Genomic DNA, 54121 nt, shown 5'->3' with positions numbered 1-54121 from the left:
GCCTTTTCTCCTAAGAGCTGCACAGAGTTTATGTTTTTGTAAATGCACCCGCAGGAGGATGTGGTGAGATGGTTGGGGTGCTTCCTTTTTTTCCCTTTTTTAATGTATAAGCAGGTAGTGGTTAGAGCAGCCACCCAGTAAGTGGGATGGCTGGGCATGATTTAAACCCACATTTCTCATTTCTCGCTTCTCAAGCGCACGTGTAACCACAGGGCACCAGTGCTTAGGAGGTGGTGAAAATGGAAGAAGGTTGACTTTGTGGTGTGGAGACCGTGCTCCTGCATGGCAGTGCATTACAGGGCTGCCTATGGGGCTGCTCCTGCATCCCCACCTTGGTCAGCACCAGAGGGGAGCACCCTAAACCCCTACTAACAGACATGGCCTCCTTCTTTTTTGCTTGCGCTTGGGAATATATGTTTTTAATCTGATTTGTCCCTCATGCAACTTTAGGAATAGATGTTTCTGACAGGGCTTGACACGCGGGATTTTATAGGTATTAAGGACCCCAACCTGCAAGGTGTGTGAGATGTGGGCACCCCCAGGGCCTACCAGCCCTCTGGGTATTTTGAGTTTGGGGTCCAGGTATTTGTCCTCTCAGTAATTGCATTTTTGTAAGTGGGATGTGTGTGTTGTGTGTGTCTTTTTGTGTGACTGCACCCCTCGCACCATGAATTATATTTACAGAGAGTTGCTTTTGGATTCTCATTGCCTTTTGGCTTAGGATGTGTGTGCCTTGAGCTCAGCACTGAGATCCCACAACAAGCTGGGCACGGCAGCATGGTGCGTGTGGTAAACGTGCAACACCCCGAAAGCCTGATTTTAATTTGTGTGGCAGCTTTTTGTCGGGACGTGAGTGACGGACACTATTTGGTGAGAAGGATGTGGTGTAGGTGAGGGCGTTGTGAGGCGGGAGGGCTGTGAGGCGCGGAATGGCGGCCGCACGCAGCTCCCTTCGATAGCTCAGCTGGTAGAGCGGAGGACTGTAGAGGCGCCGCCCGCGGGAATCCTTAGGTCGCTGGTTCGATTCCGGCTCGAAGGAGGCTCGGTTTTGCGCCGCGGGGCCGCCTCCTTTTTTTTTTTTTTTATTTCACTTTACGTTATTTTATTAATTTCGACGACACTTTCGGTACCGGAGGGGTGATAAAAGACACGGGGGGGGGGAGGTGAGCTCCCCCCACAGCCCCTCCTCCCGCTGCCCGCCCGCGGCTGCCGCGCGGCCCCTCCCCATTCCCCCCCTCCCCTCCCTTCCCGGGCGTCCCGTGCCGCGTGCGGCGGCGGCAGCAGCCAATGGGCGCGCAGTCCGCCTGCGCAGATTCAAACGGCGGCCCGGGAGGGAGCCTGGGCGCGAGATTCGGCGGCAGCCGCCCAGCCCCAGCCCCAGCCTCAGCCCCAGCCCCAGCCCGCCGCGAGCGCGGGGCCGCGGCCGGCGCGGCGCTGACAGGAGCGGGAGGAGGGGCCGCGGGCGGACGGGGCCCCGCGCGCTCCGTGCGGGCAGGGCCATGGCCGGGGCTGAGGCAGCCGGGCCGGGCCGGGGCTGAGGGCTGAGGGCGGCCGGCAGCTCGCCGCGGATGCCGCGGGGCTCGGCGGGGAGGAGGGGGCCGCCGCCGGAGCCCTGCCCGCCCTCCTCCTCCTCCTCCTCCTCGTCGTCTTCCTCCGCCGGCCGCCGCTGCCCGTCTCCGTCGTCCGGGAGGGCGAGCCCCAGCCCGGGCCCCTGCGGGGGCCGGGGGACGCCGCGCCGCGCCCCGCCGCCGTGGCGGCCCCCCCTATGGTGCGCGCCGAGGATGGCCAAGCGGCCGCGCAGGTGAGCGAGCTCCGGGCCCCGGCACCCCCGCCTCCTCTCCTCCTCCTCCTCCTCCTCGCGGTGAGGCCGAAGGACCGCCTCGGTTCGGACCTTCTCCTCGGGGGCGCCGGCCCCGGGTGGTCCCGCTGCGGGTTTCCTCCTGCCCGTCCCCAAAACGGGTGTCCCTGCCTTCAGGGGGGGGTCCCGGGGAGCTGCTCGTTGTGCCTGACCTAAATGGCACGGGGGAGGGACGAGGAGGGAGAAAGATGCGCTGTGCCCACTGCCAGCCCCTGAGCTGCCTCCGGCACCTGGGCTTTGCCGTGCCCTCACCGTGCCTTCACGCTCCCCGTTTGCCTGGGGGCGCTCCCAAAGTTACAGCCGCCTTCCCCGCTGCGAGATCAGCCCCTAAACTAACCCCCATTTTCGGAAAAAAACTGCCAGGGGGGGCTTTGGGGCGCTGCTGGCGTGAGGGACAAAGATGCGGCGGGAGGCGTTGCTTGCGGGAGCCAGCTCGCGGTGTGTTTGGTGCTCTGTCACCAGAGGTTTCCACCCGTGCTGCTGCTGCTGCAGGCGACGGTTTCGTCCCCACCGAGCTCGAGCTCGCCTTATCTGTCAGAACGGAAAATAAAAGCGGCCGCGGATCGCGGGGGAGCCTTGGGGTAGAGCTGGGCAGCCCCAGAGGGATGCTGTGGCGGGTGGCGAGCCCTCAGACTAAATCATCCCAGCTGCTAGTTGGTGCCTTCAAGGTCATGGGCTGAAGCGGGGAGTTAAAAGAAACAAGTTTGGTTCAGCTCCAGATGGAGTTAAGTTTAATTTTGTTCACCTGTGCTTGTTTTTTTTTTGCGTTTGGAAGTTCTTTTTTTTTTTTTTTTTTGAGGAAACTTTGTGCCTGCGTTCCCCTCACGTGGTGTCTTAGTCCAGCTCCGTAACTGCGAGCGAAAGGTCAAACGAGCAACCCAACACCCTTGAAAGCCTCTTCATAAATCGAAATCCTAAGCAGACGGCCCCAAATATTCCCGTAGGGGTGATTTATACGCCTGCTGTGCCCAGCCCCGCACTGGGCCGGCCCCGGTGCCCACGGAAGGCGCCGGTAGCGGAACCGCAGCACCGACCCCAACGGCCACCGGCCCATCCTACCGGCACCCTCGGCATCGCTGCCTTTTGTCTTCTGCTTTTCCTCTTTCACCTTTTTTTTTAAAAAAAAAAATCCCTTTTTAAAATCCCCCATCCCTTTTCACGCAACCCAGGACTGGGTTCTTGAATTAGGTGGTTGTGCGGTGGCTGGCTGAGCGGGGAGGGCACGTTGACAAAGGGCTTAACCGCCAGGCCAGACTTTTAGGTAGAAGTGGCTTGTGCGGTTTCCTTGGTATAAAATAGGATTATGATACCAAGATAGGCTCCTGAAGTTTGTTGAGAGCCTGTGAGAAAGAGACAAAAAAGAAAAAAGGGGGAGGAGGGAGAACTCTTAGTTACCTGCGAGCTTAAATCCTATTTTCTTAAGTCCTAAGCCGGTTAAGGCAAAACTCTTACAACCATTGTAATAAAATAGACTTGCAGCTCTTTTTTTTTTTTTTTTTGAGAAAAGGGAACAACAGTATTGACCTGTAGACAAACTTACTGCCTTGCATCTTGCTGGCTCCACAGAGTTTCAACGTGTGTGTGTGTGTTGATGACTATTTCTGCTGCATCATGACATTAAGCAGGGACGATCCTCATGAAAGATACGGTGTAGGATGTAGAAGCAGCATGAGATACGCTGGTTTTGTAAGAATTTGGCATGTCCTGCCTTGTAGTAAAGCTTTCAAGTAAGTAGTGCTCTCCTGAAGTGACCGTGCACTCATGTTAGCTGCGGAGCAGATACATCTTGTGAAATAACTCATACACGAGCGGCTGCTCGGCGTGCTGCAGGGGTGAGCTGCACGTCGTGGGAAGTAATTCAGAGCTCTGACACCTAATCAGTTCTCGGGAGACCAGCACAGGTTCATTTCATTACCGGGAAGGGATTTATTTACCTTTGGCTGAAAAAAGAAAGTCATTTTCGAGACTGAGAAGAATTAATAAACGCAGTTTTGAGCATGAACTCGTGAATTTCGGCTGTCTGTCGCGAAGCACTGACTTACACGTTTAAGAGATGTTTCCATGAAGCATTTCACCGTGCTTATTTGAAAGGCTTTGTTTGCCAAGGCTGTGAAGGAGGTGTTTCTCCGGTAGGTGGAGCGTGATCTACACGGAGCCACAAGGGCTACCTGGCTTCCTGCCCCTCTGACTCTTACCTTAGAGGGGCAGCCCTGATAGCACACTTACTTCTTGCTGCGGTATCCCTGTCTTCGAAGCTGGGAGTTGTCTCTAGTTCCTGTAACTCCGAGGCAATGCTTTTATTCAAGGCAGGAGACCATTTAAAATCTCAAGCTGACGCTGAATTGCTTGGCAACCTTGTTGTGTTTGTTGTATGAGTTAGGGAGACATAATACAATTGTATCTTTTCAGGCTAGCAAACCCATTCATTTTATATGCTTGCTTATTTAAAGGTTCATAAATATGTTACGGAAAGATGATTTTAATATCTTTTGCTTCAGATTTAAGTCTTGACTTGGAATGAGTTATCAGTCTGTATCCCAGTATATGGCCTAGAAACTGAAGTTCATTCTGTTCCTTTGACATAGTGAATATGTTATGTTCAAGCAAATTCTGTGTGTTATAACAATATATACTGACTGGGGGGAAGAAAGCTTGGAAAGAAAGTTTGGAAAAAATAAAAAAAAGTTATTCAGAGTTACTTTAAACTCAACTTCTAACATCTTCATTCTTCTGTTGTACTCTGCAGTGAAGAAGAAAATGACCGTCAATACGCAGATCATGACTATGAAGTCCCACAGCAAAAAGGTTTGAAGAAGATATGCAGCAGGGTGAAATGGACCCGGGATGAGGTAATGCTTTATTTTGCTTTAATTTCATTCCTATTCAATATTGCTTGCATGCTGAAATGTGTTATTCTTTAGTATTACATCAAGATAGCACATAGTATTTATTGGCTGAGCTTATGTCTTAACAGGATGAAAGGCTAAAGAAGCTGGTGGAACAAAATGGTACAGATGATTGGGCTTTCATTGCTAGTCATCTACAAGTAAGTTCAGTCTTTGCTTCAGTTAAGTTCCTCTGTAATATTTGTTTGTTTCAGTCATATGTCTAGTTTGGAATTGAGGTGAAACAAACCAGAAACACTTAGTACTTAAAAATATGTCTATATTTTAAAGGATGCTTGTAATTTGGACTTGAAATCTAGTTCAGACGTCAGAAAATCTTATTAGCTCAGACTAGGACTTGAATGATGATTTGAAATTACTTTTTTTTTTTTTTTTTTAATAAATCCTATGTCCACACTTGCTGTTTGTTTTTATTGTGGAATATATTCTGGCTTTCCAGCAGTTAGGAGAGTGGATTGCACCTGAAAGATTGCTTCAAAGGAGCAGGATCAATTTCGTGATCACCTTAGAAAAAGGTGTTTGTATGTTTCTGTTCTGTGTTGCTGTTGTTACAGCAACGTCAGCTTCCCTAACAAATACAAATCTTTCCACCTAATGATATCTTCAGTTGCTATGAAGGAGGTTGGCAGGAGTGGCACTGTGTTGTTACTGATGCTCTTCTGCTAGGAAGACCAACTGGATCTTCGGTTAACAGCAATTAAAGTATTCAGAAGCTGCTGTGGTTTTACTACTATTTGACAAATAAACCCCTCTATTCTGTACAAAAAAGTGAAGATTGCTGGAAGGTGATTCAAGGGAGGAGATGCAGCCTGTGTTCTTCAATTTGTTGCTGCTAAAGCAGAACTGAAATGACTTTATTGCTTTATCCCATCATACATCTTTGCTTCTCAAAATATGCTGTAATTTCAGAAATGGAAGGTAAAAACACTACAAGGCTACAACTTCCAAATTTTTTTTTTTTTTTTGCACTGAAAATAGAAACAGGTAGCGTCTACTGAAAGTCTTTCACAGCTTGTCTTCTCCAGGAAGTGATTTTTTTTTTTTTTTTTAAATAAACTCTAGTGTGGTTTTAAACATAGTGTCTAGTTGGGATTAACTTGAAGGTACTGTGCTCAACCTAATTTTAGATGTACCAGTGTTCTGGGTATTTTTTGAGGTTTTGCAGGCTGCTTCTCATTTAACTTTGTCTTAGCATGGTAGACAAGCCCAGTGAAATGTTGAACTCAGTACTTGCTATCCAGCAGCTTGCACTGAAGACAGCAAATTGGTGTATCCCAGTGTCGTAAGAGGTTTGCTAGTATGCTGAGTTGGGACAGGCTCTTATCTGTATTTTTAGGGATCTGACCAACTACCCTTGTAGTCCCAAACTTTCTTACAGATGCTTTTTAGGGGGTGAAGTGAAAGCTTCTCTTTCATAACTGGGAACAATATTTCAAAAGATCCTTAGTGAAGCTACAGAAAAGCACCATCTGTCCTTAGCAGAAAAAGCAGTGTTGTTTAATTAGTGTGTGTTAGCTAAACTTGATATAAATCTCTTTTCCTTAACGCTGTAGTAAAGAACTGAGAACACTTGCATTCGAGATATAAAGAACTGATACCTAGAAAAAAGGTCTGAATAAGTCTTTTAATTTGAAATCATATATTAATTTTGGCTAACTAATATTTTAATCTTATGTATTTAAAAGTTTAACCAGCTACACTGGTCTTCTGTTTCAGAATCGTTCAGATTTTCAGTGCCAGCATCGATGGCAGAAGGTACTAAACCCAGAATTGATTAAAGGTCCCTGGACTAAAGAAGAAGATCAGAGGGTAATGAGAACTAATTTATATTGTGCTCTTTTACTGTAATAAAATTGACATATGGCTGCTAAGAGTGTCTACCTTTTTCTTAGGTTTCATCCCCACATGATGTCTGATGCATCTTGTGACACAGTGAATTACATTATATTATATTTTGCTGTATGTGAAGAAAAAAATGCAGCTGCTTTTAAGCAGATGGAGTGTCTGGTCTGCTCAAGTGTTTCATTTCCCTTTGCTCAGCTTGCTAGCTGAACTCTTGTGCACTAAGTAGAGGAGTTCTCCTCACGGCACCAAAGATCAAAGGTCTTATTTACATCCTTTGTTTCTTGAACCCATCAGACTTACAGGGGTTTGGACTGAGGGAAATTACTTCATGTTCTGCTCTTAAAGAAGCTAATAATGGTGGTTTTGATTCCTTCTTCCCGCCTCTGTTGATCTGCCCTGCAAATTTCTGCCTCATAAACCTGCAACGTACCTCAGGGAGGTGTACATTGAGCTTTTGCATACAATATTTCAAATCCACTGCATTAAACCTGTAAGCTGTTTAAAACCAGTATTTATCAAATTCTGATTATGATCTGCCTAATATATCATTTGACAGTTCTTGTCAGCCTTTTTAAGGAAAGGCTTCTATTGTGTTTAAAAGAGAAAACAAACAGAAACACAAAAACCCCAACCTTGTAGAGACTGCATGGAGGTTGGAATATAGGTTCTTGTTTCGTGTTGATGCTTTTGAAAGAAGTCAAACCAGGCATCTTCACCAGCTGCTTCTTCCAACTTTCTCATGTCACTTTATGGAATGGATGACCGGAGTCCTGAAACATCCAAATATCTGTTGTCATCGGTATATACTTATTAAACCCAATTTCACTGGGTTTAGAATATAAACTTTTTTCTTTTTTTTTTTTTTTTTTAATAATTTTTAAAAAGCCAAATCACAGTATAACTCTGTAGGCCTTCTCTCTTATTAAATTGACTATTATGATCCTTTTCTAACATGGGAATTCATATGTTCTCAGGTTTTTTTAATTAGGAAAAATTAGGAATTGCGTTTATAACATGCTTTTATTTGTGTTCCAGGTTATTGAATTAGTTCAGAAGTACGGTCCAAAGCGCTGGTCTCTAATTGCAAAACATCTGAAAGGAAGAATAGGCAAGCAATGCAGAGAGAGATGGCATAACCATCTCAACCCTGAGGTAAAAAAGTCTTCATGGACAGAGGAAGAAGACAGAATAATCTACGAAGCTCACAAGCGTTTGGGAAACCGATGGGCTGAAATAGCAAAACTTCTTCCTGGAAGGTGCTTTTCAACTCTATTTGTGTTAAATATTGGAATATGGAAAGCAGTTGTTACAAAATTCTTTCCAATGTGATTTGCTAGTCAGAGATCACCTATTGAAACTTGTAACAAGTTGTCTATCTTGATAAATAATGAAACCCTTATCTTTTTAAGATTTTTGCATTTGGTTATGTACTCCTAAAAAGATAGAAAACCAGAGAAGGTTCTCTAGCATCCTGCAGGTTCCTTCAAAATCCTCCTGTTGACTTATAATACACCTAATTTAAAAGAGATGAAAAAGTTCTTGCAGAGCTGAAGAAAGTTCCTGCAAGTAATAGGGGAAGAATGCCTTAACATCCTATGACTTGATATCAAAGTGCATTCATTAACACACATTTTGGGGTGACTTCCTTTTTTTTCTAATTTTTGTGCAATGCTTCTTTTTAAACTGGGCACTCAAAAGGAGACTATAAGTAACCTTCAAAACTCCAGGCTTAGGAATTGTGTATTGCAAATCTTGTTGATTACCATGTAGACTCTAAATTAAGAATGAATTGTATGCGCTGTTCTCCTTATCTTTGTTTTAAGTATGATTGCCAACTGACGTGCTTGTAGAAAACTATTTCAGTGTATAAAAAGTTCAATGAAATAAAATTTTAGCCTTGTACTGTTAATAATTCAATGTTAAGCTGACCCTCTGAATTCAGTGTGTATATTCAGGAGGTGACTGTCTAGCATGTTCACAAGGGACTAGCTACTGCTAGTAGTAATATTGCTAGTATTTTTGGTTGTAGTGAATTCATCCTCTACTCTTGCCTAGTATTAAAAGTGATTTCATCGTGTTCGTCAAACTGCAGGCCTTTTGTTTCCAGGGGAGTGGCAATAGCTACTGGTCTTTTGCCATGCCTGCTTTCCCCAGACAAAGTCAGGGCACCAAGAGATACTGGGATGTTCTTCCACAAAGCTCACATGCACCTTTAGAGGTAACGCATACTGTCATTTTAGAAAAGATGATTTCAGATGGTAAACCCTGCCCGTTGTGCTCTTATCACACTGCAGGACAGTAGGCTGAGTGCTTTAGCTTGATGTTCTGCAAATTTGTAGTACAGGGTAAGTGATCTAGTGATACTGAACACATTGATGTTCTAAGTATCTGAGGAAAAAAAGTTCCTACCCATGATCATAGCCAAAACCAAGGCTTTCTCTTTTCTGCTCCTATCTTCAAATTCAATAGAAGGAAGTTTTGAAAAGAGCAGTTTTCCAGTAATTCTGTCAAAAAACAACAACAACAAAAAAAACATTGATAGAACTTTCAAAGCTACTGGAGCTTTCTGGATTTGTGGCTTCAGATTAACCCACTTGTAACAAACCCTGTGAACTATGCCATATGTTAAACTTTCTGAGATACGGAAACCAGTTATTGTTGTGCACTTTCATTTTAGGACTGATAATTCAATTAAAAATCACTGGAACTCAACAATGCGAAGAAAGGTGGAACAGGAAGGATATTTACAAGATGGTATAAAGTCCGAAAGAGCTAGTTCATCCAAACTTCAGCACAAACCTTGTGTGGCTATGGAACACTTGCACACTCAGAATCAATTTTACATACCTGTTCAGACACATGTAAGTTCTAAATTCACAATAATTAGTGTTTCCCAGTTTCAAATTGTGTGTTGGGTTTGGAACTAGAAACAAATCTGTAAGAATGAAGATCTGTTAAATATTTTTGTGATGATATGGTAAGTTATGGTTTCTAAACTATAATAAATATTTTATATACAATAAACTAGAGCTACTTTTATAGCCTCTTTTTTAAGGGTATGTAAAATGATTTGTGTCTTTTAGATTCCAGCATACCAGTATGCCTCACCAGAAGGCAGCTGTATAGAACATGCTTCTGCTTCTGCCAACTTAGTTCAGGTAAATTGTTGTGTGTTGGAAATGAAGAGACTGTACCATGCATTATGCTGTAAAATGAAGAGTAAACACATAACTTCAAAATGTCTCTAAGTCTTTATCATTCATCTAAATTTCTGTATGTTCCTCTGTAAGAAGATTTTCTGACTTGGTTGATAGATAGTTCTAGATAGGAAAAAAGGAGCTGTCCTCATAGATCCCAGTGCTGCAAGTGGTTTTGTTTGTTGTACTCTTTTTTCCTCCTTAGGATAGCTTTATTAGATGATAATGAAGGGCACAATACGTTATTTCTTTATGTAGTATGTGGGCACAAGAGTTGTGCTTATTTCTGATAGAAGTATGGCTTAAAACATAGTTATTAGTGAAATATTTAGATAAAAATTACAACCTGTTTGTATCACTTAACTCCTGTGAGATTTAAAGATGGGATTTTACTACTTTATGTATGTATTAAATACAGTATCTGAAAAGATTCCGTTCAAATAACTAAAAGTTATGGCTGTACTTTTTTTGTTCTCAGTATGCTTTATCTTTTGTGACTGATGAACACTTGTCAATCAGCTGAAAACGCTGTTTTGCAGCATTCTATATACTAAAGCATTGAGAAACTGTAGAGAGAAAAAGCAAACATCAAAAACATATTGGTTCCCTTTTGCTTCTTGTTGACTAAGTAATGGATTTGAAATTCCTTGTGTGGTACAGACTAAATGTATATCGTGGCTGGCAATATGACTTCCTAGAAGAATTTTTGTGAGTTTGAAATCAATAAAACAATTTGACATAGGGAAACATAGATGTTTTGTTTGCACTAGGTGTGTTATATTCATTCTGCAGAACTCTGTACCTAACTTTAAGTTTCCCTGTGCAGTTCATCTGCTTCGTAGTGAATTTTCTTCCCTAATCTCAGTATATGAATACAAATCCTAGCAAAGCCTCATGACACAAAACTTTTGACGCTCTGGATTGTACTATAATAAAGAAATGTTTAAGATACTTGCTGCTCCTTGAAATCCTCCCTAAACCAGTGTGGTGGTTTTACCGTGCTGGGCAGCTAAACCCCACAACCGCTCTCTCACTCCCCCTCCTTTAGATAAGGAGGGGGAGAAGTAAAACCCAGTACAACCAGGGAGTATAACTAGTTTTGAAGCTCCCGGTATATATTTTCACTTGCCTGTATTTATAGCAGTATTAGAAAGTTTTAGGGAGGTTTAAAAAAAAACAAAATAAAACCAGAACATGATTAACTTGTTTTCATTTCTGATAGTAGTGGTAGAATGGTTTGTCTGGACATTCGGACAAGAAACATTTTATTACTTCCTTACATGCTTAGTTGAGGGAAGAACAAATCATTCAAAATTGTAGGAAATGCACGAGAACACAACACACGCACATCTATCGAGTTGCCAGTACTGTTGCTTCTATGAAAGGTGGAACTGAGTAACTTTTATAGTTAAAAAGTGCTATAGTATACTTAGCGTTTATAGACCACATTAGAAACCATATTAGCTTGTTTACTACTTTAACACCAGATTCATCTCCTGTTAATTGCTGGAGTTGATTTACTTGCAAGTGACTACTGTGTTACAAAATATGACGCAGCTGGAATGGCTCTGTTCCAGCTATGTGCAGATGGCTGGTAAAAATGTAGCTGAAGTATGATGTAGATCCTTGCTGTGAAGAGGTGGCAGGAATGCAAAATAGTAATGGCTTCTTTCTTCAATTTTTCAGCAGTCATTTATTGATGATGATCCTGATAAAGAAAAGAAAATAAAGGAACTTGAATTGCTGCTTATGTCAGCAGAGAATGAAATCAGAAGAAAACGAGTATCATCTGTAAGGACTGTAAATTTCTGTAAATATTTTCATATGCTTTACTGAGATTAATCTTTGGGCAGGCATGCTTGGATTTGTATGGTATTTTTTCATCAGACCTCCTAAAATCAAAGCTATTGTTCAGCTATAAAACAAACACTATATGTTAAATAGAAGCAAAATATTTTCAATGCCGTTTTCTAAACTGAAAACAACAGAAATGTGACCTGCAATTTGACACTTACTCCTAACTTTAGGCCTGCAATTTAAATTCTTTCCAAAGGGCAGCAAATGCTTGTTGATACCACTGCAATTCAGTTTTATAGATCAGCAACGTCAATTAACTGTACATCAGAGAAAAGTGAAAGATGTATTGGATTTGTCCTATTTGATTTCAAAAGTTTATCTCTGGTCCTTTGTATTATTATTTGTCAAACTTCGGTGTGTGCTCTTGCAGTACATATTATCCACATTTGGACATACCAAATACTATATAAATTTGCACTGTACATAATTTTCATGTGCTTGAGTAGAATGGGAGAAGCTTGCAGATGACAGATGTTTCCTCAGAAACAGAGGGCTGTGAGCAACATCAAATATTTAACCCAACATTACTGATTGGTATTTTAGATTACAGGTCAACCTCCAGTTTTATGTGATTGAGCTTTCTCTTGAAACAGTGCCATGTTCTCCTTATACAGTAGAATCCACATTGTTTCTAGATTTTCAGTGCAAACCAGAATCTGCTTCTTGAGCACTAGGTGGTATACTAAAAGGGGATAACCACTTAGAAGTTAAGCAAGCTGTCAGGGTAGAATCTTCATTAAAAATCTGATTGTACTGGAATTATTTCACATTTTAGGAAGTTTCTAGCCTTAAAACGTACCTTGTACTTTAGTGAAGATGACTTTGTAATATGCTAATGTTCAGGAACACAGGAAATTTCATCACAGATGGCTTCCAATACAACCCATAATTATCTATGTACGAGCATGCGTAAGATATGAATGAAGATTGAGATAAAATTCTGACAGGATTTGAGAATGTTTAGTGTATTAACATAAGGAAAACACCAACTGCGTTAACGTGAACAGATAATTGGTGTTTGAAAGAGAAAAAATTAATAGTTTAGCTTAGTCTTTCCACATAATACTTATTTTCTCCTCCACTTAACAAACGACTCTGTTCAACTTCTAAGTTGAGTAAGGTTAACATATTCCTTTATACTTTTTAGCAAGCTGGAAGTTTACCTACTTGGTCTGGAAGTTTTGTCATGGAAGACTGTGTGCCTAATACACTAAATAGCCTTGGGGAACAAACAAGCGAGTTCTACAGCATGGATGAGACCCAGGGCGCATCTGTTCAGCAGAATTCACCCACGAAGTACTTGGCTGTGGAAGCAAATGCAGTGTTATCATCTCTACAAACCATTCCTGAATTTGCAGAGACACTAGAGCTTATTGAATCTGTAAGTCTGTATTCGTTCTAACAAAAAGTTTATTTAGGGACATCAAAACTTTAATGGTTAAAATGTTTCTATGAATGCCTTATTGTGCGCTTGTCTGTAGTTGCACCTGGATTGAGTGATTTGTTTTATTGCCTGCTTTAAAGCATTCAGAGTTTTAGCATCGTGTGGAAAGAGTATAATACAGTACATGGCCTCTGAAGGTAGAAAGCTGTTAGATTGGCAAGTCATGAAATAATCTCAGCTAAGCCTGCTAATATTTGACTGTTTTCTATCTTGCCTCATAGGATCCTGTAGCTTGGAGTGATGTCACCAGTTTTGACCTTTCAGAGGCTGTTGCATCTCCTGTCAAGCCAGCTCCAGTAAAACTGATGCGGATTCAACACAACGACCGGGCTGCAGAGTGCCAGTTTAATGTCGGTATTGTGCTTGATGGCAAAAAACACAATGTCAGTGGTGAGGAAGAAGGAATTTGTTCAACAACTCCGAATGTAACAAAATTCAGCACTCCACCTACTATCCTAAGAAAGAAGAAGAGATTGCGTGTTGGGCAATCACCAGTTAATGAACTGAACGATGGCTTATGTAATGATGCCATCAATGTTGCACTAAAGCATACACCAGTGAAAACACTACCATTTTCTCCATCACAGGTGAGTTTATTTTTAAATACAGCTAAGCTAGGAAGTCTGCAGGGTGTGGATTATAAATTACTTTATCTCCTCGTAATACATTGCAGCCTAAACAAATATGTCTAAAGACTTCTTAAAACATGTGTATAAGGGTAGATCTATCAAAAAAAATTTTTAAAAGAACATGTTTCCTTTGTTTTGAAAATTAACTTTTCATGCTGGGGGGAATTAATGTCTCAGTTCACTCTTTTTCATGCAAATGCTTGTAGATAGAAGCTTATTGTCTATGGCATAAACAAGCAGTAAGAATTTTTAACAAGTTTCAGTGATAAATACGGCAAATGTCTTGGAGTATAAGTCACAGCGTATTGGGGCTTATCAGTAAAAGCTCTTCTGATATATGTTTATATATTTTTAGTGCTCAATACAATGGTGAAGCTTTGTCCTTCAAGTTGACTTAGTTTTTCTCTCTTGTGCTTAGTTTTTCAACACTTGCTCTGGAAACGAACAATTTAACCTTGAAAATCCTGCATTCACATCAACACCAATCTGTGGGCAGAAAGTTCTCATTACGACTCCTCTACACAAGGAAATGACACCAAAAGATCAAAAGGAAAACGTCGGGTAGGGTTATGACATTAAGCATTTGATGCTGTTGCTCAATATACGCAAGTTTTTCTAAATGCTGAGAAATTAGTCTACCTAGTTTGCATGCTATGAATGAGTTTTAGAAACCCTCACACTTAAATATTTGTGTACTAACGTAAACTGGCTTCCTGTTTTTAATTTAACAAGTGGTTAATTTTTTTTTCTTTTTTGAAATACAGAACAAAATCCATTTAAAGTTCTTATATACCTGGGGCAATATTTTGGCGATTTTAATACTTGATTCATGGTGGTGTTATCTATTGTGTGAATTAAGGTATTTTTAAATTGTTTGTTAGATTCATTTTATCACATTGCTGTTGATAAAGTAAAATATTAAAATGCATGTGTGAACACTTCTCTATGTTTGAATAGTTTTAGAACTCCCACAATTAGAAGATCTCTGTTGGGTTCAACACCGAGGACACCAACTCCTTTTAAAAATGCTCTGGCTGCTCAGGAAAAAAAGTATGGTCCTCTTAAACTTACGGTATGTGATGACATCATTTATTTTCTTCTTTTTAAATTGTGTCCTCTTGTTTTTGAGATATTGTGAGCCTCAGCATGATCTTGAAAAGCATTTTCAAACAGCGCTAATGTCTCAGAGAATTTCAGCATTATTCAAGAGAACAGCTAGACCATAGATTAGAAAAAAAATAAAATGTTTAATGTGTTTCAGACTTTCTATGCTGAACAGACTGGTATCGCTCAGTGTAGTATGAAGGCATTGCCTTTTTGAATGGTATTCAGTACATGCAAACACTTGACCCACAGTAATCTAGGAGTAGTGATGTAGACTAAAACATTGTTTCTGCATTTGTGAGGTGTTCTAAATTTGTGCAGCTGTGCTAACATTGTACCTCCTTCTAGGTAGTAACATCATTGTCTGAGAACTAAGTTTTAATACTTTATCATTCTGGTTTTCAAAAGACAAAATTATAAGTGAGAGAGTGAAAGGGGGTGTGTTCTCCAACCAGATAACCCTGTAAGAGCAAACTGGAGAAGATGAATGACTGAATGAGTGACTAATTGCTTATTTTAACCAATGTTCACATTTAACTTGAAAAAATGCACTATCTGAATCTTCTGGGCCATGTAAGAGCTGAGTTGTTTTTTTGCTTTTGGCTCTTCTGTACTGCTAGGATTGAAACCAGATAATTATCACAGCATGCTAGTATTCTGAGCTTTTTTGGATGGGAAGATGTTTAGAAGTGTTATATCCCTCCTACGGGTTTTCTTGAGTGAACTCTAGAATTTTCTTCAACCTAAAAACAACCCCCTAATTTAGGAATTCATGTTTCTTCTGATTCTTCTGGCTGTCACAGAAGACCTTTTTTAGTTGACTATGAATAATGTTATATATTTTTCAATTAATCCAATTTTTGCTCCCTTCTTAGCCTAGCTAAGGCATGCTAATGCATAATAACTTTTGGAATTCAGTAGACATATGCTTTTAAAGTTCTGAAAAAATTCCAGCCAATGTATATTGACTACTTCTTTTTTTGCAAACACAGAAGGTAGCTCAGACTTTGCCACAGGGCTTGGCACCATCTGTGTTACCCTATAGATTCACAGTCTCTCACTATGCAAATGGAGTGGTTTGGCATTTCTGTTTCTGTCCACTGTTAACCTCCTGTTCAAAATCAAATTTTGAGGGCTTAAGGGAATTCTTCTCCTGTTGGTACACAAAGGAGCCATCTGTATGGCTTCTGTGAAATTCTGTACTGTACTTAGGACTATCAATGTCTTATTCAAAGATTTGTGTTACGATTGATATAAATTCCTTTCCCAACAAGAGTCAGACTTTGATAGTACACTTTTTAGTATGTTTGTGTGCATATATACATACATGTCTTTATATGCTTAGTATATATAAAGAATTTTTATCCCTTTGTCAGTGAGTAACTATTGCTAACAAATGTGAACAAATAGTTCACGTCATCTTTGATGCTATCTTGTGTTTGTTTTTTTTTTTTTTTTTTTTGAGGCACAGTATGCAAGTATATGCTTTATCTGGCTACAAATAATGTGGAGTAATGTGAATTATAAAATCTCTGTAGTCTTGAAATGTTGATCTGTAGCTTATTAACTACAATGGCTTAAATCCTTTATCTGTTATGTTTTGCAAGATCTTTTATCTGGCAGATGTAGAATGTGGTAAAAAATAGAAACTAATAGACTTCCTGTATTTTCTCCTCCAATTTTAATTAACTTAGTCGCAACCACTTGCCTTCTTGGAGGAAGACATTAGGGAAGTTTTGAAAGAGGAAACTGGAACAGATATATTTCTCAAGGAGGAAGATGACTCTGTGTATAAAAGCTGCAAGCAGGAGGTAATTTCACAATAATAATTTCAGATAGGAAATAACTGCTTTTCAATAATATTTTACAATCTTTCTTTGCAAAACGTTTATTGCAGCGCAATTCTTCTAAAAAAGTCAGAAAATCACTGGTCCTAGATCCATGGGAAAAAGAAGAGCTTGGTGCCCAGCTCTTTGCTGAAGATAGTGGTTTGGATGTACAGGTGGGTATTAAACTATTACAGAGTATCACTGGCAGCAATATTAACATAGAATTGAATATTTTTTTCACTGTATCAGCTAAAGGTTCGAATCATGAATCTATGAAGTGAAATCACCTTCATGTTGCACTATTACTTTAAGTACTTAAGCAATACTTGAACATTGCTCTTCCATTCATGAATTCTTTCTTTCAGGCCCTCAGGGCAGGGAAGCGGGAAATTTTGACTACTGAAGTGGCGTGGATGCTTAGCAGGCTTGCCATTACAGCAGCATACTTTCCATGCTGGTTAACTAATAAGCTTTAGCATACACAGCACGCTGAAGCTGTCTGTAATTCACCAAGTAGATGGCATTTACCCCTGTGTTTTGCATGCTTGACAATGTGGTAGGCATGATTTGAGGATACGTAATTGCATATTAGGCAGCGTGTTTTTCCTTTTCCCACTTCACATAATAGCAGGATACTTTAAGAAACACCAAGTGTGTGGGAGATAAAGTTTGTGGTTTTCCTCTGCCTGAAGGAATTCAAATAATTCTCCCTCAGCAACCAAGAAGTCAGGAGTTCAGAGATGGGACTGTCTTGGTCTTTCATTTCTTTCAAAAGTGGCCCAATATTTTTTCCACTTGAGTGACTGAATAAATTAATCTTTAGTCTTGTAGTTTGTGGGAAAGCTTTATTATAATAATAGTTCTTAATTAAGCACTTGCATTATTTTCTGAAAGAGCAAATGTCTATGAATTGCAATCAGGTGTTAAGTGATGTTCAAGAGGTAGGAGATAAAAACGAACAAGTGCTTAATTCAAACCCCTTTCTGTTTATTGTAGCTGTTTTTCTAAATTTCCTTCTTAAATGCTTCAGACTCCACTACAAGCCTAGGTGTCTGTCTAACTGAGTGTTAGGTGCTCTGCCACCTAGTGGAAATCCTGTCCTTCCCTAAGAACACCTCTGGCTTCTTGTACTCCTCATTGCTGCAGCCATTCAAAACGGAAACAAATATTCAGTGGTCCCTTAGTAACGTCTTGTTAGGCCATGCTACATTGTGCATCACTGATGGTCAGCTTATTGAGCCTAAACCAAGATACACAATGAGTTTTTGGTGTATTAGAGACAGTGGATTGGGAGAAATTGCTTTTCCTCTATCTCAGTGAGGGATGCTGGTGCAACAGGAACATTGTCTCCTACGAAGAGAGATGGTGGTTTAATACCTGATTTAGAAATGAAAAATGTGCTAGTCCTTAAGTGGAAATCGTGTGCCAGTGGGGAGATAAGTTAGGAGTGAGGTCCAAGGGAGGATATGTAAAGGCAGTTAAACACATTTTAATAGTGTATTTTTGCAAATGAACAAGTACATATGCCACAGTTACTCTCATCTAATTTCATACTCTTAAACTGCGATATACCTTTCTCCATTTTTGCTCTAGTAAAGCTGGATTATTTTCTTCTTCATTTTCACAATGTTATCAGCATATGAAACTCTTCTGTGGAACGAACAATCCAGTGCTTATTTCAGTTCTTAAAGCAGTTCTTCCCTTGACACTGATCTTGATGTGTTTTTTTTTTTTACTCTAGTTTCCTTGTCCTTACTTTCACAAGGGTTGTACTAAACTGAATTACAAGTGTTGTTTTTTTTTCTTTAGAACTGTTCTGTAGTTACCACTTGGCTTGATAAAATTTGCTCGTAACAGAATGACATCAGCTGTAGCAAGGCTTTATATGGAAAAGAGAAACTTCTACTCAGTAATGCTGAAACCATGCTAGCAGCTAATCATTTTACTGTGCTCAGTATTGACTGCAAATCCTAGTATAGAGCAGGCTGGTTTGCTTATGTGGTGTTCATCACTTCCTTTCAGGTTTTTTTCCTAGGGTCTGTCTGATGGTATTTGCTTTGTTTTCATTTTGGCTTCTCTTCAAGCAGTTGAATATTATTTCGATGAAATACTAATTATTATTCATGTTCCCTACCCGCTTTTTTTTAATAGTCAGAAAATGTATATACTACGTCTTTATTAATGATACCATTGTTGGAAATACATGACAACAGATGTAACCTGACATCAGAAAAACAGCATACAAATTCATCAAACAAAGCAAATGCAGTAATTAAGAAGAAGCTGAATGCATGTGCTTCAAAAAATGTCAAAATGGAGAAAGCTCTTCAGGTCTGGTTTCAAAGTATTCTGTTAGTTTGGTTGGCTGGTTAACTATTAAATAATTTATTTTGTCTCTGTCTTGTAACATCTAGAACAGTTCTGTTCGGTTATCTTGTTTGGGTCAGTGTTTCCATTATCCATATTTCTCAGAAGTTGGTTGTACGGTCCATGAAGTGTTTGCTCATACCCAAGTTCATTAAATGCGACCCTGATGCTTCAATAAATGCTCCCTGAGATTTAAATATGTGTGCTTGTGATGGGGTCAGGATAGCAGAGATGTAGAAAATAGGATTGGGTGCACAAGTCAAGCACTAAGAAAGTTTGTAGCACTGACTTGTGGCAAACTGAATGTCCACAGCACCTATGTTTCTTGAATTTGTCTGGTCCTTGCTTCATAATAATCCCAGTGGGATTCGTTAAGCAGAATTAGTCCACAGGTTCTGTTTGGTAATTGTTCTTGTAAAGTGCCTGTTCTTGTACAACTCTACATTTTCCATATCATTAAAACTGTTGATTGGTTCAGCTAGTGGAACCTAGTTTGTGTGTGGGTGCTTGTGTTTTGACCACCAGGTTTAGGGAGAGATTCTCTTTAATTCAGTTGGCACCTGTTCCATTTTGCCCTGTATAAGTTAATGTCTCTTCTCAGAACATCTACTTGTCTGAATAAATCAAGGGGAAGAAAAAAAGGCAAGGCACCTGGAGTCTGATCTTCTATGTTCCACTCAATTGCTCTAACAATGTTTTTAAGTACAGGTCCAACAGTATTTCTTTCTGATACTTCTTAATGAGAAGGAAGAATAAACCTATAGTTGTTCCATAGCTGTTCCAAAGCAGAACTAAATGCAGTGAATTGCAGTAAAGGTGAACACATCTATCTGACTGAGAAGTATGCACTTCTGAATACTTGAAAGGAGGGCTTATTACTGGATTTGCTAATATTCTTATTGAACCATCTCACTCTTTTCCTCCTTTCTCCTCAGAGAAATTCCCTCTCAGTTTACTGGCTCCTCTAAACATGATGCCTTTCCATGAAATACAAAGAAATTCAAATGGCTGATTTTCTCTCTGATTTTTTTTTCCTCTGTTACATGTTCCTCTCCCTCCCTCCTGCATGGGCTAGAATCTTGCATTCTTCATTATGCTGCAGTCTGCTAGTGTCAGGTCCAATTTAGAGCTGCTACAAATCAGCTTGAGGTTCAATAACTCATGTAAATGTGCAGGATTTACTTCATGGAAGAAGCAGGACTAGTGGCTCGATTATTCTTCCATTCATTATTTTTACTCCTAATGCCTTTGCCATTTCTAATATATCCCCAAGATGTCTTACTGTTCTTCCACAGCTGTCAGTTTGATTCAATGAAGTCCTTTACAGTATCTTTTCAGCTGCCAAACCATTTTGCCTTCCTTGGTGTCACCAGACAGCTGTCAATAATGTGTTTTGCTGCCTGTTCAACTTAGCATGTTTGAAGGGAAAGATATCCAAAAAGAAGATGACTTAATTAACTTCTCTTTTATGGTTCAATTGTTGAACTAATCTGTTTTTAAGAGCGTTTTTGGTGTGTGTTATAGCTTAAAAATGCAACACAGATATACTGCTGCTGAGCTGGATTGGGGGGTGTGAAAGAGCTTTGTCACAGATTTTAGGTATTGTATTGTAGGCTAGAATCCTTCACATTAAAATGAAGCATTGCTAGAATTTGATAATTTATTACTACTCTGGAAGGCTGCATGAGACTTGTTGAATTCTAATGAAGAAGTGTTTTAGTTAAAAGAAGAATCTTTTTAACGGAATTCTCTTTTATGCAGTCAAATTGTGAATGGGAGGCAGTTGTTTACGGAAAAACAGAAGATCAACTTATCATGACTGAACAAGCACGAAGATATCTGAGCACATACACAGCCACCAACAGCACTTCAAGGGCTCTGATTCTGTGATGGTCACTGCAACTGACAACCGTCTCTTTCCATTGAAACTGACTCAATGTCGAAGGAGATTCCAGCACAATACTTGTGAATTAAGTCTTTACTTTGAGACAGTCTGCTAAGGGAAACCTTAAAGCTTCCTTTCTTCTCTTGACTGACAAAGAACAGACATGAAGCTCTACCAAGGGATAGTACAACCAGTTCTGCAATGCATTTCTTACATGTTCAAAAAGTAACACCCTGAAATACCATGAAGAATGGTAAAGAGCATTGCAGTACACATCAACTCACAGTTTTTAAGTCTATTTTTCATATTTATTCTTTTGACTTGCATTGCTTTTTTCTGCTAGTGCATTTTTGATATAGAGTAGGTTTATAGGTTGTTAATGGTTTCTGAATGAGCAACATACGTGACTGAATGTGCTTTTGCTTATGTAGCATTTTTCTAGTATACAAAGAAACACAATGGAGAGGTGTAAAAAGGAAGGATAGAAAGTTGCACTACTAATTTTTTGGTATGCTGCAAAACAGTGAAATTAACTACAGTGTTAAATATATTTATTTGCGAATGGTACTTAGAAGTAGGCAGAGGGGGTGAATTAGGTTTTAGTGTAAAGCATCAGTATTTTCTTCATAAATCTCAAAATGAGATGATTGTTGAATGTATTGTACAGTATGTAGGAACAGGGAAAATTTTGTAAATTGGAAAGGAGTCTTTTTATAATTTATTTTCATTTTAAAGCTTAAATGTAGATATTTATATGTATGCAGGTTGTCTAGAAGCCAACGTTGTTTCCTGTTAAAACAGCTGAAATGAAAAAGGACAAGTTTAACCTTAAAGTATGGTATAGCAGAAGAATGACAGAGGTGAAGTGTACAAATCTATACTGTATGTTACATCTACATAAAGATTGCACTATAAACCTTAAATCATGTTGGTCTACAAAATAGTTACAAGGTATACCTGAAATACAGCTACTGGTCCCATACCTTGTTTTAATATATTTAGAAGAGAAGGTTAGGGTCCTGTACGTGACCCAGGAGTACTTTGTCCTGCATAGGAGCTAAAAATTAATGCATTTTTTATCTTTTTTATTTTAGAAGAAACTTGGCACCTTGGATCTCAAAATGGTTTTATCTGCACTTAAGTTTGACCATTATATACTTACTAAATGTTTGAAGAGCAAAGAACATTCTTTTATTTATGAAAATCTTTGTCCTTATTTAAAGTAATACAGGTCACAACAGTTGCTTTAGTTGCCTATTTTAGGTATTTGCACTTATTTTATGTCTTTTTTTTTTTTTTTTTTGAAGTAATGTTTTCATTTGCTTTCGTTGTAGAAATTTTTATGTAGTTAATTTCTAGCAAATTGCAACGGTGTGTTATCAACAAATACTGACAGGTAAATAGACTTGTACACTGTAGTTTTAGCTATTTATAATTCAAACACTCTTCCTCTCCACTCCCGGGTGTGCTGCTACAGATAGTGGCAGAATCGGCTTGCTGCTATGAGAGATGGAAAGAGCGAGCATCATATGCACTGTATGTAAAATTACAAAATGATGTCAGGTTCTCTAGTTAACTTTATGAGATCAACCAGTACTATGCAGGGTGTGGAAAGTATTCCTATCATTTCAATATCAAAGATGGTAGAGAATAATTTATTAATGGAGAATTTTAACATGTGATGAGTGGCACAAAGAAAGTAAATGGTTATTCAACTTTTTTAAACATCTCAGAGCTTATACAATCCTTATTTTTAGATTTTTTGATATTAAATATTCGCCTGGCTATGATAGTAGTAGGCATAAACATTTTTAGCAGTTTTTAATTCAGATCAAAATTTTTAGGGGGGGAGGGGAATCCCATTAGTAATGGGATTGGAAAACACCCATCATGCCAGGATTAACCTCACCTATGAAAGCTGGGAGGAGGCAATTGGAATTCTTGGCAGTATGAGATTCAGATTACCAGAATGGATTTAACCAAAACATTTTATGCTGGAGACTGCATTTAATTCCCAAAGGATGAAAAAACACCTTGAGAGAGAATGACTATCTGGAATCTGGATGATATATTTTAGTAGAAGTGGTATCACAAAAACTGCCTATGCCAAGTTTAAGCATAGTTTTACGATAAGTAGTTTTAATTTGTGTTGGTATTGGTTGGATTGTCTAGTTAACTCCTACTTTGTTGCTTTAGCAAGAAGGTTTTAATCTTTGATATGTCAGGCATCTTTTATTACTTTTTGAATGTTGTGTGCATTTGCATTTCTTTCAGTTTATAAGTAGATTGTACATGCAGCAGCCAAACTTGCATGAAAATTCAATACATATTACTCCATTTTTTTGTTTTAAGGTTTGACATAATGTACAACAAATGCCTTGTTTATCTTTGTTTTTGTTGTACTACAACTTTTCTTTTATGTAAGACTCTCACATACAATACAGACCGTATTAATGTCAGAAATAAAGCATCTATGTACCAGGTTACTGCACGTCCTTTTTGTTGGAGAACCAAAACACTTTGTGCTCTTTAAAGCAATGTCTCTGTATGCATGTGCATGTGATGCTGCAAGTAGCTTAACCTTTTCTGGACTGGGCACAGAGAAAAAGTGATCGTGTGAGTCAGTGGGTAACAGAGCAACACGTGCTTAAACCCAACCTGCTTGTATGCCTCCAGCTTTTTTGTGTTCCCGTTGTTTATATGGTGGAAGTGATATTCTAATAAGTGTGCTTGGATTGTGGGAGTTAAGAGCAAGTGTAAGCTGTGCAGCATGATTTTTTTTTTAATACCAGCATGCCTTAATCTGAATTTGACTTTATCTTGAGACATGGGCATTCATTGTCTTTCCCAGTTTTGTGACAAAATATAAACGTTAAAATAAGATTATCTCTTTAAGGAAAAGGATAAGGGACTTAACACAAGTCTATTCATATGTCCTGGTAATTTGTATCATCTACCTTTAGACTGTATTAGCAAACAGGGTGACTTTTACTGGGGCTGTGATAGCCAGACCACTATGAATGTCCTGCAGACCTGCTCATATTTCATAGAATCATAGAAAATCCCGAGTTGGAAGGGACCCATAAAGATCATCAAGTCCAATTCCTGGCACCACATGAAGTTTTCCATTGCCTGGGATAAGCAAGGTAGGCACACTTGTGGCTGGTGGAAATTGGGGCAAAGCACAGGTAGATGAGAGTGAAGCCTCTCTAAGGATGTGGCTGGCGAATCTGTCTTTCCTGAGTTGACCTTGCTCAGTGAAAGTAACCGGAGCAGACGGACAGCCAGACTTGGAGTATGCCACAACACTGTTTGGTTATACACAGAGTTTCTGAAAGCTTTACTTGAGGGCCTGGCTGTATTTGTAAGAAACAGTCTTTTAAGGAATAGAATAGTGAGAACGAGCCCAGTTCATACTGCTACTAGTCTGGTTTTACACGAGAATAACTCCTCTGGTGTTGTACCAAATTACAATTGACACAGCATTGTGAGTGAATCAAGCTTCGTGAAAGAAGAGCCTTAACACTGGATGCCGGCATGACCACAGCGGCACCATGCATGTGACCAAGCTCCACCTACACAATGCAAACAACAAATATTCTGAATCTGGAATTGATTCTGGCATCTAGTTTTGTGGCAAGCACTCTGGTACAGGTTCGGCACAGAGGCAGTAAACATACTACTGTCTACTAATGCTTGGCCTCATTTAAATTTTTTTCTTAAGTTTCCTTGACCTTGGATAAGCTTAAGCTTTGCAGGCTTAAATGCTTACTTTCATTAGGGAGCTGTGGGTTACTGTTCCCGTGCCAGCTGAGCCAAAAGGTTGGTCCCTCTTGGAGCTGCAGCACACCTGGTCTGTGTGGCTTCCCCGGGAGGACAGCCTGTCCCTCCAGTGGGCTGGACTCTCGCCCTGCAGCCTGGGGGGAACAATAGGGCCCTTGTAGTCCTGCTAGCGTGTGTTAGGAGCAGCTTTGGACATTTAGCCCTAATGTTGCAGTTTTGCATAAAGTAAAAATCTGAGTGCTTGTACCCGCTGTGTTACACCTCTGTGGTTACGGAGAAACATCACTGCAGCAGCTTCTGTTTGCGTCTGGAGTAACAGATGTGCAATATGCCATTCTGCAGCATCAGCCTGGATTGGTTGGGTCGTTGAATTTCATTTTCTCTTCTGCTTCATTGCTGGTTTTTTTTGTTTGTTTGTTTGTTTTTTCAGAGTACTCCTCTAGTGTTTCCTGCTGTTAGACTGCATACCCCCAGCGATGCTACTGCTATTACAAAATGAATTTTGTCTTCCTGCTACTACCTTTTACAGAGATTCAGGTTTCTTCTATGTGGATTTATTTTTAGAGAGACCCCAGGATTGTTTACCCGATTCCTGTTTTTCTGTGGCTTCGTAGCCTCTGACTACTGAGAAGATGGATGTTATTGGCCTTAGCACAAGCATGATGGGCACGGGCTGTGTGTCGGCTGGCAGTGATGCCCTCCTGTCACTGTCCTGTGCCAAAGTCTGAGGGGAACAGGCGCTTTTGTCTTTCAGGGTGGGAGAATGCTACTTACTCGGCATTAGCATCCTCGCTTACTATTGCTCAATCTTAGCTGCTCTGCTGGTAAAAGTGATGTTTGGTGGTTGCACGGCCAGCATAGCTCTACATCACTCTGTACTACGTGTTGTGTGCACTGCTTTCCAGTGGTCTGTCCCACAGGGCAAGGACTGCTTGCTCAGTTTTCTGCGGGTACAGCAGTAGGCATTAAATAAAAATAAGAATTAAAAATAATATATATATATATAATAGAAAGAAAACAGAAAACCCAGCCAACACCCAGAAAGCTGGTTGCAGAAGGACCATACTCCTACACAGATACAAAGCAGCGGCAGGGCAGCCGGGTGCATCCGCGGCCCGCGATTTACAAGTGAATGCCATCTTCTCCCGAGCCATACGGAAGGGGAAGGGAGCGAGCCTCGGCGGTGTCTGGAGGGCCCGCAGCACCAGAAGTAGGCCAGTTTGTGCCTCGCCCTGCGCTGGCAAACGGCCAGGCTTTGTGTACTCCAGACACCAGATGGGAAGCAATTAGGAGTGTGACAAGCAGGTCATCTGGCAGACACTCCGCGGACCTGCTGCCGCATAATTTTTGGCGGGAAGGGGAAAAAGCTTTTTCTTCTCTCCCCCCTTTTTGTTGCTAATACCACCTCGCTCCTGACGGCGCCCTTCAGAGAAGGCGCACGGGCTGGGCACGGAGCGCCCCATGGGTGCCGAGTTGTCGCTCCCTTTGTGCCCTTTCCGACGCTTACAACAGCGCAGGCATTTTCGCCTGGGCAGCACCGAGCAGTGCTTACGCCTGTGTTTGTGTGGCGTGCAGTTTGCAAATACTGGCCCGCGGTGCTGGCATGAAAGTTTTCCTGGCTTGGCTGAGAAGGAGACCTCCGGCATGGGGTCTCCTCCGGTGCCCACCTCCTCCTGCTCCATCATGAGAAAGCAGCACAGCCCTCCTGGGTCCATATCTGCCAGGCTGGGACAGGCAGGGCCGCGGCGGGCCCTCATCGGCTCATCCTCAGACCATGGCCTGTAAAAGAGGAGTTTTGCCAGCCCGGACAAATCAGCTTAGCTGCATCCAGCTGGGGCTGACAATGCGGCCCCGCCGCTGACAGCGTGTGGCTAATTGCGTCGGGGGACGTGTAAAATGTGCTGCTTGTTCCAGCGCTTTTGTGCCACAGGCTGGGGAAAAGTGGGAAATGGGGTCCGGGCTGTTCAGTGTCATACTTTTGGGGAGGCTGGGACATGGCCAGTGCCAGAGCCAAGGGGAAAACTGGAGTTATCTGCAGGGCAGAGTTGAGATCCAGGACAGTAAATAACACACAGGTGAGTTGTTAGGTCTTGAGGGTCGGTATTGGTGCTAACTCTGCCGCTTGAGACCATGGACGCCTGTAGTGAAGGCAAGTACTGCAGAAGTGCCTGGAGCTGGCCCTGCTTGAGCAGTCACAAATTTACAGTAGTTAAGAAGGAGAAAAAAAAAATCACTATAAGGGTGCAAGGTAGGACTATGATAGGATGGGAAAAAAAGGATAATATTCAGTTCGGATCTCCAGATCTAACTGCACAAGATCAGCAGCATGCTGAAGTGACAGCACCTCTGTGCTGTGGCTCCAAAATGCTCGTTGTGGGTCTGCCTGTTGAGGAGTGCCAGTGCCCCGTCTTTCCCCAAAACCTTTTTACCACACAGAAGCTGGACAGTGATGTTAAACCCCCTATTTAGGCTTGATACAAGTGGAAAAAGATCGATTCCTGTTCCGATGGGCTGAAATGAGCTGGGAGCAGCCAGAAAAGTGCCACCACAACCTCATTTACCTCCAGCTTCACCCCAAACTTCAGTTAAATACTTTATTCTAGTGCATCAAAAAGCAGCTTGCAGAGCACAGGGTTTGGCTCTTTTGCCTGTCAGACACTGGAGGAAGGATGTATCCGAGTCATCTCGAGGTATTTCCAAGAATACCTGACTTCATGGAAAGTCCCAGCAGCACTGTCCCAGCCCTGCTGGCAGCCAAGTGCCTGCTCTGCCCCAGATGGCACCGCTCAGCCCTGCCTATGAAGGTATTGAATCAGCAGGCAGCAGGCCAGGGGGAATGGTGTGTGAATGTTTATTCCCAGATTTCTGAACCTCCTTTTTCTCTTTTATTAGTAGTCAGCACTGAAGCCTTCAGCCCTGTTATTTGGGTGTGATTTGGACCTCTGACTTTTTCAAGGCAAGGAGGTTTCAAGCCGGCAAGGTGGATGTGGGGTGATGCAGGTGCCAGAGTGGTGGCAACCAGACCGTAGCTGCTTTGCAAGGTGCAGCTTGGGCGACTCCTCTGCCACACCACAGGAGCTTGTCTCGTGTCCTTTGGGGCAGGCAGGAGTAAAAAGGCACCACCTGAGGTACCACAGGGCCTCCATGCATCTCTGCCTCCTGCTTTGAGACCAGATGCCCTGTGAGGGCCTCACCAGAGACGCAACCACCCCAGTGTACTAGTATTGAGAGGCTGGGAAACTTTTCCAAATATCTCCTCTGGTTGTTTATCCAGTCCTGGGGACCACTTCAGTTTCTCTTTCAAAGAGTCTATCCAGGGAGGAGAATGATTAGAGGCTTATTTCTTGTTCTTTTTATTTTATTTTTTTTTATCATCTCTCCCACCTCACACATGCTGTAGTCAGCTAAATAGCTTGATATTTCTACATATTTCTGTTTATAATGTAAACAATTAAAAATGATTAGCTAAGCTTTGGTTTTTGGTGTTACTGTCTCAATTAAAACAACAGGCATTGAAAGAGTCAGAGTGCTGATTAACCTAATTTTTAAGGGTTTGCTATAGACAAATCTTTTGCCAACTTGCTTCAAATCTGTTGGAAAATCTACTTGCCTCCTTCTTCACAAGAACAGATGTCAGATATCCAATGTTATGAAGGCTCTGGAATGGAGTTATAAAGCAGAGTTGCATTTTTCACAGGAAAAGTTTTCTTTAGTCCAAAAAAATTCCTTGCAAGACTTTCTGTGCCATTGAACAGCTGAATACAGCCTCACTAGGATTAGCACAACTTCCCGACTGAAGTGCCCGGTAACTTATGAAGCAGAAGCTTCATAATTTTGTTTTGTTTCGCAGTCCTCGTTGCTGGGACGACTGCTTTGACGGCGGCAGCGTTGCTTCCTGACCTCCACCTTGCTCTCCTTGGCGTGGCGGTGGCGGCAGCAGCAGCAGCAGCAGCGCTGGGTTTTGCAGTGTCAGCTCTCGGCACGGCTGTGCCCAAGCAGGCATGACCATGCTGAGGGCTGGCATCACCCAGAAGTGCCCTCTCAGGTGCACAGGGGAAGGACTGGGCACGCCTCGGGGCCTTTTGCATGTCTCTTCTGCTTTACGGTCCAGCGTGCATTCTTCCCCCAAAAAGGGAGCGGTGGGCAAACCGACTGTGTGCTGCCTTTTGGCTATTCTGATGCTATGCAAAACGTGACTGTGCAAGTAGGAAAATGTTCGTTTAAAATACAGTGGAGTAAACTGCGAGGCAGGTGATGCTGCGGGCACAGGGCCTGACCGCTGGGGTGTCTGTGCCTGTTCACCTGCCTTTGCATTGGGCTTGTTTATGAGGCTGCTAAAAATGATAACTGCATTTGTGGTGAATCCAACCTGATCACTGAGAGGAGGGACATCATTCACATGTCCATCCTTTTCAAGCTGATTTGTTCTTCTTTGAACTCGGCTGCTAGGTGTTTTTTTTTTTTTCTTCATCTAACTTTATTAAATATTCATCTCTTTTTTCTTCCTGAGCACTTTAATTTATTGATCTCTGTGCCCCTTAATTGAAATTATAGTTCTGCCACTTAAAAAAAAAAAGAAGTTTTTAACACCATATAGAGTCGAACCACTCACTTACACACTAACTCTACGGATTTCATGTTGAAATTTTTAAATCTCTCATAGGGAGAGATGGCTATTTGGCATCTGTATCGTTTGTGGAGTTTGCTTACAGCTTTCTGAGTAGGGATTTCATCTGAGAAATCCGACTTGTTCCACTTTTGTTTATGTACATGAGTCGTGATATTGTATCTTTTCTGGCTGGGTAACTCAGAGATGTGAAATTTGTCATGCAAATGCTGACATTTGCATTATAAATGATATCTGTAAAAAGTGTATGTTATTCCCCAAAACAGAGATGTCTGTGAGCAGCCCATTGAGCAAATCTCTTTGCTGCAGGACCTGAGTGCAAAAGGGGAAGAAAGGCAGGCAAAGCATATCTGAGATTTTTTCATGCATCAGTAGGAATTATTCTGTATAGTAGTCTAACTTTAAATTCACTACAGTTTATTTAAATAAAGTGGCATGCAAATAAATGATGGATATTTTAAGGAGTTGCTCTGTCACAAAGATGTTTTGAAGTGATGAGAAGAAATTAAGAACTATTTTTGGAAATGAAATACAAATTACTGCAAGTGTGATGCTAAACATGGTGAACTATCCTCACACAGTCTATTTCAGTCATGTCCGTGCCCCAGTTAGTCTCTCTGTAGTGCTGGGGAACCACAAAACCATAAAATGACAAGAAACGTGTCTGAAAAATGCATCTTCCCATAGATGTTACAAAGTGTGACAAGGTGCATGTGCCAGGCAGTGCCAGCAGCGATGCTGTGAGCTCTGTGCGAAATGGTACAGTTCACTTATGTCGTGATCACCATTTCACATTTTTCTGGCGCTGGGCTGGAGCTGACCCAACATTGTTTTCTGCACAGGCTCATCTGGAAATGATACTGCACGTCCACATCCTGAGCCCGAGCTATGCTGCTGTTTTTAGGGGATGGCTGAAGGTCAGGCATTCATGGTGGAATTCCCAGCAGAGGCCAGGCTGTTCTCCCACTGCCTGCAAAAACATCGTGCAGAGCCCCACAGTGTGGGTACCCACCAAGGGTACACTCCTGCCTTGGTTGTTCTGAACGTAGACTGTCCATAACCAAAGCAGCAGAAGAGTTGTGCCTTCTCATGAGAGCTGAGGGGACAAGTCCTCCTCTGAGGGACAGGGTTTGCAAAGTCCAGGTTGGTAAAGGATGCCAACACCATCTGTTTTCTTTCCTTGCTGTTTCTCAAGGTCTTTCCCCTCACAGTCCTCAGTCAGCTCCTCCAGTTCCAGTGTCCTTGTGCCACCCACCTCATGTTGGGCCTTGTGTTGTGCCTTCCGTGGTTCAGCCTACGCTTTCTGAAGGCCATGTTCTGTTTGAGGTAAGCTGAGTGATTTTGCTGCCAACTGGTAGGACTGAAAATAGAGAGTACTTGATTTTATTTTTTTCTAGGGCCTTAATTACCCTCGAGGAGTCTCTGTCTTGGTGCTCTTATGTGATGGGTGGGAGGGAGGCGACACTGCTCACCTCCCAGGGCCACAAGGAGATGAGACGTCATTGTCCATAGTGCTCTTCTGGTCAGATGAGTAAACATATGTGTGATGTCTAATGCCTGGCTGTGCCAGGGCTTTTCTCTGAGTATCTAATAAAAATGCATGGGTTTTCCACCAGTACAGTACTGGGACTGTTCACAAACACGTAATTAAGGGCTCTTCCTGTGGGGGAACAAACCTTGGATTTTTGCCATCAGATATGCATGTTCTTCAGTATGACAAAACCTGCCTTCATTTCTCACAAAAGCCTTCCAAAAAGCTTTGAAGTCACAAAGATCCATATCTTACCACATGCTACGTGTTTCTTTTATTTTTTGTATGAACAGGACGTATTTTATTTGAATCAATAAAATAGGTATCTACTACAATACAAGAAATCTTCACAGCGGTTCCTGGGATACAAAGGAATTAATTATGCATCTTGCAAATCCTTCTCAGACACAAATTATAAATTAAATAAATAAGGAAACCATAAATACACATTTCAAGATACAGCAAATTTTATGTAGAAACATTAACCGTCTCTTCTCCATCCTCATACTGCTTAAAGCTATTAATTAACAAAATGAAATACTAAGGTACAGCTCTCAACAGACACAACTCTTGCTGCCCTGGACTGAACTCTTCAGGCCTGAACTCTTCAGGCCACATAAGCTACAAGTGCTCAGTGTTAATTACCCCAAATGCAGCAAATGGTCATTTCCCTCTGTTTTTCTGCTTTTTATTTTTGCTTTGCTTAGGGAATGAGTCTAGTTATTAGTGTTCTCCCTACTCCTTGAACGTATGTGTTGCTGTACAAGCAAACAGTCCCACTGGATGCACTAGGTTTACCTATTCACATAAAAATAGCATGTGCCAGCAAGGCCAAGGCCAGTGGCAGGGCTGGGGGCAGGGGAGGGGATAGTGTGATTTGTGATATTTGTAAAAACACATTTCAGGAAAAAACTGGGGATGGCTCCAGCTCAGTTCAGCCACAGAGGACCTGATGTTGGCAGGGTTACACTGTCCAGACTATTGCACGTGGGCAGTGGGTCAGGCTCCAGCTGAAAGGTTTCACATCACACAGACCTTGGTTTCTCAGGTTGTCAAGCTGTGAACCTTTCCTGTGTACCTCTCCATCCTGCTCACCCCAAAGCCAATGGACCTGGTTGCTTTTGCAGCCTTTCTGTCCTGCCTGGGCTGTGCCTTGGTACTTCTGATTTGGTGGCCTTTGGCTGTGGATCGCCGCCCAAGCCTGCACCTCTGTAGGCTGTAATTCCAGGCTCTCTCAGTTCTCCACTGGAAGAGAAACTGGGAATACCTTTTTTCAAAGCCCAAGCTGAAGATATCTTAACACAAGCAGTGGATGAAGTCGGCAGATGCCACAAGTGCAGAAATTACTTGGGTAGTTGTGGAAGGAAGGGAAGGAGATGTAGCTGCAGTTACACTGCTGTCTGCAGTCATACCATTCACACCTGTGGTGCATCGGTGGCCACCCATTCATTTATGCTTTGGAGCACTGGCAGTTAGATCACAGAAATCATCACTGCTATGAGCTGCAGGAGCCATAGTTTCTCCAATTTTATATTTAAAATTGTGTATTTCAGCAAACCAAAGTCTTGTACAATGACCAGGGTAGCACTTATGTGAGACAAGTATTGTTCCTGACTAATATAATGTTGTCTGTAATACTGGCGACATTTTTTGTATTACTTTTTTTTTTTTTTTTTTTTTTTTGAGGAAAGCCAAGGGACCATGATCAGCAATTTCTAAGTTTGAAAAAAAAAAAAAAAATGGGGGTAGGGGATTCCATTGAATCCACCAGCTCATAAGCAAAGGTCTGGTATATGCAAATATCTCACATTTAGTTGTCTACTTGCATCATTTATGTATTTTCTTTTCTACTAGCATTTTGCACACTTAGGAAAATGTTCTGTACCACACAGGTAGAACGCAAGTTACTGACTTAATAAGCAGGTTCAGTGGAAGAAAGTATTTCTTGAGGTTATTCAGAAGCTCATAATTTGAACTGGCGGGGCACTTTAAAGCACCAGTGACTTGCCATGTGGCAAAGTTTGGTAAATCTGTATTTGCAAACTTGCTCAGTTCTGACTCATCTTTTCTTTAAATTTTTTTGCATCTTTTACTCCTGTCTTGAAACATCAAAACTGAAGAAAAAAAGATGTGTAGCATACGTCATTTAACCAAGCAAGTAGTAAGATGCAGTTTTTGTCTCCTTTCTCAGAAGAAAGGATATGAGAAGAGGAAGAGGGCAAGCAGTGGTACACAACGAGCAAACCCCTGGCACTCAATGGCACTCAGTAACAAAAACAGAACCGTAACCTTGCAGGAACACACAAACATCTTAGCAGGCTTCTCCTGTTGTGAGTCTGAGCTGATTCAGACAGGACGTGTACAATAGGTCAGCAGTAGTGTCAGCATCATTGAGTCAAGACGTACATCTAGTGGGATACTTGGGGTTCTAGTGTATTGCAACAAGGAAAGGCTAGCACGCTGCATCACACTCACCATTTTTACCTTAGTTAGCTTTTCTCCTACGTTTCTGAGGCAATGGCATCAAGTAATGAAAAGGATATCATTTTCCTGGGGGAGCTGTGCTGTATCTGTTCCCTTATCAATCCTAGAGCACCTTGTCCTGGCTAAAGGAACTTTTGTCTTTCTTAGAGATGCCAAGACTTGTCAGTCTGCCTCAAAGGCACTGTTTGTTGCCCCCAGGTACTCCGACTTCTTCTTGTGCTTCATCCACATCTTCCTCAGCAGGCTGGGCGTCCCGCACAGGTTTCCTCCTGTCAGTGGTAGAGATGCTTCTGCTCCTGGTGGCAGGGTCAGGTCGTACTCTGCCATCTTCCTCAAGCGCTGCCTGTGGCTGGCAAATAAAGCACAGGAGGGCTGGAATAAAGCACTCTGGGGCCCTCTTTCTGTCTCTATGATGACCAGCCACTGAAACCCATGGGCTGCCCGTTCCCAAAGGTATGGGTGTCCCCATGATGCTGTGACAATGAGCTCAAATGCCACCCAGATCCATTTCTGGGTTAACCATCTACTGATGAGATGCATTTATACCATGGTCAAACTGTTCCTTAATTACACTCCAGAGACAAAATGGCAACTTAATTACATTTTCCGAACTGCCTTAGGACCAATATTATAGACTACATAGGGGGAAATAGTTAAATTTTGGATTTAGATGTATTTTTTTTTTCTAGTGACAGAACTGTAGCTGACACCAGGGTGGCTGTACAATAGCCATGGTTAACAGTGTCATCAATGTGTTCTTCAGCCACTGTCTCCCTCCCTTTGGGAAGAAGCAGGTTTTCTTTGAGGAGGTTTTACAGCTGTGATTCAGAGATCTGTGGCTGAGGAATTCCTTGTGGTCCCAGTAAAGCCGTGCCTGGCCGGGGGGTGTCACCGCGTCACCCGTTCCCTCCCCACCGGGCAGTGCCCACGTGCGGCTTCACTGGGAGACGGGGATGGAGACGGGGATGGGGATGGGGATGGGGATGGAGATGGGGATGGGGATGGGGATGGGGATGGGGATAGGGATGGAGATGGGGATGGGGATGGGGATGAGACTCACTCGTCTGCGAGCGGGTGGTCATCCATGGGGGAGCCCGTGAGTGCCGCTGGCTTCGCTGCGATGGGGATGGCTAACGATGACGGGGGCTGCTGGGGGAAAAGTAACAGCACTGCTGAGTGGGAACCTGAGTTAGTCTGAGGAAAGAGGCTTTTATTTTTAATTATTTTTTTAAGGAAAATGAATGCATGCTGTAAATCTCTTAGCAAGAAAAAGCAGGTTAAGGACCTGACTGCTGTGTCCTTGCCCACACAACCATTTTACTCACATGAACGGTCTTACTAGTTTCAGCACAGCAGCTGTATGAGCAGGACTTACACCTCCCCAAAAATGTGGAAGGTTAGCAGACCTTTTTATTCCTTAGTTTTTATGCCTGGCTTCTTTTGTTCAGGTCATGTCTATGGCTGCTTTCCCAACCATCACAATTTCTTGAGCCTTTGTAAGTGTTTCCCCTGAACTTTTAGGTGTGCTCTGAAAGAATCCCAAGACTTCAAGCTGTTTGAAATTACTTTTGCAAATATTCTTTGAAATTCAACCAGGTTAACTGCTGGTAGGTGTAATTAGTTTCATCACATTAATAAAATTAATGCTGTTAATTCTGACCATCCTTAAATACTGGTCATTTTCCTTGAGCGTAGGCCAGCTAACAGCTAGCTGGTGTATTGTAGCCATACACAGAGCATTTGAAGCCATAAAGTTTCTGTAGCTTAGTCTAGTGTTGGTCAGAAACTTTTCAAAGGACTATTTTCTGTTTGAAAATCTAGTTTTTCTAGAATGTTTTGAAAATTTGAAAATTGTGTTTGAAAATTGTGTTTGCAAGAAAAAGAGGAGGAAAATATTTTAGCAAAGCTGAATCATTCTGAACCAAAACATTTTGTCCCTACTACTGAACAAATTTTCAGATTTTGTATGATGACAAATTTTCAGGTTCTATATGATGATTTCCTGTTGACTCTGTATTGACCTTTGTGATTGATCTGATCAACTTTTCAGCATTACGTTTTGGAGTGTGTGAATTATTTGACACTTGTTCCATCTTAGAAACACATCTTTTCCCAATTGATGAGGTTTCCTGAGGAGCACGAGGCTAATTCCTCCCAAGTCCTGCCAGGGCTGACCATGCAGGTGCCGGCCTGCCTCCATCCCACAGCGTGTCCTTGGTTCAGGAGGGGCATCTCTCCTGTGCCAGCCCCTGCTCCCAGCTGGGTAGCCCCTGGCATCAAGCCTGTCTCAAAGCCTTAAAGAAGCTCTACAAGTGCTGCCACAGGCTGCCACTCTGTTAATGTGGGACATGTTAACAGGTACCAGGTTTTAATATGCATCAGGCAGTGGCAGTCAGTCTTGCTATATTCACTTACCAAAGATTTTCTATCTGACTGGTGATTACAGGACTTGGATGACTCTCGTTCAGTTATTCCCACTGCAAAGCATGAGAAACAGGGCATTATCAGTAGTTATCCCACTGGCACAGCTTATGTTAAAAGCACCCTTCTGCTAACACAATTTTTGTGTACCCTTGATCTCCCCACCAGGTTTGCCCTGTCTAGGAGCAGGGAGTCATTCTCCCTTCTGGGTTGACCCAAGGAATTATTCTTACTCGGACAGCGATGTGTGTGACATCCACCCCACCACAGGGAAGGATTTTAACCTTTCTGTCTGCCTCTGGCTGAGTGGGACCTCCCTCTGCTGTTCTCGAGCCTGGAGGTTAGCTTGCAATTACAGGCGAGTGCTCAGCCAAGGCCTTCTTCTCATGTAAATGCTCACTGACATTCCTGCTTGTTGTGCCAAGGAAAGAAATGAAGAAGGGATTCCAGATTTTTTTTTCTCATGGAGCCAAATCCTCCCTTTTGGCTGTGGGAATGATGTGGATCTCTCTCTGTCTTTTTCTTTTTTTTTTCTCCCCTCTTTCTTTTCATTCCTGGCCATTTTTAGGTGCCTGCTCTTTTTTAAAAGTGGTATTCAAGTAAGGGAAGAGCACAGACATACAGAAACACCAGGACTCACCAAGATAGAAGATACAATATTATTCACAACTGCTGTTACCAAGGAAATATAAATAATGACTGGAAACCTCAGAAATAGCAGAGATGCTGCTTATAGCACTGCCTCCAGCGTGAGTTAACAGTCAAAAATGTCTTGTCCTTCTGGGGGCAATAGCTGACCGAGATAAATATCTTAACTAGCTTCTCTCCTGCTGCTCTCCCCCACCAGTAATTCCATTAGGTACCTAACTGTATCCCTCACGTCAAAGTTTAATTCAATTACTTTCTCTCATCTTGTGTGTTAGGTTACTAACAGTATTGGGAAAGTGGCTCCAGGCACCAGTGCTTCAGCTAATATTCCCATTATAGATAACATATATAGTTAGTTACAATATATAATCTATATAAATATTACCATTTACAAACAATACACATAAACAATATATATATATATTGTTTATTTGTTTGTTTGCTCTTATATTGTCTGATTCTTCCATTCCCCCTCCTATTAGATATAGAAAATGCTCTGGTCAACTTTTGCAAAATATTTAAGCAAAAGTAAGTCCCCACGGCTTCAATTTGGTAAGTGCTCGTCAGGACAGCGGTGGCTGGGTGCAGTGTGAATGCCACTTCCAGAAGGTGCTATGGATGGCCAAGCATGGGACAAGGGTTGCTCCACACCTTTTACTCTGACTTTGCCCTTTATTTCCAAGATGAGTGCCTGCACAAAGCTGAGTACTTCTTTCCTGTAGAATAAACACATTTATACACATATATATTTAATCTATCCACCCTGTGAAGCAAAGCACAGCTTTGAGGGCTATCAGGAGTTTACTGTTCTGGCCCTGACCCCTGACCTGCTCCATGCTAGTACGGACTGTCCTTACGCCTTGATATTTGTACAGCATTTCTAATGCTAGCAATAGGCATGCTGATGCTCTCATCTGTACTCTTTGCACATTTCTAGCTTACTATGAAAATTTAACTGTTTGTTCTATTACCCAGATTTCAATTTGTGCTTTATCAAATCTGAAGTCTGCTTAATACTCAACAATAATTGTCTATGAAGCAAGCCTGGAAAACACCAAAGCCAGAACTATTCCCAGTAAGGATGTTGAAGGTTGTTTTTGAGGGTTGAAATTTATGTAGAGGGTACATTTGTAGAGATTAATGCAAACAGATGATGTACATCCTGGGACAAATATATATATATATATCACTTTATAACCCATTAGGCTGGCTCTCAGCTGTTGAGAAACAGCTGCAGAAACCTTTCTGCACTCTTTCATGGCACCTCATTCTGTGTGTAGATATTTGTTAGTACAAAGCATACTGAAACCAGAAGCTGTAGCACATCATCCAACCCAAACCGTTCTATGATCCTTTGATCATAGCAAAGAGCTATTTTTATTTTCATACAAATATTTGCAAACACTTCTGCTTTTCTCTCCTTAAAATGCTAAATTTGTAGTCAGGTGATCAAAAGTTATGAAGCACCAGAACTGGACCACGGTTATTTTATTCCCCAGAGATCTAGCCATTGAGATTCAGGCTCTAATTTGTGACCAGAAACCATTTTTCCACAGATTGTTCTGCCCCATTCAGTGCACCATATAGAGAGTGTTCACTCAGAAAGTAGTTATTCATCCTCAGCTTTTATTATTCAGTAGATGGTACCGAGTTTTCCCACTAGTGAATCCTCTAAAGGCTAGACTATTCATTTTTATGTGCTTTTCTGTATTGCTGATCACTGCAGTTAACATCTGCTCAAACATTAAAAAAAAAAATAATCCACCAGCTTCATAGCCTGCTGGCTTTTCCCTGTACTAGGGAAACAAAGAGTACTGAGTTTAAGATTACAGGTTCCTGGGATGCAGTTTTCAGAGGAATTGAGCAGAATCCAGCATGGTTTGCAGTCAAAGTACTGCTTTTTGTGGCAGCTAGAAATGAGTGCTCCTGGGTATCAGAGTCTGAATTGTGAAATGGGCACCCAGAAAACAGGGTACGTATCAGCTGTGTTAGGTGATGTGCACTGCTGAGGAACCTGTTGGCAGTGATGGACAGAGCTTAAGAAGCTTTTTCAGGAACTTGGAGATGTCCCACTGCGTTCTCTGAGCACTTTCTGTGCCAGGATCCTACACATGTCCTCATTCCGCTACACAAGCTAAGGTAGCCCTAGAGGAGCTCTGGTGTCCTGAACAGCTGCTCCTGCTGAAATTGGCCTGCATGCTTTCTCCCATTGGTGCCTACCTGGTCTCTTTTCCCCTTTGCTTCCCCTCACAACAGACACCACAAGCCTCTTCTTTCTCCCCCAGTCCCTCCCTGCCACCCACTGCCTCCCAGCCAGTCCCACACATTCCTTCTCCAACCCTCCTCCAACTTCTCAGCCCCAGCTCTTTGTTGAGCCATGTCCTGGCTCCTTTCCTGGTTTCAGATCTTTCCCCACAGTCCCAATCTCAGTTTGTCCCTTCCCAGTTTCCCAGGCCCTGCTCTTGCCCACTCTGTGCTCAGATCAGGTGCCTTACACACCGTGCAGTTGCAGAGGGCTGGTGTGAAGAACATGCTCGTTCATGGTGGGATCTGCTTTACATATTTAGCAGCTTTTAACAGCTGAACTTCCTATGTCTCTACCAAACATGTGCCATATGGGATTTTTCAAAGTCTTTTAGCTTGGCTGCATCTGGGTGGTTTTTCATGGGAGAGCAAAAGGTGTGTTTTTGATTAAAAGGCCACCCCATGCCAAACGTCATGGCCCTGCTCCAGCTTCCTCCTTCCAAGCATAACACATCAGCACTGAGGGAACTGAACGACCAGTCTGTTTATGTTTATGCATTTCCTTGTTTTTTTGCATTGGCAAACTCTATTTTCTCCTTCATGGGTTCTCACAAATATGATGAATAAGTTTTGGTTGGAAAAAAAAAAAAAAAAAGAAAATCAGGTCCATGGCTGACATCCAGAATCTAAAATTTCATACCGAATGATTATGTTTTGGCAAATTTTAAGCAACTGAACAGGGATCTTACATAATAAGATGAGTCAGGCAAGCTCAGTTATAAGCAATCTATCATCGCTGCAATACTGTCAGCTCTTGGAAAGGGAGAGTTTATGACTTTGAATAAAGCAAGTGCTGCTTTATTAGGTTGCTCTTGCAGGGAGCAGAGCTCTGCAATGATGTGGTCTTTATCTCATAAATTCCACCGAGTGTTTTAAGCATGGAAGTACCCTTTCTCTGCATAACAAAATGTCTGCTTCACTGCAGACTGGAAGACTGCAACACCTAGAAATGCTCTGAAGCAGTGGAGACAGAGAAGGTGGTGAAGCCACTTCTGAGGACTTACCGTGCATGGCGGTGCAGGGTCCCTGCTGCCCGCCCCGCAGGCGTCCCAAACCCCGCACCTCCTCTTCTCTGTAGAACATTTGGTGGAGATTACTGTGGTGGGGCTGACAGTCAGACACCGCTATCACCTGCAGGGAAGAGGCAAAAACCTCCTGTTAGAGTCAGGCTGGGACACGGCCACCTCTGTAGGCCAAAAGGGGGTCTGCTGTCAGAGTCCTGATGGAGCAGCCTTGGCTGGGAGCAGTGTGCTGCTTGCTCTTCTGACCGCTTTCCTGTCATCATGTTTGGTGGGGACTGGGGTGGGATTCATCTTGTTTGGTTTCTGACTCTGAGCTTGAGAAACACAAAGCATGGAAAAATCAGGTGTGTTCCCTTGGGGACCCAGGTGCTGAGCTGCAGCTTCCTGCATTTGTTTCAAGGGAACGAAGTGTGGCCCTCGTTATCTTATACTGATTCAGGATACCCCTCTGAGTCAGTTTAGCTTTAATTTCTTATTGCATCATATTTTGGGCAGTCAGTTTGGGCATGCAGCATGAATTAAAAATGCAATCTCTTCAGGCCTCTCCTGTCTCACCTGCTATTGACACGGAAAAGGCCTCATTCCACCCACTGGTCTGCCTTCTAACAAACACTCCAGGTAAAAACAAGACAGCCCTCAGGCACATCCCCTTGTGTTCATAAAATCGTTCATTTTCTTGAAATAAATTTGAATTCAGTGTACTGTTAATGTGCAATATTCTGTGTTTGTGAACCTTCTCGCAGATTAAAAACACATGCAAACAGATGTTTCCCAAAACTGGAACAAAATAAAAGCCCAAACCTGACCACTAACCTGACCACTTTTTACTTTTTTAGATTGCTTGTATCTTCAGCAGTCTGCTCTGGATCCTCGTGACCAGCAGGACAAGGAGCAGGAACAGACTGACAGAAGGCAGCAATGCTGCTGCAAAGGGCTGGTGAGGCCAGCAAGCCCTAATCCGAGACCTAAGAGGGGTTTTCTTCTAGTTGGGTGGATCTTGGCAGGCAGCCTAGCGCAGTCCCTTCTCTGTAAGCTACTTAAGGTCATGCCCGGTGCTAAGATAAAGCCAAAGGGCCTGCTGGTGTCCTTGAAGTCAGGCACGTGCAGCAGGTGGGGTCTGGCTCTCCTGACCAGCAATCTGGCACTGCCGGACAGGGTTGGGCCACGCCATCCTGCCCAAAACTCAGGAATGAGGGGGCTGCTGGTGGTTGGAGGCCTCCTCTTGCTGTTCCATCATTTAGCTCTTGCTCACACTTTGTCGTGTTTGGTGTGTGGCTGAAAATTTCTGAAGCCCTCTCCTAGCCAGGCACCTGAGGTCGCTGCTTTTGCATGGTCGTGGAAAGAGCATTTTTGGTAAGTAGGATGCGGGCTGCAGCAGTCTCTAGTCCTGAAAGTGGCTTGTTTGATCAGTGTAAACCACAACTGACCTGAAACTTAACAATCTGCCTGTGCATTGCAAGGGATGATACTTAGTTTGAACTCCGTAAATAGCAGGAATTATTTAGGCACGTTATCTGCGTTCTCAAGGTCTCTTGTGACATGCCATATCAGGAGTGCCAGAACTCCTTCAAGCAACTTTCAGTGCCGTTTGCCATTACAGTCAGGGACAGCAGCACCACCTCAGTGAACTTGCCTGTTCGCAGCATTTGGCTATAGTACACTTTGGGAGTTTCTTAACTCCTAATTTGAGACTTCACTGTGTCTTTGGCTACCTCACCCATTACTGTAATACATACAGACTTATCTAGGTCAGGAAACTAAACCTGCTGCAGCACACTTTTGATCTAAAGTGGAGCTGACATTTCTCTAGGGTACTTAGGGTAAGGCAGAAGGATCAGCTAGAAGTCACTTTTCTTTTCTAAATGCACTAGGAAATTTAAATCTTGTGTGAATGGCAGAATCACCCAAACTCTGCTGAATTAGTAAACTGCTCTTGAAATAATTACTGACTTAAACCTCTATGTTATTTGCACACTTCATTCTGTTTGCAGAATGCTGACTCTGAATTCAGAGCTCAATAAAATGTCTTTTTTTTAAAATTATTTTTATTTTTTAATGTGGACATGCACATGAGGGCACTGAGGCCTTGCACACCTGCTGGTGTTACACAGAGGACACAGAGGACTCAGGAGCGTTGTAGGACAGTGCGGAGGCTGCTGCAGCAACCCCATCAGCACTTCTGGAACAAAAGTCCCCCAGAAGAGGCCAATTAAACATCTGGGTTTGGGTAAAACTTCAAAGCTCAGAGGCTGGGCTATGAGGTGATTGTTTATAGAGGAAATGCCAGGTTTTTGGAGTTAAGCTCTTTTTTGATGGTCTAATGCTGATCTAATTTTTAATGTGGCAGCACTAGCATACACAGAGGGATTTGCCAGCTTTCTGCAAAGTATTCAGGTACTGTCATCAAGAGTGTTTTTAGAGTTGTAATCACAATACTTGGGGGATAGGAGTGCATGGAAATCAAAAGAAAGGATCTATTGTCACTGGGAAGAACTTTTAATAGGACAAGAGGAACTGCAAATAACAATATTGCTGAAATAATTTTACAAAAGAAGGTGCTTCTCCCTTTCACCCTTCTACTGCTATGATTGTACTTTTGGGATGAATTCTCAAATGTCATGGAAGTTACCTTAGGTCAGCCATCTGAATGTTAACTCACTCAGTGCTACACTGCTTGAGTATTTCTGCCCTGAAAAAAAAGTCTGGCAGATGTCCACGTTGCTTGCTATTTTAGCCCTCCTCTAGGATTAAAGTTGTGCATCCACTGCAATCACCAGAGCAGAAGCTCTCAAGTTAGCTGAGGCATTTCTACAGCACTGACTGCAGGTGCAGAAGTAAAAGTGAAAAATAAATAATCATACTGCTACGTTAGTGTGGGTATAGAAATTGGTAATCACAACTTCCTCACAGGCGTCTACATTCCACTAGGTGCAATTTATTTGAATGGTTGCACATCAGCAGCTGCATCACACTGAAAAAGAGGAATGCACAAGTCAAAGAGCTGACTGTCCAAATTGCATTGGTTTGCAAGCCTTGCTTATCTGGATCTGCAGACCATTCCTTAGGCTTGGTGCTCCTGCAGCTAATATGATGCTGTGTGCATCATGACTAAGAGCCAGTCAAAGGATATCTCTAATTGGGGTCAGGAAAGCCCCAAAGGAAAAAGAAAATCATACCAAAATACAGCAACAAAATAGGGACTTTCCTCTCTTGTTTTCTTAGACCTTTGTGAATGTAGTGCTGAGTACAACAGCTGACCCAACCCAAATTAAATATTAGAGGCCCCCTACGTGGCAGAAACAATTTTCTGCTGAGTTTTTAGACATCATAACAGGCATACGGTTGCCCTAGATTTTGATGAGAGCTAGCTGAAAATTATCCAGCTGAATAGGTTTATGAGAAAGTTCTGATTAGAGGAAATCTGGGCATTTGGTTGGAAAAGTATTTATTTTGTCAAAAACAAACAAACAAACAAACAAACAAACAAAAAAACCACTGTCTAAGCATTCTGCCTTATTAAAACAGTTCACTTTTTGTTTGGGCTTTTATGCTCTTTTTACATTATGTGACAACATATGTGAGAGCATAGCAAATAAAAAAAAAGTTTCTAAAAACAGCTTATTTTGAGCAACACTGGGACACTGAATTTCATCCTCATTTGGGTCGAAGAGTCACTTCAAAACCTCAGCCTGAGTGACTGGGTGAAAATAATATTTTTACAAACTGAGAAAATACACACATTCGTGGGTTTTAGTCAAAAACACTGGAATATTCCTGATTCTTATTGGGGTCCACTTCAGTATCCTATGAAGTATTTGGGTTCCGTGATCTGCTTTAATAACCGGGAGAGGGGATGGGAGCAAATATGGCAAGTTTTTTCGCAGTGCATGGGTACACGTGGTAAGCAGGGGGACCCGTGGTGCTGTGGGGAGATTAGGGAATCTGGACTATAAAGAGAAGGGTATCTACAAATGGGGATCAGGCTGGTAAGTAGGATAGAGCATGGTAAGAGGAAAGACCATGGAGCAAAATCTTTCAACAAAGTGCTAGAGAACTACCTGTGTCTGTAATGAGAAGAAACACTTTGACAGAAGAGTCTTAAAGCTTGTGCTTTAACATGCACAAGAGAAAGCAGGGCTGTCATGCCTACAAGACAGAACTGCAATAAAAGGATGATGGAAGGGGTCTTGAATAGGCTAACTGGGTTTAAGAAAGGAAAATTGGCTCTGAAGACAAGAAAACTCAAATGAAACCGATGTGTCAAACTGTCTAAACTTGGAAAACATTTTCTCAGTGTTCAGATCTTTTACTAATGCTGTTATTACTATTTATTTAATAATAATGCCCAGCAGATATAATCAGGGACAAAAATACATAGAGACCTATTGAGGAGAACTGCAATGAACACAAGTCACCCATTCAGTGAAGGGAAAGCAGGGAATGAGGAGAAGAAAACTGAGACTGCATAGCATAGGGCTGTGTTTAGGCATTTTTCTGCCCAAAGCAGGAGCGAGCACTGTGCTGGATGGTAGGAATGGAGAGAGAGGAGAAAACCATACACAGATGCAAGCTGCTGAGGTGTTTAGGTGCCAGGTTGACCCTGTGCCACCAGGACCAAAGGACAAGCATCCTCCCATGGCTCCCTTGGAGTCATTTTTTTGACTGGAGGTTACAGCCCATCGCTTGAGGTTTTCCTCCCAAATTCTCTGTGTAATGTGGTACTGGCTCCTTGGTTTATGTGTGTATGTGTTGCTATGATTTGCTTGTTTTTCTTTCCTGCCTGTCCCTCTGGCATTATTATTAGTGCTTTATGGATAAGAGTTAAGTCTGTGAATCCCTCAGATGACCCATGTTGATAAGCTATGTTCATTTTGAATAGCTCTGCACAAAGACCTTTTTTTTTTTTTTTTGAGTAGTTTCAAAGTAATTCTGTAATAATCTGTATATACAGACTAAATCATCTGTAGCTGTATAGGAACTCCCTTTTCTCATTCTCTGCATCAGACACTGCTGAACTTCTTTGCCCTGAACGATCTGCTTCCCATTTCTCCATGGCATTTTGAAAGATAAGCTTAGCCAAGTAGAATGAAAACAAACAAACAAAACAAAGAGAGAGGGAGAGAAATTTTTCTTACACTCTTGGTTAGGATGTGCTGCGTACTTTTGGCTCTCCTCCGGGCAGGACTACATGCTGTGAAAAGAACAACAGAAAAACGGTCAGGGTGGGGTGGAGGCAGACATGCCCAACTAGCATGCAACGGTGGTGTCCATTGAAGATGCTGGTGAGGATCTTGCTGGTTTGGGGTGGAAATGGGCACTGCTCTTTTTGGGGTGAAGTGTTAGGAGACCAGCAGCGACCCTCACCTCAGGTAGGTTTCCTGACCCGCTGCAGGGGGGCACAAGCTGGGAGAGAGCCTCCAAAGAGGCCCGTGGTGTTTGACACTGGTCTGGTGGCTCTGTGCATGTCAGCTCTTCTCTTAGCCCCCATGCTGGGGACATAGAAAAGATAAGGGCTGGAGACAGCTGGTGTTGGATAATAACTGATATTATTGGAGGAAAAGAAAAAACAAACAAAAAAACCCACCACCACTACCACCACAACAAAACCTCACCTTCTTTCAGTCTTATAAAGCCACTTCTCATTACTTCGTGGTGCTGTAGCTGTGCTACACCAGTGAGATTAGGTCAAATACACCTCTGACATGCCTCCAAAAGAATGGCATGGTGGGGAGGGGAGGAAAAGAGGGTTTAAGGGGGATTCCAGCTGAAACAACCCAAAAGAAAGTATTTTTTTAAACATCACCACAGAGACCATTTTCTAGCTATACAATGCAGACATCTGTGGGCATAGGGCAAGAGCCTTCCCAAAGTGTCTGCACTTTCCCATGGGTTTCCCAGAGGAATTAATATGTGACCTTTTCCTACAGGAGGCTATGTCCTGGCCTGCTGTCTAATGATATTTGGGATAGGGGCTCTTTGGTGTTAGGAGAAACTGAGCTTCTCCTTCCATCCAGCAAGCTTCAACCATGGCTAGTATCTACACTGACTTTGGAGAGGTTGATCACTTTATTTAAATACAGATTTATTTCTTTTCCAAAAAGCTCAAATCACTTCATGAAGAAATTTCAGTTTTATCACATTATGTCCAAATAACAACATTTGTGCTACATCTGTTCCTCTTTTTTTTTTTTTTTTTTTTCAGACACAAAATGACCCATTCAGTACTTTAAGTTGATGCGGCGTTTTGCTTAAAGTTTTTCTCCATTTGGTTTCTTAAACCCATGAAGACACCAAAATCATAGGCAAAACAGAAACACTAGCCACAGGACACATGAGAAATTAGGATTGTCAGCCAAGCTTTTGACTGGCACTCACACGGAAGTGACTGGGTTTGGGTGGTCTTTTTTGGACAAAGTGAAGATTGATTGAACACTTCTTGTTCCAGTTTGACTTGAGACCTGGGAAACTCAGTTATTCTCCCAGCTCTTGTTGTATCCTACTCTTTGCACATTAGAATTATTACCCTCCCCTGTATGCAGGATACGGGAGTTATGGCTACAGGATTTAGCAGCTGGTTACAGAAGGGAGCCTGCAAAAACTTTCAAAATTCGGAGCCAGGTTTAACTCTAATTCTAAATGCTGACCCTGTGGGCAAGGCATGTGAAGGGAGGCTTCCCATTCAGGCTCCGTTTATAGCCCAAAGGTCTTGAAGCATCAGGAAGGTTTGTTAGGGAGTCGCACGTGACTCTCGCTCTCCAGCTGAGTTTGCCTTTACATTTTTGGCATCCAGGAGCAGCACTGCTCATCTTTGCTATGCGTTAATGTTCGTGGAGACTTTGGAAGATGTGGAAGCAGCTGGAGTTGGCCCAAGGCTTCTCATTGCTGCTGCAAATCTGAGTTCCTGCCTTAAGGCGATGAGGTGCGGTCCTGAAGGACCTGGGCCTACTACAGCAGCAGTGGCCTCCACAGTGCTGGGCACTGCTGCTCATGCCACGGCCTCTCCTTGGATGGTGTGAAGGAAAACTGAGCAGCTTTTGGGGCTGTGGTACAAGATGAGCTGGCCATGGGACCAGAATCACTCTTCCCACACAGCCTGCATTTGTCTAAGAGCTGCCCCTGGCCATGCAGGACGATGCCAGCAATGATTTGTGGCATCCCATGATTTCTCCCTTACACATAGGGAAGTTGCCAGCCCCAGAGTGTGTAGGTGCTCAGTCACAGGAATCTAGGCATTTTGGCAATTTTAGTGGAGGAATCTAGGCAAACCGGGAGTCTCAGTGCCTACAGCCACTAGCCCGCAGGTCTGGGGATCTCAGCTTTCAGTAGCTCACTGTTCAGGTACTTTCATGGATCCAGACCTGAAATCCCCACTTCAGATGGGTGGTCTGATTTTCTGCAATGCTGAACACCTGCAGCCACCACTGAAAACCAGACCACCAGTTCAGACACCACAGTGAGGATACTAGTACTGAGCATTAGGACCCCATTAGACAGAAACAGCATTTTGGCCAAGCTCTGCCCATAGTTAAGCAGGATGCTAACAAAGGAGGTGATAAATCTTGTCCGAGTCCCCTGCTAGCAACCTGCTGAGGCACAGGGTGCTCACACACCTATCACAAGCGAGTTATCTGTGTGCATAGAGTTAGTGTGCTCAGCCATCAGCCTGATCACAGCCTGTTTTGAATGGGGTGGTATCCTCAAGGATCCCTACTGCCTTCTCCTGCATGAGTAGTTTTATATTTTAAAACAAGGCAAGCATGGGGTGAAAATTGTACAAGCACAATTTTTTTTTTTAATTATTTTTTCTTTTTTTCTTTTTCTGTGAATGTGTTGTAACTTGCTTTTGAAGCTGCTGCAATCACCTTTACTGCTGGTATTGCATTGTGTGAGGACTACAATCATTCATTGTTCACAGGCAAAGCACTTTAATTAAACTCAAGTGCAGAAAAGTTTAGTGACACAAAGAATCACCTTCATGTCTCTGGCATTCTACTGCCCAGTGTGAGGAGTACAGTTTATACGTATTTCTTCCAGAAGTGAGTACTGTTGTGCTGTTATTGGCACCAGGCTGGTGCACGATGAACCGTGCACTAATGTACTTAATGGTAATAAATTTGCCTATTTTCAGAGTGCGTACGATCCACAGACTGACTCACTCGCTGCCTGTCATTTGCCAGCATACGTGGCAAATGGCTCACATGGGCTGAAGAAAGGGAAGGCATGAAAGGGAAGTCACAGCACCAGCAAACATGCAATTACTTGAATAGCCATTGAAAGAAGAGTGAATTGCGGAGGTAGACGCGAGTGACCCACTTGCACAGGAATACAATGGCAGCAATGAAAACAGTGGGGTTGCGGGACTCTCCCTGCAAACACGATTTTTCTGCAGGGAGCAGGAGCAGGGAGGCATGGCTGAATTCTTGCAGATGCCATTTCTGGATTTGCCTGCAAGAGGATGTTTGTATGTACAGTCCAGATTTCAGGCAACAAAAACAATTACAATGATGGTTCACTTTGTCATTTCCACTTACATTCTGAAATTAAGCAGCTGAGAGCTCAGGCTTGCAGCTTGCAAGTAAAGATCAGATCTGGCCCCACAATTTGTTTTCCCTGCTTTTACCTGCTTTCTTTTTCTTGTTGCTGAAATATGCAGCTATTGAGTTTAAACTAATTTGTTCAATCAAATGCAGACTAGGCTTTGTCCGGTTCTTACTCTTCATTACAAGCAATTAATGTTAATCATGCATTCATTTCGAGGGCATGGCTTTGGAAATGTTCCACTTATTGAGCCAGCAGACTTAAATTCCACATTCATGCAGTTCACCCAGTTCATCTGAGCTGCTAACTGCTCACAGAACTTCATTTTCTTTTCTATCACACAGAATAGCCACACAGTTGCAAGCTGTCACTTTAGCAATTACCTCATAGGTACACGAACACTGACTCCAGATCTCTCCCAATTTTGCCTGTGCGAGGATTTTACACAGCCACAATGTCGAAGCACCTGCATGGATTAGCTCCAGAAAGAAGCAGTGAGCACCGAGCTGGCAGCGCAGCGCGGCGCAAGCAGAACAGACAGATGAGCTGCTCCTTTCAAAGGTTTCTCTAAGGATAAAACCCTCCTTCCATCCAAAAGACAACACCGCGCCCAGCATTATAGTTCCGATGTACTCACATTTGGATGAAATCACGGTGGTGAAAACTTCTAAATTTTCGTCGCTGCAGCTGTAAATCTGGTGCATTTTCCACCTCTCTCTCCTGACTGCCTTTCAGCTTCATGCAACTGCTCTGAACTTCTGGTAAATAGGTTTCACTAATCCAATCTGGCTCTGTGATCATTGTCCAGATCTACAAAGGACAGACTGATGCTGTGATCTCATCTCATTCCATATTCTTCATTGCAACATTTTCTGCTCCCATCTGCCTTTTTATGAATACTATTAATGCAAAGATTTAATTTAGCTGTTACTTAAACCTCTACTCAGATAGGAACATTTTATCCTTTTACCAGTTTGGAGAATCCTCTACAAGAAATGGCTAATAATAAAGTCTGCTCTGTGCAGCTAATGTATGGGCAAGTAAAATTTTACAGAAGTGCTGCAAGGTTTTATAAAATGAGTTGGGTTATGGTTTGTGTACTTTAACACATTTATCATAAAATGCTGCTCCTCCCATATAACAAGGAGCTGATTCTAAGTGTATTAAGTGTTTGGTACCTCACCTTTTAAGTTTATAAACATCCAAGCATTCCTGGGCATGTCAGCATATAATTTTAAATGCTAAAGAAGGGCATGTCAGGCAGGTATCCATAGGTCTGTATGTTTGTCCCCTGTGCTTTAGTGGTTCCTGAGGGAGGGCAGGTGGCTCAGTCATAGCCAGGTTTCTATATGACTTGAGGGATCTTGGGGCCTTATTTCACATTTATTCACTTCAGTATAGGGGTGCCTTTCTAAAGATTTCCAGTTGGTTCCCTCATGCTCCCATCAGAAGTTGTTCTTTCCACATCTGTGGAAATTTGCCCCCCTCAAGTTCTGCCACGGACATCTAAGCTTGAAAATGTTGGCTCGCAGGCTCCAGTAGCAGATGTAGCAGAAACACTTTCAAGTGCTTACTGTGATATTAAATTATATCAGTCCAGCCTTCATTAATACCGTAATTAGCACAGAAATTAATGCTGTCTGTCTTCTCCTATAGAATCCTGTCAGCAACAGTCCCAGCTGGAACGTGCCAGCAAACGTGGGCTGTCACTGTCATACTGATGTCAGTTCTCTTTGAACAGACAAATATTGGTCAAATACATATCCTGGAAGGAGGCTCTGAGGAAGGTGTCACTGTTTCGAGCAAGAAAGGAGCGGAGAGAAGCTGCTATCACTTGCTACCTCCCAGGGCAGCCTCCTGCTGTCCGAGGGCAGGGGATCTGTGGCAGGGGCTGGGGGCATTGTTCCAGGAAACCGTGCACTGCTTAAAATGGGCAGTGGGACGGCGACATAATCGAGCAAAAGTTCAATTAGTTTTTGATTTATTGTGCCACATGTTCTGCCTGTATGACTGATGCCATTAACATCAGGCCTGGCTGCCGTGTTCATCTGTCTCTGGCCGGCTCTCTCTGAACACGCGCGCGCCCAACAGATGGGGAGTTTCACGGGCTCGAAAGGAATTGTTTATCCCGCTATTGTCCCCGTGTCAAGCAATCAAACCAAATCCACTACCCACCAATAAAAAGATCAGCGCACCGTCCATTCAGCGGTGAATAGAGCAGAGGCGGTTATGCAGGGAGGATTTAAGGCTTTAAAAAGGATAAAAAAAAATAATGAAGAGCAACACTGAATAGTTGACCAAAAAAAAAAAAAAAAAAGCAAAAAAAAAAAAAGCTATAACACATCTATCCCACCCTTTATTACACCTTTGGTTATTCAGAGTCTGGTGTGAAGAGGTACTTTTGGATCCGAGTCATTGTTTTCCTAGTTGATGATCTAGGGATATTTTTAAACCATAGTCAGTGTTCAATGTTAGAACAAATATTTGGGGTTTCATCATGTTGAAGGGCAGCATGGGTGTGGAAACTGAAGTGAGATTTAAGAGCAAAAATCTGATTACTGCTTTGCAGGTCAGGTTTTGAGCAGGTAGGCTTTGAATAACTCTCTCTTCAAGGGGCATGATGCTCTGAGGATGAGCTGCTTTATACAGAGAGCTGACAAAAAGCTCTCACAGCCCTTCCAGACAAAAAATAGGTCTCCAGAGGGCCAACACACTGCATGTTTCCTCTGGGATCATCACCTGGGAAAGAATTTTCCCCTGATCATGAAACGGAGTTTTCTGCTTCATTCTACCCAGCATTTAAAGACATAATCAAGCACCGTGGATGCCTTGGGTTTTGCAGGAAATCTTGATGTGGCTTCAAGAAAAGGACCATGTGCAAATGGCTACTTTTTTTCTAGATCTCCACAAGTTATTTTGGACAAATCATCTTGGTTCACCCAGCTACAACAAACGTGATAATACCTGCCAAGAAAGCCCAACTGCATGCAACCTGTTGAAGAACAGCGTGGCAATAAGTTGAGCCTCAAAGAAGACACTCTCCACAATTCCCAACCTAAGAAGTGCTCGTAGAGTTACATCGGATAATTTGACACCATCTCCTTCACCTCCTGACTGACTTAGCAAGAGCTCAGCTTGTGAAGGCAGCAGGAAACCAAATGTGCCTGTAGATTCTGTGGATCCTTTTATTTTTTCTTTCCTTGAATTACACCAAATATCTAGAGACTAGGCTATTTTTTTTTCTTTACTGCTAAAAGAATGTTATTAATTTTAATTTGGATGGTGCTGCTACAGCCATGAGAAGACCCCCCCCCCGAAAAGTTTTCACATTAGGTTGTATCTTTGATCAAAGACTCCGAAGCTGCCACTTAGAATCCAAGTTCCCAAATCCCCAGTCCCAAGTTCCTCCCTGTGGACTGCAGTTTATCTCTATTTACCAAACGCCTTAAATCCCAGCGCTGTCAGTAAGTGATCAAAACAATTGCTGGTGGAAGAACCTGGTGACCAAAGGTGAGTGAGGACAACTGAGGAGGAAGAGGACAACTCAGGACACAGCAACAGACATATGGCATCTGGCAAAACATCCACTTAATATCATCTGCAGGCCTGGGACAGGGAAAGTATTTGATTTGGGATGTTGGGAGGGAGGTGTGGGGATGGGGAGGAGACATATGCTGAAGCTGAAATTAAAAAAAATTGGTGAGAACAGCATAAGAGAGCAAACCCCATGGCGACCCAGCAGATATCAAAATGTCACAGTGGGGGGGTGGCAAGGTTTTTTTTCACATGGACACATCTGTTTAGACACATCTGGAAGAAACAACTGCACATGCTTCTCCTGTTTGCCAAGTTTTCCATAGTTTGTAAACTTAAAAGGAATAGAATAAAAGCAAATTTTAATTATGTTTGCAAAAAAATAAATTAAAACTTTGAGTGATTTAAGACAAATATCTGAAACCTCTAGACCTTATTTATTCTGGCCTTTGTAAACAAATTAATGCCTTCCTAATGCAGTATTCTTCCAGTGAAGTCAGTGGGAAGCATCCCTGTATTTTCAGCATACCCAGTTCTGCCAAGGGATTCCCTGGTCATGGGAAGACAAAGCCCTCCCCGGGTCAGGTCTCCGAGCTCTCACTGGATCTTGTACCCTCTTGCGTAAGAGGCGAATCTAATCTGTACTGAGCCACTTGAGCCTATTTCTTACCGATAGCTGGGCAATATGATAAGGATAAACCACAGGTATTTTTGGAATAGGATTGTGAACTCAAATGTGTGCACAGTTTACCATTTAAAAATAAGATGGGATAAAACTACATGTGCATGCTGCTGGCATGTACTCTGAAACGCTTCTGCATGATGCGATGCAAGTGGTGGTCTTTGTGGGGAGGAAGTTGCTTTGAATGGCTTTAAGGCCACAGAATTGCACTTGACAATGACAAAAAAGTAAAACCAACATCAAGTGCAACATGTAAAGTCAGCCTGTCATATCTAGCCTGTTATTTTCATTTAAATGAGAGGAAAAGAGAGATGGCTGTGCTATCCACAACTTCACCTCATTCTTACAGCAGTTTGCAAGAGTAGTTTGAAATAAAAGAAACATTGTACAGCTGAAGGGTCTGTGAATAACTGAAGGATCTTCAAAAGTAACATTTTAATTTGCTGGCAGCTGCTATGACTGCTTTTACCCAAACAGGAGTAAGAGGATTGAGGCATTTAAAACAACATTCTGAGCTTTCTTTTCACTGTAGGGGATCAGAAGAGATGCCAATGTTCAGCGATTTGAAAGGGCTAGTGCACAGACATCTTATCTGGTAATCGGGAAGGGAAACACCAGCCAGATCTGGAAGCCAGGCTGAAAGCATCCTCCAGTAGTTACAGAAGGATACTGCAGGACTCTGAGGAAACAACAACAAAAAGAGCCTGGTTGGCGCCTCCTAAAAAAGTTACATCTAGATAATTGGACATTCACAAATTTGCCCTAAGCTTGTAAAACACACTTGAGTAAGTCCATACAATGATTTGTATGAAGCACAATGCCCAGCCCTGTAAAGTTCAAGTCCCGCATAGCTGGTGCCAGCAGCAAGGATTGCATTGAGCTGGCGTTAATGCTAGGGCCAATTCTGCGTATTTGGGCTGAGCACGTGGAGGCTTAGCAAGCTTTCATACTCTGGGCATGCACTGGTAATCCACAGAAAGCATTAAAAATGTCACCAAAAGAGTAGCATGTTTAAATCAGGCTGTGATAACAATAGCTTATTAAGATGCTGAACTTAATTTACATTTATCCTTGATTTTTTCAGGCTGTTTTGAGTTCTTTATTCCCTGATAAGGCACAATCAGTTTGGGATGGGGCACTTTTACTCCTGATGTTTTTCTTTAAAACATTTTAGGATTATTTTGACTATTTTCTCCTGACAAGAACATAACCATTTCTGGACAGACAAGCACCTTGATTAAAGCTTCTCACACAGATGCTGGATTTGTGCAGCTCATTTGCTGCAGCTGCATACAGTGTCTCACATAACATAGAGGAAATTCCACTGTTTGGATAACTGGGCATGAACTGCTTAGGATTCCTCCCATGGATAAGCCCAAAGACATGAACTGTCACCTTACTTGCATCTAATGTGTCCTCACGCAGCCATCAGGCTCTTTTTGCTGCCTGTGCCACACGTGCTCTGTGGGATGAAGGTCTCTGGAGGACAGCAGATTGCATTTCCTTCTCTGGTTTAAGTTCTGTGTGAAAATGAGATTAAGTTTAGAACAAGGAACCTCATTATGGGCACTCGGTGACCACAGGGCTAGGAAACTCAGAAAACAGGAATAGGAAAAGCGCGAAGCT

At 42.3% G+C, this 54121-nt stretch overlaps 2 protein-coding genes across 2 annotated transcripts; one reads left to right on the top strand and one right to left on the bottom strand.

Annotated features, from left to right (window-relative positions):
• Positions 1-1745: 1745 nt before the first annotated feature.
• On the top strand, positions 1746-20926 carry MYBL1 (MYB proto-oncogene like 1; the record flags this gene model as incomplete). The annotated part of the gene is made up of 16 exons (XM_084282698.1): positions 1746-1801; positions 4605-4707; positions 4833-4904; positions 6481-6573; positions 7645-7865; positions 9287-9470; positions 9693-9767; positions 11493-11597; positions 12811-13044; positions 13329-13694; positions 14155-14297; positions 14694-14808; positions 16535-16651; positions 16738-16842; positions 18821-19000; positions 20798-20926. Exons 1-16 carry the CDS (start codon positions 1782-1784, stop codon positions 20924-20926), a joined length of 2262 nt encoding a protein of 753 aa, XP_084138824.1. The 5' UTR covers positions 1746-1781.
• Positions 20927-33508: 12582 nt separating this feature from the next.
• On the bottom strand, positions 33509-48983 carry VXN (vexin; the record flags this gene model as incomplete). Its single annotated transcript, XM_084282752.1, has 6 exons — positions 33509-33695; positions 34407-34492; positions 35762-35823; positions 39724-39850; positions 44877-44932; positions 48917-48983. 6 exons carry the CDS (start codon positions 48981-48983, stop codon positions 33509-33511), a joined length of 585 nt encoding a protein of 194 aa, XP_084138878.1.
• Between the last annotated feature and the right edge of the window lie 5138 nt (positions 48984-54121).

Source organism: Netta rufina (assembly GCF_964035555.1).
Source record: "Netta rufina genome assembly, chromosome: 2".
NCBI classification, from domain to species: domain Eukaryota; kingdom Metazoa; phylum Chordata; class Aves; order Anseriformes; family Anatidae; genus Netta; species Netta rufina.
Note: the sequence above shows the minus strand (reverse complement) of the source record. Positions and strands in the feature narration are given on the sequence as shown.